The 71,654-nt window shown below is 40.8% G+C and overlaps 5 protein-coding genes across 7 annotated transcripts in view; 1 reads left to right on the top strand and 4 right to left on the bottom strand.

The window, feature by feature from the left end:
- The window catches only part of LOC133550989 (elongation factor 1-alpha), a 5,469-nt gene extending 1,389 nt beyond the window's left edge, over positions 1-4,080 (bottom strand). Inside the window, exons 1-4 of the mRNA XM_061897209.1 lie at positions 3,914-4,080; positions 3,194-3,348; positions 490-669; positions 1-276 (exon numbers count right to left, since the gene is read on the bottom strand). The exon at positions 1-276 is cut by the window's left edge and continues 21 nt beyond it. Coding sequence (XP_061753193.1) covers positions 1-276; positions 490-669; positions 3,194-3,337 — 600 coding nt within the window. The 5' untranslated portion in view covers positions 3,338-3,348; positions 3,914-4,080. The remainder of the gene's footprint in view (positions 277-489; positions 670-3,193; positions 3,349-3,913) is intronic.
- Positions 4,081-20,562: 16,482 nt separating this feature from the next.
- On the bottom strand, positions 20,563-45,830 carry si:ch1073-513e17.1 (sialin). The gene is made up of 12 exons (XM_061897202.1): positions 45,699-45,830; positions 43,088-43,234; positions 42,813-43,030; positions 42,507-42,740; positions 40,643-40,817; positions 40,438-40,556; positions 40,206-40,367; positions 32,903-33,035; positions 32,684-32,831; positions 32,534-32,624; positions 32,296-32,469; positions 20,563-23,478 (listed from the first exon to the last, which is right to left on the bottom strand). The coding sequence occupies exons 2-11, from the start codon at positions 43,170-43,172 to the stop codon at positions 32,302-32,304; spliced, it is 1,533 nt and encodes a 510-aa protein (XP_061753186.1). The 5' UTR covers positions 43,173-43,234; positions 45,699-45,830; the 3' UTR covers positions 20,563-23,478; positions 32,296-32,301.
- LOC133550988 (c-Myc-binding protein-like) lies at positions 41,320-49,214 on the top strand. 3 transcript variants are annotated; one of them, XM_061897207.1, is made up of 6 exons: positions 41,320-41,451; positions 46,978-47,035; positions 47,114-47,162; positions 48,693-48,807; positions 48,881-48,952; positions 49,018-49,214. In XM_061897207.1, exons 1-5 carry the CDS (start codon positions 41,350-41,352, stop codon positions 48,905-48,907), a joined length of 351 nt encoding a protein of 116 aa, XP_061753191.1. In that variant the 5' UTR covers positions 41,320-41,349; the 3' UTR covers positions 48,908-48,952; positions 49,018-49,214. The 3 variants fall into 3 exon arrangements, with proteins under 3 accessions (XP_061753191.1, XP_061753190.1, XP_061753192.1); XM_061897206.1 differs by having other exon boundaries at positions 41,333-41,451; positions 48,881-48,934; XM_061897208.1 differs by lacking the exon at positions 41,320-41,451 and adding an exon at positions 46,645-46,789 and having other exon boundaries at positions 48,881-48,934.
- A 1,409-nt stretch (positions 49,215-50,623) lies between these two features.
- LOC133550986 (gap junction alpha-9 protein-like) lies at positions 50,624-53,534 on the bottom strand. Its single transcript, XM_061897203.1, has one exon. It carries the CDS (start codon positions 53,389-53,391, stop codon positions 51,880-51,882), a length of 1,512 nt encoding a protein of 503 aa, XP_061753187.1. The 5' UTR covers positions 53,392-53,534; the 3' UTR covers positions 50,624-51,879.
- Positions 53,535-62,551: 9,017 nt separating this feature from the next.
- Positions 62,552-71,554, bottom strand: LOC133550987 (serine/arginine-rich splicing factor 10-like). Its single transcript, XM_061897204.1, has 6 exons — positions 71,389-71,554; positions 68,127-68,231; positions 65,523-65,626; positions 65,259-65,430; positions 65,138-65,191; positions 62,552-63,384 (listed from the first exon to the last, which is right to left on the bottom strand). The coding sequence occupies exons 1-6, from the start codon at positions 71,451-71,453 to the stop codon at positions 63,174-63,176; spliced, it is 711 nt and encodes a 236-aa protein (XP_061753188.1). The 5' UTR covers positions 71,454-71,554; the 3' UTR covers positions 62,552-63,173.
- Between the last annotated feature and the right edge of the window lie 100 nt (positions 71,555-71,654).

The raw sequence follows: 71,654 nt of genomic DNA, 5'->3' as shown, positions 1-71,654 counted from the left end.
GTTGTCCCCATGCCAGCCAGAGATGGGCACAAACGGAACGGCGGCGGGGTTGTAGCCGATCTTCTTGATGTAGGTGCCGACTTCCTTACTGATTTCCTCAAAACGCTTCTGGCTGTACACGGGCTCGGTGGAGTCCATCTTGTTGACACCAACAATGAGCTGCTTCACACCGAGGGTGAAGGCCAGCAGGGCGTGCTCGCGGGTCTGTCCGTTCTTGGAGATGCCGGCTTCAAACTCTCCAACGCCGGCAGCGACGATCAGCACGGCGCAGTCAGCCTGGAATTAAGGTATGAAAACAGTTGTTGCTGTTGCAAAGACTGGGGGGAAAAAAGCTGAATTGTTTAAAAGAGGAAAGCCAGCCCACACGAGTGCCTCAAACAAATTAAGCAGGCATAATCCATGTGAAACAAGTGTTATGCTGAAAAACAAAAAACTCTTCAACCTCCAACATCGATAGCCGCAGCCTTAATTTCATGTCGTCAAAATTACCTGAGAAGTGCCAGTGATCATGTTCTTGATGAAGTCCCTATGGCCAGGAGCGTCAATGATGGTAACGTAGTACTTGCTGGTCTCGAACTTCCACAGAGCGATGTCAATGGTGATACCACGCTCACGCTCGGCCTTCAGTTTGTCCAGCACCCAGGCGTACTTGAAAGAGCCCTTTCCCATCTGTCAATGAGAGTCTGTTACTGCAACCATAATGATATAGGGCTGGGCGATAAAATGATAATGCAAAAAGAAGTCATTGATGCAATTTTTTTTTTTTAAAGTGGCAGTGGGAAACAAGTTTTTGTCCTAGACAAAAAAAAAAAAAAAAAAAAAACACACGCTCTAGCAATGCAGAAAGTAACAGTAACAGCTAACCAGGTACCCATCCATTATTTGCATGGAGTCAGAATTTAAAGATGAATGCTGCAGATAAGCAACTCACTTTTAGAAAAACAATATTCCGATGTATTTTAAAGGGGGGGAGCTTTGTTTTGGATATTTTGAAAACCGTAGGCGCTTAAGAGCCATACATCAAATGGTAAAATAAAAATGTGCCAACTTATAGTAGTAAAGTCATTAGATAACATTTTTCACATTTCTTTATACTCAGTCTACACTAAACCTGCAGAAAATAATGTTCACATCTTTATACCACAACATTGCTCCTGGAGCATTCCTCATCCTTGCGCTCTCATTTTAGGAGATGTGAAGTGTTCAGTTAGATTTCAAAACTACTATGTAGTTGTATTAACCTCTAAAGGCCTTAGTGGCCACATGTGTGGACAGCACCCTTTAGCTCTTATTTCCAAAATTGTGTCTGTTACTGTAGTGGTTCTCAACCTTTTCAGTGATGTACCCCCTGTGAACATTGTTTTGATTTAAGTACCCCCTGATCAGAGTAAAGCATTTTTGGTTGAAAAAAAGAGAAAATTAAAATACAGCACTATGTCAGTTTGATTTATTAAATTGTTTAACAGTGCAAAATATTGCTCATTTGTAGTAGTCTCTTGAACCATTTGGAAAAGTTATAAAATAACTAAAAACTTGACAAATAAATAAGCAATTATATATATATATAGATTTATACACAGAAGTAATCAACTTAACCCTCTTTGGGGATTGTAATAAAGATCCATCTGGATTCATGAACTTAATTCTAAACATTTCTTCACAAAAAAGAAATCTTTAACAATATTTATGGAACATGTGCACAAAAAATCTAGAGAGCACTGAATATTGCATTGTTGAATCCCCCCCCCCCACAGTCTATGAACTTACATTCATATTTTGTTGATTATTCAATAACTATTTTTATAAAATATTTCTGAATTGTAGCTATTTTTAGAATATTCTAAAAAAACTCACCTACCCCTTGGCATACCTTCATGTACCCCCAGGGGTACGCATAGCCCCATTTGAGAACCACTGATTAAAGTATATAAATTTGGCCGACGACAGATTTTGATATTGTCATATTGTAATAATGCATGTTGGTGACACTTTCGAGCGGTTAACCACGTCCTCAACGCAATGTAGCATCTAATGTCCCTCAACGGTGAATTTAAATGGAACATGTCCCCCCAAAAATCTAGTTGTCAACACTGAATATTGCTTTGTTGCATTTCTTTTCACAGTTTATGAACTTACATTCATATTTTGTTCAAGTATTATTCAACAAATATTTTTATTAAAGATTTTTGAAATGTTGCTGTTTGTAGAATATTAAAAAATCTCACGTACTCCTTGGCATAGCTTTAAGTACCCCCAAGGGTACGCGTACCCCCATTTGAGATCCACTGGCCTAGCGGTTAGTGTCCGCCCTGAGATCAGTAGGTTGTGAGTTCAAACCCCAGCCGAGTCATACCAAAGACTATAAAAATGGGACCCATTGCCTCCCTGATTGGCACTCAGCATCAAATGTTGGAATTGGGGGTTAAATCACCAAAAATGATTCCCGGCGCAGCCACCGCTGCTGCTGTTGTAAGCATTTCACCAATCTCTCGCACCTTGCAAATTTGAATACGATCTAACAGCAAAACAGTCACTGCGTAGATGGCATCAAAGCCTATTTATCCAAGCTTGAGAGATGGTAAACGAAGGTGTTTGGCAAGGGAAGTGTGGATTCAGGCCGGGTGGCCTATTTCAAGTTCCAGGTAACCTTACATTAATATATTTTATAAATAGTAAACCACGTTGTGGTAGTAGTTTAGTCAGTAGTATAGTGATGAATCCAATCAACATTTAATTTGACTTTGATTCAACATGAAATTTGCAAAATGCGGTAACACATTTTGCAAATCGAGCCCATTGGTATTGTGCTTACAACACTGCCCACTGCTCCCCTCACCTCCCAAGGGGTGATCAAGGGTGATGGGTCAAAATACAGAGAATAATTTTGCCAAACCTACTGTGTGTGTGTGACAGTTATTGGTTCTTTAACTTTTAATAAATGTATTTGTCCCGCCTTGATTAATGTACAAGCCTTCCAGCCATATCCCTCAGCCCCAAGTGGATGTAAAAGCTTTAAACTCCACAATGCACAACTTCAACGCCATTTGCCGAGTCATTGTGGACACTGGGGTATTAAGCCTGCCGCACGCATGCGCAGACATGGGAACGCCCTTATGCTGACAGCTCGGGCCAGCATGCCGCAGTCGCCATTTTGAAAAAGGCCAGCAATGTCGGGAAAAAAAAAAAAACTCACCTCAGCAGCTTCCTTCTCGAACTTCTCGATGGTTCTTTTGTCGATACCACCGCACTTGTAGATCAAGTGGCCGGTGGAGGTAGACTTGCCGGAGTCGACATGGCCGATGACCACGATGTTGATGTGGGTCTTTTCCTTAGGCATGGTTGTACTTTCTACGCAGGTACAAAATAAAAATAAACGTTATACTCGGCCAAGAGGGTGAAATAATTCAAATATTGAACATTTTTAACAGTTTTAATCGCCTTCAACAAAACACGGCTGTTAGCATACATGCTAGCAGGCCCGAGACACGTGTCCTACAGTTTAGGCCACGTTCTAAATTTCAAACATAACGCCGCTATATATAATAAACATAATATCACATTAGCACACATGACACTTTTTTATGAAACACATTCGGTCCGGTGAGAGGAAAGGCGAGGCCTTTAGCGGCCATTTTACGACATTGCCTTTGTCTCGTCGGCTTCGGCCCCGTCGAACTCCAAAAACGTTACTTTAATGTCGAGAACACGCGGGGGGGAAAATGGGGTCCGTTTACTTATTCATTTGGAATAAACGCTTAAATTAGTCAGTTGAAGCGGCTTACATAACCGCGCCAGGGTGGTTTGAACAACCTCAATTAAACATAACTGTTCGTGTGCGGGGAAACAAGAGCCGACACATTCCCGCCCCTGGGGGCTAAACTGAGGGCGACCAGACGCGATAAAGTCGACTTACCGGTGTTTCTTGTTTGTCGCGGCCAAAGCAGCTGCCCCTACCCAGGTAACAGAAAGAGAGCGTCGGTCACTCCGCGGCAGCTTTTATACGGGGGGTATCGATGCCACTGTTTCCGGTCACCCCTCCTCCTTCGCCCGGAGCGCCGCAAATCAAACTGCAGATTCTATGATTTGCGTCATCACGCACTATGATATGCAAAAGAACCCGGATACTCGGCCACGGCACTGTGGCGTTCAAGTCCAAGTGAAACGCAGTAAAATAGGAAACGGTCCCGTCTGGACATTCTTCACAAAGCAAAAATAACACATTAAAGGCCTACTGAAATGAGATGTTCTTATTTAAACGGGGATAGCAGGTCCATACTTGATCATTTCGCAATATTGCCATATTTTTGCTGAAAGGATTTAGTATAGAACATCGACGATAAAGTTCGCAACTTTTGGTCGCTAACAGAAAAGCCTTGCCTTTACCGGAAGTCGCAGACGATGACATCACCCGTTGATGGCTACTCACATCCTCACATTGTTTTTAATGGAAGCCTCCAACAAAAACAGCTATTCGGACCAAGAAAACGACAATTTCCCCATAAATTTGAGCGAGGATGAAAGATTTGTGTTTGAGGATATTGATAGCGACGGACTAGAAAAAAAAAAAAAAACGCGATTGCATTGGGACGGATTCAGTTGTTTTTTTAGACACAGTTACTAGGATAATTCTGGAAAATCCCTTATCTTTCTATTGTGTTGCTAGTGTTTTAGTGAGTTTAACAGTACCTGATAGTCGGAGGTGTGTGTCCATGGGTGTCTTGACGCCAGTGTCTCAGGGAAGTTGACGTCAGCTTTATGGACGGCGCAAGCTCAGCTGATCTCTGGTAAGAAGCGACTTTTTACCACAATTTTCTCACCGAAACCTGCTGGTTGACATTCGGTCGGGATCCATGTTCGCTGTGATCCATAGTAAAGTTTCACCTCTGTTAATTTTAAACAAGGAATCACCGTGTGTTTGTGTGGCTAAAGGCTAAAGCTTCCCAACTCCATCTTTCTACTTTGACTTCTCCATTATTAATTGAACAAATTGCAAAGGATTCAGCAACACAGATGTCCAGAATACTGTGTAATTGTGCGGTTAAAGCAGACGACTTTTAGCTGTGTGTGTGTGCAGCGCTCATATTTCCGTGACGTCAAGCGTACACGTCATCATTACGCAAAGATTTCAAGAAGAAACTCCCGGGAATTTTAAAATTGCAATTTAGTAAACTAAAAAGGCCGTATTGGCACTTGTTGCAATGTTAATATTTCATCATTGATATATAAACTATCAGACTGCGTGGTGGGTAGTAGTGGGTTTCAGAAGGCCTTTAAATTGCTGTTGCTGGGTCGGGTTTGGTTTTGGAATTAAATTGCATTGTTATGGTTTTGTTGGATTGATTAAAAAAATAATAATAATAATCCTTTTTTTTTTTAATCGATTAAAAAAAAAAATGACAATCGATTTTGCAACGCACAACATGAGTATCGCGATTCGTATTCGAATCGATTTTTTTCCACACTCCTAGCCAATAGGTACTATGGGGTTGTGTTTCACGCAAATAAAGGAAAAAAAAACAAAAAACATTTAGATTCTGCAAATGTTAGTAATGCAAAACAGCCTTGTCTAGTCAAACTGACAAGATTATTCATGTAAATGAGATGAGTTTACGGTTTTCAGGACGACTTATCACACTGCATCAATGGAGGGAAACCTCTTTGGACTTTTGATTTCAGAGTGGATTAAAAAACAAAATGTAAAGTCCGGGTCAAAGGGTAAAATCTCATTATTTCCTCGTTCACAATTTCATAAAAATTCATTACTTTTGCCTCCATTATTTGGCAGCACAGGGGTTGGAACAGGGGTTAGTGCGTCTGCCTCACAATACGAATTCGATCCTGTGCTCGGGATCTTTCTGTGTGGAGTTTGCATGTTATAGGTTGATTGGCAACACTAAATTGGCCCTAGTGTGTGGATGTGAGTGTGAATGTTGTCCATCTATCCGTGTTGGTCCTGCGATGAATTGGAGACTTGTCCAGGGTATATTCCGCCTTCCGTCCCATTGTAGCTGAGATAGGCTTCAGCACCCCCCGCGACCCCGAAAGGGATAAGCGGTAGAAAATGGATGGATGGAGGCCCCAGCAGTGGATGGAAGGGGTCGGACAAAAGAGCGAGGACAAACAAACAAAAAAAAAGGACAATGCAGCAAAAAACGGGGAAAAAAAACAAAACCCACGAGATGAGATCGGAGCTGCGTTTGCATGCACGCTATTCAAATGTCCCGCCGTGAAGGTTGAACTGCAGACATGACCTCAGACTTTTTTGTTTGAAGCTTGAAAAAAAAAAAGAAGAAAAAAAAAAACGAGAAACCTGTTCCGACATGTTTTGGAATTTGAAAAAGCGCACACTAATAAACCACACCTGTAATTACCCCGGAGCAAAATACTTTCTTGGATGGCGCATGAAAGAGGATGTTATTGTTGCTGACTAAGTGCTTTTAGTCCTGAAGGAAACGTAGCCGTACTGTGAGGAGAAATGCATGGCTGCAGATGACCACAGTGTACCCCGTGCGGCATTCTCTAATTATATATATCCAATTATGTGAAAAATGTATTAATATATTCATAATAAATACTCATATTCACCATACTTACCTCAAGTTACCGCCACAGTACTTTGCACCGTATCTTTATATTATGTATATTTCAAATTTTTTGCACATTTTCCTCAAACATCTTATTTATTGATTCATTTTCTTTTTTGCACTGATATTGGTGATGCTCTAATTTCATTATGCTGACGTATAATGACAAAAAAGGCGTTCTATTTACGGCCTTCCGCATGTTTTAAAAATACATTTACAAAAAAAAAATCATACAGAGTGGAACGTAACAGGAAAAAGTTTTAATGTTGACACAAAAACTAGGGATGCACAATTTTTCAAGCCAATAGCGATGGAGATAACTTCCTTCTCAAGAATGATACTGGTAATTAATTAACGTATTTAAAGAATTTTTTAAATTTTTTTTTTAGTTTGCACACACCATCATCTGGCTTCTAGATTTTGTAGGCTTTCAAAACACCGTTGTAGCAATACTGGCGTTTTAGGTGCCAGATAAGGTTTGATGTGTTGGAGCGCGATAGTTTTTTTCTTTCCCCTCCTTGCGGAATGTTTGCAGAACATTTGGGACATATATTACATGGACTGTCTACCTTTAATACAGTGAAGTACCACAATGGAAACAAGCTGTGGACAACTTTCCCTGTCGCCGCTCGGGTTCCACTGACCACCCAGGAAGGACATGATTGTCGAGCAGGTTTGACTCTTTTATTTTTTCAAATATAGGAAGTCTTTTGCGCCGTCGTCGCTCGCACTGCTCGCCCGTCCGTCTCGCTCTTTAGTCGGCCGCATTGTCGTCTCTCGTGCGCGGTTCTCTCTCGCTTTCGCTCCTCATCCGCTGTTTCAGGTTCTCCTCCTCCTTCTGCCTCGATCTCTCCTTCCTCTCCCCTTTTATATATTGCGAGGAGATACGTAGATTGTTTACCGGTGTGCGAGCCACGCACCTGATCTAGATTGCAGCGTCGCTCCCAGCACGCCCCGCTTCTCTGCTCAGCCGCATTCTCCGCCTCCTTGCCGCCATCTTGGGCAGGGCTCTAGCGTGCCCTGCCCCGCCATCGGACGGTCGGCTCCGCCTCTCCACACAAGCCTTTTGGCTTTTTTTGTTCCATCCATTTGTTTAAGATGTCAATAAACTTCTCAATCAATCAATCAAATAGTCTCAAACGTTGAACCAGTGAGCTCTGGAGAGGTTTACGAGTAGGAGAAAAGGCCCCATTGGATCACATTTTTTATCATAATTTTTTGAAAATTGTCTATATATATATATATATATATATATATATATATATATATATCACAAATATATATGTATATATATATGCTCTGAAAATTAAATATATCAAAATGGCCCGCGCATCTATTGATTATTCCGTAAGAAAATATTGGAAACACCTGAATTAGACCACGCACATAACTTCATCAAAACCGGCGTCTTTTAATACAATTTCAATCAGCGTGGCAAGAGAAAAATCACAAATGTGTGAAAGAAATAAAGACACAAATGTAATGTTTTGCTGTTATTTTTTTCGACACATGAACCAGGCCAAGGCGCCGACATGCTAACTAACGTGTGTGCGCCTCAGACGTGATCCAACAAGCAGACGCTCAGACGAGTCACGGACGTAAAACTGTTGTCATGGCAACAGATCTAACCTGAAGGCAATACCGAGATGTCGACGTAGATGACGGACAGCAAAAGAGGCATGACACACTAATTAACGCATGCTGAAAAAAACCATTTTATTTAGAGTTATTTATTACTCCGGTACTATTGTCATGCTCTTTTGTACATTTTTTTTGTATATTGTACATGATTGCTTATCATTTTAGTGGATAGCAGTCTGTTTATTTCAATTCTTATTTTCTTTTCTTTATTACCTATTGTGCAATTAATTTTTTATCCCATATTTGTTCCCACTACCGCACCTTATGTTGGAGTCCTTAATCTCGTTATATGCAATATGACAATAAAGTCCATTCTATTCTATTTTGAAACCAAGACATTGATAAAACGCTGATTACACGTACATGACCTTAAAAAACGCTGATAAATAGTTGTTGTCAGAGTTATTTGTTGATGAACCCCAAGATGCAGAGATGGAGGCAGGCATTGGATATGAAGACATGATTTAATATAAATAATAGAACACGAACAAACAAAAAGCACGCACGTGGGCGGAATAACAAACTAAGGGAGCTAGCACTGGGAGCTAGAAAAACAAAAAGGAACTTTAGCATAGAAGCTAGTGGCAAACAAACAGAAAAACTAGAAATAGCTAATGCTAACAGAAACAGCTTACCGCTACGACGACCAGGACAAAATGTAGCCCGACAGGTAGTAGCTGTACCAAAACGACATGACACGATAGCAACGACAAGAGCGACATGTGGCAACGAGAATACAATGATCCAGCAACTGACACAAGACAAAGCAGGTACAAATAGGAGCAGGCTGATTGGCAACAGGTGTGGCCAGGTGCCAATCAGCCGCAGCTGAGGAGGAACACAGCACTCAGGGAACAAGACAGGAAGCTGACAAAATAAGAGCACTAGACAGGAACTAAAGACAGGAGATACTAAACAGAGAAAACAGACAAATGCAGAGGAAAAAACTAAAACATAGACAAACTTTTAGGGGAAAGCCTGACAGTTGTATTTGTAAATTGAGACAACTTTGATGTCCAACATTGAATCCACCTAAATCAGGGGTCGGCAACCCGCGGCTCTTTGATCACTCTGATGTGTTTCAGCGGCATAATTGCCGACCCCTCCTATTATTCCGGGAGGTTTCCGGATTTTAGTGCCTCTTCCAGGATTTTAGTGCCTCTTCCAGAAATCACCCGTAGCTGAAAGTCTCAGATTTTCACCCAGACTATAATATTAAGGGCGTGCTGTGGTGGCAATGTCTTTAACGCACTCTAAAACAAACCGTTGCAACCGTTTTTATATCATGCTATCCGCGTGCCGGCCGGTCATATGTAATATGTGGCCTTTGGTAACACAGAAAAGTGACTGCAAGGCATACTTTTTCAACAGCCATACAGGTTACACTGAGAGTTGTGATATAAACCTTAACACTCTTACTAATATGCGCCACACTGTGAACCCACACCAAACAAAAATGACAAAAACATTTCGGGAGAACATCCGCACTGTAACACAACATAAACACAACAGAACCTCAACCGACGCACGGACGGGAGGTTTGATGGTAGTGGGGGTGTATAATGTAGCCCGTAATAGTTAGGGATACATGGTATTCTGGGTATTTGTTCTGTTGTGTTTATGTTGTGTTACAGTGCGGATGTTCTCCCGAAATGTGTTGGTGTGGGTTCACAATGTGGCACATATTAGTAAGAGTGTTAAAGTTGTTTAAACGGGCACCCTCAGCATGACCTGTACGGCTGTTGAACAAGTGTGCCTTGCAGTCGTCAACGTGTGTCGGCAGAAGCCACATACGACATGTGACAGGACTGGCAAGCTGTTTGTGCATGTTTTTAGAGGGCGTTAATGGCAGCGCCTTCATAGCACGCCCTTATTAGAATTGGCAGAGTAAAAACAACCAGACATTCGCGAGAATAGTTGCGCTGAAATTCGGGAGCCTCCCGGAAGAATTGGGAGGGTTGGCAAGTGTGATGCTGTCGAGCGGTATTCATATAAAACTTGGGGACCGCAGCAATATTAAATTTATCATAGTAAGTTGCGGGCCCTGGTTTATACATAGCACAAAGCAAAAAAAAAAACCTCAGTATGCAGTGTTATTTCATTTTAAATTTCAAAAGAGTTTTGAGGCTCCCGTTGTTCGAAACCGGTCAAAATGGCTCGAGTGGTAAAGGTTGCCGACCCCTGACCTAGTTGGTCGGGAAACGACCAGATTTCAATGGTCAAATCAACGTCACAGCCTGACATTGAATAAACGTCGTCGAAAGCCATGTTGTTTCAACGTTGTATTTGTGTTGTCGAATGTTGGTTGGGAAATGACCAAAATTCAATGGTCGGATCCACGTCAGAACCCAACGTTGGTTTAAACGTCGTCAAAATGTTGTTTCAACGTCGGGACCTAATCCAACAAGTTCTCAACGTTGTTTCAGTGTATTGTGCCCGCTGGGATTGATATCTTGACGGTGGAACTAGAAGCTCATCAAAATCCGCCTCCATGTGATTTCAGGTGATTGCAACGCCAGCAGGTGGTATGCGAAAGGTGTATGGGGGTGGGTGTTGTAGTTGATGCAAATTGAACCTGGCCTTTCACTTGCAAAACGACGACATAATGGGAACGCTCACGTCTTGATGAAGTGTTTGGCCTACTCACCAGGGATCGGGCATGACTCGTTCCCGCAAATATCCGCCCTGACGACATTGTCTCTGTGTTCAAAGAGCTCCTGAAACTCAACCGACTTGCAAAACAGCTCCGCGTGTGAACCTGATATGATATTACAGACACCTATACCTAAAAGGGACATATTTGTACTATTTTAAAATGGTATCGTTGTATCATTGACACATCACATCAATTGGAAAATGGTGACACCTACAGACAGGAAGTGAACACATTTTAATGGCAAAATATTTTCTTCTTCTTCATGCTCCTCTGTGCAAGTTTAAATAGCACCATGTGCTATTTACAATGTTGTTGTTTATCTTTACCTTTAAATACTGAGCAAACGGGACAAGACATCCTTTTTGAAGGTTCATATTTAAAAACGACCACTTAGTAACCAGGTGAATCCAGCCATAAATGGAGTTAGAACAGGAAATATTTACTTATTAAAACTTCCTAAACAAACATGTATATGTGTATGTGTATATATGCATATGTATATGTATGTATATATGTATGTGTGTATGCATATGTGTATGTATGTATATATATATGTATGTATATATATGTGTGCGTATGTATATGTATGTGTGTATGCATATGTGTATGTATGTATATATATGTGTGTGTATGTATATGTATGTATATATATATATGTGTATACATAGAATAGAATAGAAGAGAGTTTTATAGTCATTATTACAGTGAACAGGTTCAAAAAACAACAGAATTGGAGCAGATCCCCTAAGGTGCATACACAATAATTTAGTAATATGAATAGTAAAAAAAGATAAAAAAGAAGATAGGTATCTATATATATCGACACACATGCACATATCCATACATATGCATATATATATCTCCATATACACATAACATTGTGGCACACTATAGTCCGAAAAAATGAAAAGACAGGACAGATGAGGACATGACGGACACATTGTGCTCACTCAGTGCCTGTTTAATGCTACTATGGCTCTTGGGTAAAAACTGTTTTTTAGTGTATTTGTGCTGGCTTTTAGCACCCTACAGCGTCTGCCCAAGGGTAACAGTGCCTCGGGTGGGATAGGTCTTTCAGGATATTCTGTGCTTTCCTTAGACATATATGTATGTATATATGTATGTGTATATATGTATGTATATATATATATATATATATATATATATATATATATGTAGGTGTGGGAAAAAATCACAAGACTACTTCATCTCTTAGAGATGAATATTGCGCTCTACCACGGTATCGAGCACTATTCTCTGGATAATCCAATCAAGACATATATATATATATATATATATATATATATATATATATATATATGTATGTGTATATTTGTATGTATATATACTGTACATATATATATATATATATATATATATATATATATATATGGATGTATATATATATATATATATGTATGTGTATATTTGTATGTATATATACTGTATATATATGTATATATATGTATAAATGTGTGTGTATAAGTAATTATATATATATATATATATATATATATATATATATATATATATATATATATATATATATATATATATATAGTGAAGTTAATGATATCTATATAGCGCTTTTCTGTAGTGACTCAAAGCACTTTACATAGTGAAACCCAATATCTAAGTGACATTTAAACCAGTGTGGGTGGCACTGGGAGCAGGTGGGTAAAGTGTCTTGCCCAAGGATACAACAGCAGTGACTAGGATGGCGGAGGGTGGGATCGAACCTGGAACCCTAAAGTTGCTGGAACGGCCACTATACCAAGCGAGCTATACAGCCCCATGTATATGTATGTATATGTAAATATGTGTATACATAAGTATATGTACTGCCATGAGATGGCGACTTGTCCAGGGTGTACTCAGCCTTCTGCCCGAATGCAGCTGAGATTGGCTCCAGCGACCCGGTAGTAAATGGATGGATATGTATATGTGTGTATATATATTACAGTATATGTATGAGTGTGTATGTATTTAAATAAAAACAATAAACTATTAATAATAATTAGAATACCATGATAAAATTAGAAAAAGTAAATCAATTAAATAAGTGTCTGATCCAATAAGAGTTTAAATTAGAATGGTAATCTGTGACTAAGCTGCCGAAGAATAGCATATATGTACGTGTATGTGTATATATATATTGTCAGGCTTGCCTCTGACAGTTTGACTATGTTTTAGTTTTTTCTTCTGCATTTGTCTTTGTTTCCTCTGTGTGTGTGTAGTGTTTCCTGTCAGCGCTCAACTGTCAGGCTTGCCACTGACAGTTTGTTTGTGTTTGAGTTTTTCCTCTTTGTGTTTAGTATTTCCTGTTTTTAGTTCCTGTCAGCGCTCTTATTTGCACTGTTTCCTGTTTTTTCCCCCCTGTGTGCTGTTTTCCCCTGAGATGCGGCTGATTGGCACCTGGCCACACCTGGTGTCAATCAACCCGCTTCTATTTGAGTATGTTTTTGTCCTCCAGTCAGTTGCTGGATTATTGCCTTGTCGATGTCATGTATTATCGCTCCTGTCGTGTCGTGTCTTTGCAGCGTAGCGGTAAGCTACAAACATCTAACAAATATAGCTTTTATTTATATATATATATATATATATATATATATATATATATATATATATATATATATATATATATATATATATAGTCTTTGTTATCTTTTTTTTACTATGTATATTACTATATTATTGTGTATGCACTTTAGGGGATCTGCTCCAATTTCGTTGTTCTTTGAACCTGTTCACTGTAATAATGACAATAAAACTCGATTGTAATTTATTCTATGTAACGCAATTTTTTTTAAACAAGTAAAGTAGTTTTAACTTGAGGGTTAGTGATTCAAAAACAATAAAAACGAGTAAAGAAAATGTACCTTTGTGTGTGTTTGTGCCGGGATGGGGGGAGATTTTCTTTGTAACACCAAACTGTCGTTTTAACAACATCCGGGTCCATACTAGGCTAAAGTCTAACAACTTCCGGGTCATTGACCGGCTGACGCAAACGAAGGTAAGAGCTGCCAAACAACATTCCAAACAATGAATGTTCGTCATTCATAACTAATTAATACAATTAAGTGACATTAATTACCGCAGTCAAGGACGTGGCGGAGTATTTTTGCAACTTTTGTTCCTTAACTCATGAATAAAGAGAACAAACACGTTTATTTTTAGGCCCATTTTATGCCAATAAAAAAAAGCATAGTCACCCCAATAGTAATAAGTCAAAATAACGATATAAAACGAAATAATGAGAGAAAAAAATACGACACATGTAAGTCAAAATAATGAAATAATAATAAATTATGAGATAGTCTTAAATTCCAGAGAACTAAAAGTCGTACTTAACAGTTAAAGTACAAATATTTGTCTCTCTCACACACACACACAGACACACTTGCTTATGGTTGTCCATCGAGTCCGATGACGACATCCACTTCTATCGGTGAGTTCGTTGGTGGCTGAATAGCCCTATCCTGGATGCACAGATCCTACTGCAGGTAGGGCATGTAAATGTGGTGGTGGAAACGGCAACTGTAGGTGTATTCCTCCTGAGTCTTTTCTCCTGTCTCCTGGCTGTCCTATCCTCTTCCAACAGCCGGTTGCCATCGTGGCACAACTGACGCCAGGTGTTACGATCAGCAGCCACACCCTCCAGGGCCTCAGGTCTGATTTTACACTTCCTTAGTGCAGTCTTCAGCTGGTCTTTATATCGTTTTTTCTGCCCTCCAGCAGAGCGACGACCATGGTGTAGCTGGCCGTATAGCACTTTGCGAGGCAGGCGATCTGAGGGCATCCTTACTACGTGGCCCAGCCATCGTAGTTGGTGCAGGGTGATCATGGCCTCAATACTCCTGCAGTTGGTTTTTGAGAGTATTTCAGAATGAGGCATACGATCACACCATGTAATCCCCAGGATCCGCTGTAGGCAACGTATGTGGAACTGCTCTAGGGCCTTGATGTGGCGGGTGTAGGTTACCCAGGCTTCACAGCTGTAGAGGAGGGTAGTGAGGCAGATGGCTTGATAGACAGAGACCTTTGTGTGGAGATGGAGGTTCTTGTTTTGGAAGACCCGACGCCTGAGTCTCCCAAAAGCTGCCGCTGCCTGCTTAATCCTGTTCTGGACCTCACTATCAACAGTGTTGTCACTAGAAAGAATGCTCCCCAGGTATTTGAAGGATGGAACGACTGCTATTTGTTCTCCAGAAACAGTGAAGACAGGAGATGTAGATGGTTTGTTGGAGCTCCATTGGCAGACTACTTCCGTCTTGCTGGTGTTGACGGTCAGTCCCATCCTGCCGTACGCTCTCACCGCAGCAGCAAGAACAGACTGGATGTCTTGTGGGCTGTGAGATACAAGAACACAGTCATCTGCGTACTGCAACTCAACAATTCTCTCCCTTTGCAGTTTGGTGGTAGCCTGAAGCCTCCTAATATTAAAGAGGTTGCCATCTCGACGAAAGTCCACTGTCACACCGCTCCTGTCCTCAATCTCCTTGTGGAGAAGCTTGGTAACACATAGCAAGAAGATGTTGAAAAGCACTGGTGCTAGTACACACCCCTGCCTTACTCCTGTATGTACGGGGAAGGGGGCAGACTCTTGACCTCCTATGGTCACTCGAGCAGTCATTCCATCATGAAACTGACGGAGGATGTTAACAAACTTAATGGGACAGCCACACCTGAGGAGGACTTCCCATAAAAGTTCCCTCTTAACCGTGTCGAAGGCTTTGGAGAGGTCGACAAAGGCCATGAAAAGGTCCTGGTGTTGTTCCCTACATTTTTCCTGCAGCTGTCTAGCTGTGAAAATCATGTCCACTGTGCTCCTACTCTTTCTAAACCCGCACTGTGATTCAGGCAGAATCGACTCAGTGATGTTGTTAATCAGCCTCTGGAGCATCACTTTTGCCAGAACTTTACCGGCAACAGCAAGGAGTGAAATGCCCCTACTGTTGCCACAGACAGCCTTGTCACCCTTGTTCTTGTAGATAGTGACTACATTGGCGTCTCTCCATTGTTGTGGGACATTCTCTTCAGCCCAGACTTGTGTGATGTACCGGTGCAATATTCTTGTGCAGAAGTATCCTCCTTGCTTCAGCAGTTCAGCCGGGATGTTGTCATTACCAGGGGATTTGTTGTTTTTGAGGGAGCGGGTAGCTGATCGGACCTCCAGGAAGGTTGGGGGCTCGTCCAGATTGTGCATGACAGGAAATGTAGGCAGTTCATCCAGAACAGTGGGGTCTGCATCAGATTCCTGGTTCAACAGGGTGCTAAAGTGTTCCGCCCATCTCAGCAAGATGCTAGATTGGTCTTTCAAGGTACACAGGCCGTCTGCTGTTTTAAGGGGAGTGATGCAGCGGTTTGTTGGGCCGTAGGTCTTCTTGACAGCATTGTAGAAGTTGTGCATGTCATTTTTATCGGCAAAGGTTTGGATCTCATGTGCCTTTTTTCTCCACCACTCATTCTGCATCCTTCTAACAGCCCTTTGCACCTCTCCTCGAGCTCTCCGCCATTTCTGCCTGGCGCTATTGGATGAAGGGTTCTCTAGGGTTGCCCTGTGTGCCCTGTGCATATCCTTCAACAGGACATGGATGGTGTCCGAGTTTTCATCAAACCAGTCTTGGTGGTACTTGCTCTTGAAGCCGATTGTTTGGGCTGCTGCCTCATAGATAGCCGAGCTGATAGAGTTCCAGTTCTGGTCAATAGAGTTCTCAGAAGAGTTCAAGGAAGACTCCACCTCTCCAAGTTTTTTAGCCAGGGAGCGGCGAAAGTCATTTCTTAGGTCAGGGTTTTCCAGGCGGGCGCAGTCTAGCTTCTTCCTTTTGGGTCTTTGCCGTCTCAAGGGGGGGCGCACTTGCATGTGGACATTGGCCATAATCAGATGATGATCTGTCCAGCACTCTGCACCTCTCATGGCACGGGTGGTGAGGACATCTTTGATGTCACTACGCCTCACTATGATATAGTCTATGAGGTGCCAATGTTTAGAACGAGGGTGCATCCATGAAGTCTTATATTTAGCCTTCTGCTGGAAGATGGTGTTGGTTATGGTTAGATTATGCTCTGAGCAGAGAGTAAGCAATCTCATCCCATTTGAGTTAACCTGACCAACTCCATGTTTGCCAAGTACTCCACTCCATATCCTGCTGTTCTGTCCCACTCGGGCATTAAAACACACACACACACACACACACACACACACACACACACACACACACACAGGTGTGGTGACATTAACCTCGAAATGATGAGATACGGTATTTCCTTGAATTGCCGTCGGGCATATAGTATGCGCCTGCTTTGAATTACTGCCGGGTCAAACTCGCTTCCCAATATATCTAGCGCATGCTGAGTATTACCTGGTCAAACTCGTGACGTCACGAGTGACACTTCCCCTGTCATCATTTTCAAAATGGAGGAGGCTGATTTCAATACCAGTAATTTGAAAGCGCATAAAGGGAAGAAGATTAAAAGCTATGGAATATACTAAAAACAACAGTAAGCAGCAATGTTTTATTAATATACCGTAGCTGCGTGTGTCAAATATGAGTCATTAAATAACTCCCGCCTCCTGGTGGTAGAGGGCGCTAGTAATCCTTCTTGAGACTACTCGGCTGCAGAAGAAGTGACAATGAGTGACGTGATATGTGCTGGTACGGATATGACGCGGGGGGTGCACAACGGCCCTTTTAGGATGTAACACTCCTATGCTGGCTATGTAAACAACCGGGCTGAAATAAAGCATGTTCCAGTCCTAAATACCCAGTGTATTATTTATACAATAACACTTCATGATGGCAGCGGTGGGATAAAGAGATCACCCACGGAGCAGAACGGGAGGGGGAGTTCCCCGAGGATTATTCTGTCGTCGCCCGCACTTGAGGAGCCAAGCTAACTGATAGCAGCGGTCTGATAGCAGTTTTCTAAACTGGGCTATCAATCAAAGCAGGAGGTAATAAAGGAAGATCTCCATCAAGACAGAGAGACTTTTAAAACTGAAGAAAGATAAGGAAGACTTCTATAAACAAGTTATCGATGCTTTTGATCGGAAGGAGCTGGCATGGACTTCATTTATAAGTAAAGGTAAGACGATAACGTTTTTTTTTAATTAAATGTGCTTTTCATGATTGTATCCTTACATCACACTCAAATTTTTACTGCATGCCTTCGGTAAGCGCCGGAGTAAGAAGAGGTTTTAAAATAATTAGCGCATGCTTACCTTTACCGCATGCCTTTGGTAAGCGCAGGTGTGAGAAGAGGTTTTAAATTAATCAGCGCCCCGGCGGCAATTCAAGGAAATACCGTAGTCATGATTATAAGTTTGAAAAATCGAAATTATCAAATTAAAAAAAGTCATCATTTTGAGGAATGACAAGAATGAAGCAGTGTGGCTATCTCATCATTTGTCCTATTTTTGTATTATTTTCTTGAATTTATGACTAGTTCTTATTTCATAATTTATGTTTTATTATCTCATAATTATGACTTAATGTAATTATTGCATAATTATGAATTTCTTATCTCACAATTTCAATTAGTTTGAAATACTGACTTTCTGGCTCATATTTTCTACTTTATCTCATCATTTGGACTTATCTCACAATTGAGGCTTTTTACCATATAATTAAGATTATTTTTGTCTCATTTCAAAATAATTTCTTCATAATTTAGACATTTTTCTCATAATTAAAAAAGATATATCTAATAATTCTGACTTTATCTGATAATTTAGACTTGCTATCTGCGAGTTATGCCATTTTTTCTCATAATTTTGACTTTCAGACTTTGTCTGATAATTATTACTTTTTAATCACATACTTCAGACTTTTTATTTGATATTTAAGACTTTATATCTCATAATTTTGACGTTCTTGTCGCATAATTTAGACACTGTCCCATAATCATGACTTTTTTGTCTTACAATTATGAATTTCTATATCATAATTTCTACTTTATCTCACAACTTGGACTTTTTATCTCATAAATTTGACATTGATGTCCCATAATTTAGACTTTATCTCATAATTATGACTTTTTTGTCTTACAATTATGAATTTTTATCTCATGCAGTAATTTCTACTTTATCTCACAATTTAGACTATTTAACCATATAATTATGATCATTTTTGTCTCATTTCAAAATAATTTCCTCATAATTTAGACATTTCTCTCATGGTCTCATATTTAAAAAAAAAGAAATCTCATAATTCTGACTTTATCTGATAATTTTGACTGTCTATCTGCTAGTTATGCCATTTTATCTAATAATTTTGACTTTCAGACTTTATCTGATAATTATTACTTTTTAATCACATAATTCAGACTTTTTATCTGATAATTAGGACTTTATATCTCATAGTTTTTGCATTCTTGTCGCATAATTTAGACTTTAACTCATAATTTCTACTCTATCTCACAATTTAGACTTGTTAACTCATAATTGAGACTTTTTAACCATATAATTATGATTATTTTTGTCTCATTTCAAAAATAATTTCCTCATAATTTAGAATGTTTTCTTATGGTCTCATAATTAAAAAATATATATCCAAAAATTCTAACTATCTGATAATTTTGACTTTCTATCTGCTAGTTATGCCATTTTATCTCATAATTTTGACTTTCAGACTTTATTTGATAATTATTACTTTTTAATCACATAATTCAGACTTTTTAATCTGATGATTAAGACTTTATATCTCATACTTTTGACATTCTTGCCACATAATTTAGACTATCTCATTATTATGACTTTTTTGTCTTACAATTATGATTTTTTATCTCATAATTTCTACTTTATCTCACAATTAAGACTTATCTCATAAATTTGACATTGATGTCACATAATTTAGACTTTATCTCATAATTATGAGGTTTTTTTGTTACAATTATGATTTTTTTTCTCATAATTTAGACCTGTTCTCTCATAACTGAGACTATTTAACCACATAATTATGATCATTTTTGTCTCATTTCAAAATAATTTCCTCATAATTTAGACATTTCTCTCATGGCCTCATAATAAAAAAAAAATCTCAAAATTCTAAATATCTGATAATTTTGACTTTCTATCTGCTAGTTATGTCATTTTATCTCATAATTTTGACTTTCAGACTTGAGACTATTTAACCACATAATTATGATAATTTTTGTCTCATTTTAAAATAATTTCCTCATAATTTAGACATTTATCTCATGGTCTCATAATTAAAAAATAAAATACAAAAAGTATCTAATCAATCTGACAATTTTGACTTTCTATCTGCTAGTTATGCCATTTTATCTCATAATTTTGACTTTCAGACTTTATCTGATAATTATTATTTTTAATCACATAATTCAGACTTTTTAATCTGATAATTAAGACTTTATATCTCATACTTTTGACATTCTTGTCACATAATTTAGACTTTATCTCATAATAATGACTTTTTTGTCTTGCAATTATGAATTTTTATCTCATATTTTCTACTTATAATTTCTACTTTTTCCTCATAATTACGACTTTTTATGTCACCAATATGACTTACCTGTACCATGGGGGTCTTTTTTTTTGGTGGCGGAAATGGCCTTCCATAGATTTTTAATAAGAAAAAAAACATTTTTAATGTCATTTTGTTATCAAATTCTTTTTTGCGCTATCTGCTGGTCACAAAGTAAAAACAGAACAACTTGCAATATGATTAAGTCCAGTTTGTCTTTAATATTGTTTTGAATTGTGTCCATTAACATTCTTCGCATAGCAAAGTATAAATAAATACACTTAAAGCTAGTACAGACAAGTTCAATAAACACTCCTGGTTTTCGTAAGCATTATTACTGTTGAAATATTACCACAAGGATATCATCCATTGCAGAGTTGTCCAGAATGTGGCCAGTGGCACCTTCTGAAAATACTATTAAAAGAAAAAAACCATACAAAAGTGGAATAAAAGAGCATACGGGTAAAATGGAAAGAGAAAAAGCTGCAATGTAGGCTGTTTTCAAAAAATATTAATACATCAAAATCATTGTTGTTAATTACTTATGTACCTATTGAAAGATCAAAGTACTTCACGTTAAATATTCCACTTTCAAATATTTTTTGGGGAAAATACTGCATATTTAGTGTCTGCCCTTAACAAAACAAATGTTTTCTTTGATAAAAAGGGCATTTAAAAAACAAAATTAAAAAAAAAAGAACACAAAACAATGATAAGAAATGATACTCAACAAATAGATCTGAAGTTGATCTGGAGACTTAAGTGTTAAAAATATTAAATACAAAATGTATGATTTATTGTTTACACTTTTTTGAGTGTTAAGTAGTTTAATGACCCTGAGAATTATAGTGAGATCTTTTAAAAAAAAAAAAAACAGAAGACAATGAATCAAAATCAACATTAACAATTACTGACCTATTTAAGTCTCCAGTTACTTTTGATGGGGAAAATGTTGCATATTTTGTCTTTTTGCCACAAAAAAAGTAATTTATTTAAAAAAAAAAAAAGGGCATTAAACATAAAAACAACAGAACAACTTCATATCGATACATAGATCTGGAGTTGCTCTCGAGACATAAGTGTTAAAAAAATATATATATGACTTCATTTTAACATTTTTATAACTGAAACCCTTCTGGGTCCCAGGTACCAAATGTGAGGGGAGCCCTATATGTTAAAAAAAATCCATCCAATTAAAAAGAAGAAAATGGCACCCGTATGTTAAGATTTTATCAGTGTCAAAAGTTTGGACGCCCCTGAGCTATTGTGTTATTATACGTAAGGCTTTTGGTGTAATAAATGCAAAAAGTGCTTCTTTGGAAATCCAAAATATACAAAAGCTGTGCCGCACAAGTGTAGCTAAAGCGACATTCAGGTTCTATATGAAAACAACAAACACCAATTTAAAAAAGCTATAAAAAAAAACAATTAATAGTACCGTATTTTTCGGATTATAAGTCACACCGGCCGAAAATGCATTTTAAAGAAGGAAAAAAAACATATATGTCTCGCTAGAGTATAAGTCACATTTTTGGGGGAAATTTATTTGATAAAATCCAACACCAAGAATAGACATTTGAAAGGCAATTAAAAAAAAAAAAAATAGTGAACAACAGGCTGAATAAGTGTACGTTATATGAGGCATAAATAACCAACTGAGAAGGTGCCTGGTGTATTAAAGCAACATATCATGGTAAGAGTCATTCAAATAACTATAACAAATAGAAAATGCTATATGTTTACCAAACAATCTGTCACTCCTAATCGCCACTTAAGCACGTTGTCCAGTTTACATTTGCTGTGACAACTGGAAACACACAAGCGTCCACCAGGGGGCAGCGTAGCGTACCCAGATGTAAATCATCTTTGGCACAATCAGCTTTTTCATATAAAGCCATAAAGGAATTGAACAACCTCACAACAAACTTGAAAAGTCAAACAGATTACTCTTCATTCACTGTTGAAGTTAAAAAGTGGCTTTGGAGCAATCAAAGCTGCTCACACAGTCAATAAGGTGGACACTATGTTTGACACATCAACTTAAATTGTTTTATTTATCCATGAGAGCATTTTTGTTCTAAATTGTGAGGTGTGTCTGTTAATATGATGATGACAGATGTGAACAAGAGCATGTATTGTAATTGTGTGATGATGTAAATGAGGTGTGGCTGTATTGTATTTGAAGCAGGGCATTTTAGATAGATAGATAGATAGTACTTTATTGATTCCTTCAGGAGAGTTCCTTCAGGAAAATTAAAATTCCAACAGCAGTGTACAGAGTTGAGATCAATTTAAATAAAAGTAAAAAGTAAATAATGGGGGTTTAAATGGAAACAAAATAGAGAAATATTGCAACAAGAATAAAAAAATAAAAAGCAACAATGGGAATAAAAATATAAGAGTAAAATAAGAATATAACAAGACAAAGTAGGCATTAGTGACCATGTTATGAAAAACGTATTGCACTGTTAATGTTTTGCATCCCCTGTCATCCTTGTACCCCCCGTCCCCGCCCTAGAGAGGAGTTGTACAGTCTAATGGCGTTATGACTTTTCTTAATTTGATTACATGCTATGATATGATTTTATTGTCCTAATTTTATTGCATGATTTTTGTATCCCTTTTATTTAGGTAACCAGGGATTGCAGATGGAAATTAGCTATTTAGTTATAATCTGGAACAGAACATATCTGTCTTTGAGCTTAAAGTTTTTTGTGCGTTGTCCCTTCAAATAAAGACTAAACTAAACTAAATCCGATGAAATCTTCCTCGGTGTCGCTTCTAAACAACTCTGCCAACTCCAAAAAATACACAACGTGCCGTTTCCTCTTCTATCTTATTTGATGTTTTACGGTAACGCGTTAATAGTTTCACACATAAATCGCTCGAGAGTATAAGTCGCACTATGAAAAAAACTGTGACTTTTCATCCGAAAAATACGGTATGTATAAAAAAATAAATACATTACAGAGTAACAACAACCTTTAGATTGTTAAATACTAGCTGTGTTGTGCGGAAAGTAAACTGCATAGTTGCTAGTTTGTAGCAGTAGAAGTAGGTAGTTTCCTCCAAAGGTCTTGATGCAGGGTGGGGCCCAGCTCTTTGGAACATTCTAAAAATACATAAAAAAGAAGATTAAAATGAAATGTGGACCCGAATAAAAAAGTAGACGAAAAAAAAAAAGGATCCGGATCGGCCCCAAAATGCAATCCCTTGTAGGAAAACCCTCGTCTCCATGGCAACGTCCCTGTCGCTTTCACTCATTTTCCGCTTTTCCACTAACGCAGGGGTAGGCAACCCAGAACGTTGAAAGAGCCATTTTGGAGCCAAATAACATAACGGCCATTCATATAAAACTTGCGGGCCGCACTAACATTAAACTTTCATATTAAAGTGGGGGCCGCAAAATGACGTCTCGCGGGCCGCAATTGGTGTCTGAGACCCCTGATTTAGTGTATGAATATTCAGTATATAAACATTTTGTGTTTAGACATCCAGTAATAATAATCGATCACCTCTAGTGGGCATAATGCAGCATACTTAACATTAAATGCGGCAACCCCGGATATTTTAAACCTATAAAAACGATTGCAATGGTTAGATTCTGCACTTTTGAGTGACATATGGGTTACTATGGTAACCATAGGTGGCTCTGCATCATGCAAACTAGGCATGAACAGAGTGGGGCAGAGTCAGTGAATTATATTTATATAGCGCTTTTCTCTAGTGACTCAAAGCGCTTTTACATAGTGAAACCCATTATCTAAGTGACATTTAAACCAGTGTGGGTGGCACTGGGAGCAGGTGGGTAAAGTGCCTTGCCCAAGGACACGACGGCAGTGACTAGTTACTTATATATCCAGAATGAAAGAAGCGGAGTGAACCCTCCTGTCAGTCCTCCACTGTCTTTGTCCTTGTGGGTGGAGGCGGGGGACGCCACCATACACACACTTTGATTGATTGATTGAAACTTTTATTAGTAGATTGCACAGCACAGTACAATTGACCACACAACTGTAACACCCGAATAAGTTTTTCAACTTGTTTAAGTCGGGGTCCGTGTCAATCAATACGTTAATCAACACACACAAGTTGAAGCTCGTAACGTAGAATAAATTTAGACTTTATCTCATAATTTGTACTCTATCCCACAATTTAGACTTGTTAACTCATAATTGAGACTTTTTAACCATATAATTATGATTATTTTTGTCTCATTTCAAAATAATTTGCTCATAATTTAGAATTTTTTTCTTATGGTCTCATAATTAAAAAAAATATATATAGCTCAAAATTCTAACTATCTGATAATTTTGACTTTTTATCTGCTAGTTATGCCATTTTATCTCATAATTTTGACTTTCAGACTATCTGATAATTATTACTTTTTAATCACATAATTCAGACTTTTTAATCCGATGATTAAGACTTTATATCTCATACTTTTGGCATTCTTGTCACATAATTTAGACTATCTCATAATTATGACATTTTTGTCTTACAATTATGAATTTTTATCTCATAATTTCTACTTCATCTCACAATTTAAACTTATCTCATAAATTTGACATTGATGTCACATAATTTAGACTTTATCTCATAATTATGAGTTTTTTTTCTTACAATTATGATCATTTTTCTCATAATTTAGACCTGTTATCTCATAATTGAGACTATTTAACCACATAATTATGATCATTTTGGTCTCATTTCAAAATTTTTTCCCATAATTTCTACTTTATCTCACAATTAAGACTTGTTATCTCATACATTTGACATTGATGTCACATAATTTAGACTTTATCTCATAATTATGAGGGTTTTTTTATTACAATTATGATCATTTTTCTCATAATTTAGACCTGTTATCTCATAATTGAGACTATTTAACCACATAATTATGATCATTTTGGTCTCATTTCAAAATTTCCTCATAATTTAGACATTACCCTAATGGTCTCATAATTAAAAAAATAAAAATATCTCAAAATTCTAACTTTCTGATAATTTTGACTTTCTATCTGCTAGTTATGCCATTTTATCTCATAATTTTGACTTTCAGACTTGAGACTATTTAACCACATAATTATGATAATTTTTGTCTCATTTCAAAAGAATTTCCTCATAATTTACAATTTTTTCTTATGGTCTCATAATTAAAAAAATATATATGGTTCAAAATTCTAACAATCTGATAATTTTGACTTTCTATCTGCTAGTTATGCCATTTTATCTCATAATTTTGACTCTCAGACTTTATCTGATAATTATTACTTTTTAATCACATAATTCAGACTTTTTAATCTGATAATTAAGACTTTATCACTTAAACTTTTGACATTCTTCTCACATAATTTATACTTTATCTCATAATTATGACTTTTTTGTCTTACAATTATGAATTTTTATATCACATTTTCTACTTTTTATCTTATAATTTCTACTTTTTCCTCATAATTACAACTTTTTATGTCACCAATATGACTTACCTGTACCATGGGGGTCTTTTTTTTGGTGGCGGAAATGGCTTTCCACAGATTTTTAATAAGAATTTTTTTTTTAAATGTCATTTTGTTATCAAATTCAAATTCAATTACAAGTTGAAGCTCGTAACGTAGAATAAAGGACCTCAGATCGATCCCGAAATGTAACCTCTGGTTCCATATCCCATATTCCTAAAGAGAATTAAAAGGTCAATACAAACAAAATAGGCTAGCTTTGTGGAATTAGTCATTAATAATGTCCCTGTTTTGCGCAAGAAAGAGATTTTCTTTGCGTGTTTTTTTCCACTTCCGATACAATATTGGTGTCTTGAGCATTGACTGAATACCAATATCAATCTGATTCGATATCAGTAAATCTTTTTATTTTGTGGTGCGGAATGTCACGGGGAGAACATGCGAACTCCACGCAGAAAGACCCCGGGATTGAACTCAGGACCTTCGTATTGTGAGGCACGTACATTAACCTTTATTTTGCTGTGCTGCCCCATTTTTAATCATATTAATTTTTATATTATGTATTTTGTTTGTTTTTATTCAGTCATAGGTGGAGTTAAAGATAGTATTTGAATCTTGTTTTTTATATTTTTGTGCAACACTTTGGAAACATGTTTGTTGTTTAAATGTGCTATATAAATAAAGTGGATTGGATTGGATTGAAAATATATAGGCTCCCTTATTTTAGGCAACCCTTAGCGGTCACGGTGAGTCACTACAATAAGATCACGAAGCAGCACGTGGAATGATGCCGACACGTTTGTTACCGAAAACTTCCTAATATGCTTCTATCTGTGTTGGCCCTGCGATGAGGCGGCGACTTGTCCAGGGTGTACCCCGCCTTCCGCCCGATTGCAGCTGAGATAGGCTCCAGCACCCCCCCGCCACCCTAAAAGGGACGAGCGGTAGAAAAATGGATGGGTGGATGGATGGAATGTTAGAAAAGAGCAAGTGAAATGAGTATTATTATGAAAGACGGACTGTCTAGGTTGAACTGGGGTGGCTAATTGTTATTTTGGCAACCCTTAGCGGCCACGGTAAGTCATTACATTAAGATCACGAAGCCGCATGTTGAATGATGCGGACACGTTTGTTACTGAAAACGTCCTAATATGCTTCTGCCTTGGGAGACTTTTTATGTGAAAGTAATATGCAACTATGATTATTTGATACATGTTTATATCGACAAATGTGCTGCTCCATGATGATTGCGTATGTCTACCTTGTGTGCTTAGCTGTTGTGTAGCTGCAAGCTCCGAGTAGCCTATTTTATTCTGAGGTCCTTCTCGTTCAAGTGCAGCCTTTTTAAACACTTGTGATTTAGGGCTATATAAATAAACATTGATTTAATATTCTTGCACATTTAAAACATTTTTTGTTTATGTGAAAATGTTTATACTTTTTTGATAAAACGTGAATTTAATGTGATGTATGTTTTGTACTAATAATAAAGTAATAATACTCAACTGAACCAATTTTTGATACTTTTGTGTTAATAAACATTCATTGTTTTTTGATAATAAAATCTGTTTTACTGCGATATTTAAAAATGAGCTGATTGTGACAACTGCTGTACAGTTGTTTTTTTGTGGGTGTCAACTAAAGTAGCAAGTGGGGTAGTATTGGGGGTGTACCTGTATATTGTAGCGTCCCGGAAGAGTTAGTGCTGCAAGGGTACCTGGGTATTTCTTCGGTTGTGTTACGGTGCGGATGTTCTCCCGAAATATGTTTGTCATTCTTCTTTGGTGTGGGTTCACAGTGTGGCGCATATTTGTAACAGTGTTAAAGTTATATATACGGCCGCCCTCAGTGTGACCTATATGGATGTTGACCAAGTATGACTTGCATTCACTTGTGTGTGTGAAAAACCGTAGACATTATGTGATTGGACCCGCTCAAAGGCAGTGCCTTTAAGGCAGGGTGGTGTCCAAAGTGTGGCCCGGGGGCCATTTGCGGCCCGTAGCGAATTGTTTACCGGCCCACCACACATTCTGGAAATGCTACTGCAAAAAAAAATTATAAAAACATTTAAAAAAGTGGAATGAGGTGAAATCCAACTAGAACAAGTTGCAATGTTGAAACAAAGCTGCCATGCAGGCTGTTTTTTTTCTCTTTTGTCTATCTTTATTTTTCTTTTTTTTGCCATTGCTCACAAAAAAAAAAATCAATGTTATACTGAATTATTGACCTATTCAAGGCTACTAATATGTCACTTTAAAATGTTTTATTTAAAATATTGCATATTTTGTGTGGTTGCCATACAAAAGAGCATCAAACAAACAAAATAATAGTTCAAATGTAAAATTCACAGATAAAGCTGAAGTTGATTTCGTAACTTAAGTGTTGAAAGTAAAAAAAAAAAAACGGATAAATATGTATCACTTTATGAGTGGGGCACCTTTTGGATCCCATATATATTTATTGGTATTTTATTTATATTTTTACTGTAATTACTAAAAAATTATAATTAAAATCAATGGTGTCCTGCATTATTGATCTTTTTAAGGCTCTAATTACTTCACATCAAACATTGCTTTCTGAATGTTTTGGGCAGTGAGAGAAATACTGCATATTTCAGTGTTATTGTAAAAAACAAAGTTGTCTTTGACAGAAAAGGCATAAAACCTTTTTTTTTTTTTTTTAACTTTATATCAACCTGAAGTTGATATACTGTAGATATTTACTATAAGCATTAAATAATTAAAACATTTTTATAATTTGACTTGTATTTAAAGGCCTACTGAAACCCACTACTACGGCGTGGCGCAGTGGGAGAGTGGCCGTGCGCAACCCGAGGGTCCCTGGTTCAAATCTCACCTAGTACCAACCTCGTCACGTCCGTTGTGTCCTGAGCAAGACTCTTCACCCTTGCTCCTGATGGGTGCTGGTTGGCGCCTTGCATGGCAGCTCCCCCCATCAGTGTGTGAATGTGTGTGTGAATGGGTAAATGTGGAAGTAGTGTCAAAGCGCTTTGAGTACCTTGAAGGTAGAAAAGCGCTATACAAGTACAACCCATCCATCCATCCATCATTTTTCTACCGCTTATTCCCTTTCGGGGTCGCGGGGGGCGCTGGTGCCTATCTCAGCTACTTATCATTTATTTACTACCGACGACGCAGTCTGATAGTTTATATATCGATGATGAAATATTAACATTGCAACACATGCCAATACCGCCTTTTTACTAAATTCCAATTTTAAATTTCCCGGGAGTTTCGTCTTGAAAACGTCGTGGAATGATGACGTGTACGCAAGACGTCACGGGTTTTTAGGAAGTATGAGCGCTACGCACAGCTAAATGTCGTCTGCTTTAACGGCATAATTACACAGTATTTTGGACATCTGTGTTGCTGAATCTTTTGCAATTTGTTCAATTCATATTGGAGAAGTCAAAGTAGCAAGATGGAGTTGGGAAGCTTAAGCCTTTAGCCACACAAACACACGGTGATTCCTTGTTTAAAATTCCTGGAGGTGAAACTTTACTATGGATCAAGCCAAGCCAACATGAAACACGACGGAATGTCAACCAGCAGGTTTCGGTGAGAAAATTGAGGTTAAAAAGTCGCTTCTTACCGGAGAAAAGCTGAGCTTGTGCCGTCCATAAAGCTGCCGTCTACACACCCGTGGACACACACCTCCGACTATCAGGTACTATTAAACTCACTAAAACACTAGCAACACAATAGAAAGATAAGGTATTTCCCAGTATTATCCTAGTAAATGTGTCTAAAAACATCGGAATCCGTCCCAATGCAATCGCGTTATATTTATTTTTTTACTTTTTTTGTTTTTTTTTGTAGTCCGTCGCTATCAATATCCTCAAACACGAATCTTTCATCCTCGCTCAAGTTAATGGGGAAATTGTTGTTTTCTCGTTCCAATTAGCACTTTTTGTTGGAGGCTCCCATTATGAAAAAATGTGAATATGTGAGGAGCCATCAGCATGTGACGTCATCATCTGCGACTTCCGGTAAAGGCAGGGCTTTTCTTCTAGCACCTAAAGTTGCAAACTTTATCGTGGATGTTCTCTACTAAATCCTTTCAGCAAAAATATGGCAATATCGCAAAATGATCAACTATGACACATAGAATGGACCTGCTATCCCCGTTTGAATAACAAAATCTAATTTCAGTAGGCCTTTAACATTACACCCTTTATGGTCCCCGGCAACCCTAAAGGTAAAAAAATAATAAAATAAATCCATATATTTGTTATGGTTTGAAAATGAAAAATATCAAAATGGCCCCTGCATGGTTTATTTTTTCCGTGTGCGGCCCTCAGTGGAAAAAGTTTGGACATCCCTGCTTTAAGGTTTATTGGCGCTCTGTACTTCTCCCTATGTCCGTGTTTTAAAAAGTCATATATTATACTTTTTGAAGCCCATACAGATAATTTCCGATATAACATTTTAAAGCATTTATCGGCCGATAATATAGGCAGCCCGATATTATTGGACACTTCTACTTTAATCCATACGAATATATAAATGTGTTGAAGTGTCAATAAAGTACACTTTTTGTCCGATATTATCGGACATCTCCACTATTTTTGTTCTCAGGATAAATCTAAGTTGATGATGAAAGTTTTAGATTTGAACAGTAAAAAAACGGACTCGCAGACTCCAAGTTTACAACGAGAAGCCGCAAAAGAAAGCGCGGTTTCAAGTGTCGAAATCTGCCTCGGTGCTCAGTGCATTTTCTTCATCAGTGACGGCGCAGGAAGGGGCTAGGAAAAACTTAAAGGCCTGAGATTTTCTTATTTAAACGGGGATAGCAGGTCCATTCTATGTGTCATACTTGATCATTTTGCGATATTGACATATTTTTGCTGAAAAGATTTAGTAGAGAACATCCACGATAAAGTTCGCAACTTATGGTCGCTAACAGAAAAGCCTTGCCTGTACTGGAAGTCGCAGACGATGACGTCACATGTTGATGGCTCCTCACATTGTTTGTTTTTAATGGGAGCCTCCAACAAAAAGAGCTATTCGGACAGAGCAAACGACAATTTCCCCATTAATTTGAGCGAGGATGAAAGATTCGTGTTTGAGGATATTAATAGCGACGGACTAAAAAAAAAACACGATTGCATTGGGACGGATTCAGATGTTTTTAGACACATTTACTAGGATAATTCTGGGAAATCCCTTATTTTTCTATTGTGTTGCTAGTGTTTTAGTGAGTTTAATAGTACCTGATACTCGGAGGGGTGTGTCCACGGGTGTCTTGACGCCAATGTCTCAGGGAAGTCGACGGCAGCTTTATGCACGGCGCAAGCTCAGCTGATTTCCGGTAAAAAGCAACTTTTTACCACAATTTTTCTCACCGAAACCTGCTGGTAGACATTTGGTCGGGATCCATGTTCGCTTGACCGCTCTGATCCATAGTAAAGCTTCACCTTCGGGAATTTTAAACAAGGAATCACCGTGTGTTTGTGTGGCTAAAGGTTAAAGCTTCCCAACTCCATCTTTCTACTTTGACTTCTCCAATATGAATTGAACAAATTGCAAAAGATTCAGCAACACAGATGTCCAAAATACTGTGTAATTATGCGATTAAAGCAGACGACTTTTAGCTATGTGTGTTTGCAGCCCTTCATATTTCCTTAAAACCTGTGACGTCTTGCTTACACGTCATCATTCCACGACGTTTTTAAGAAGAAACTACGGGAAATTTAAAATTGCAATTTAGTAAACTAAAAATTGCAATTTAGTAAACTAAAAAGGCCAAGGAGGAGGCAAGAGAGTCGCAGCTGCCTCTTTGACAGCTGCAGGAGGAACGACACAAGGTCCGCTCATGTCTACGGTAAGAGCCGACTTATTACCACAATTTTCTCACCGAAACCTGCCGGTTGACGTGGTAGAGAACCATGTTCGCTTGACCGCTCTGTTCCATAGTAAAGCTTCACCTTCAGGAATGTATACAAGGAAACACCGGCTGTGTTTGTGTTGCTAAAGTTCGCTGCGATACACCGCTTCCCACCTACGTCTTTCTACTTTGACTTCTCCATTATTAATTGAACAAATTGCAAAAGATTCATCAACACAGATGTCCAGAATACTGTGTAATTATGCGATTGAAGCAGACGATTTATAGCCGTGAGCTGTACTGGAAGAAAATGTCCGCTACAATCCGTGACGTCACACGCACGCGTCATCATACGCGTAATCATTGCGTGACATTTTCAACAGCACACTTTGCGGGAAATTTAAAATTGCAATTTATTAAACTAAAAACGCTGTATTGGCATGTGTTGCAATATTAATATTTCATCATTGATATATAAACTATCAGAATCCGTGGTCGGTAGTAGTGGGTTTCAGTAGGCCTTTAACATGTGCTTATTTACATAAAATTGGAATTAAAGGGAACTCAAAAGGCACCTGGATGTATTTTAGGAGAAGAATGGAATGGAATAAACGTCTTATTACTTGGGTTCACGTGGAGTTGGAGGGCTTCCGCTCCCTTTCGGCGCACTGGTCGTCGTCCTCAGCGACGGCCCACGGTTGGATGTCGGCGCTGCCGAACAGCGTGTAGAAGAAACCGCCGCCCACGTTGATGGCGGCGGAGACCCAGAACACTGTCCTCCAGCCAGCCAAGGTGTGCTGCCGACACAAAGCAGAGTCATTTGCGTTCTTCTGTGTTTGAAAAGAAAAAAAAAAGACGTACGTCCTCGGTGAAATATCCCGTAACAATCGGGGCGATGACTCCAGGGATGGTGCCGAACATGTTGGTGATTCCCAGGAGGAAGCCAGCGTACCTGCAGGGAGAAAGCGGTTAAAATATTGGACCGGCGCTTGGAGGAGCGCCAGGGCCCACCTGGGGGCGATGTCTATCTGGTTGATGAAGACCCCGGGCGCGCTGGCGCCGGCGACGGCCGACGACAGGGTGAGGAAGGTGATGGTGAGGACGTGGCTGCAGCCGGCGTAGGCCACGGCGAGCAGGAAGCCGGCAGGCGGCAGCATACCTGCGGGGAGGGACGGTGATGTGCGTTGGAGCCGGTGGCGAGCAGGGAGTCAGCGGCGAGGTTCTCCTTGCCTGTGAGCGTAAAGAGCTTGCGTATGGTGGTGACGCTGAACACCTTCTTCTCGATGAGGCTGTCGGCCAGGAAGCCGGACAGCACGGAGCACAGCCAGGCGGCCAGGTAGGGCAGGGCGGAGAGGTAGCCGTTCTGGAAGGAGACGCCGCCGGTTAACGAGCAGAAGGACACCAGGCGGTCTCACTATCATCTCATCGGGAAGTGTGTTCCATACAAAGTTAACTTTTGCTTCAATCCTCCAGTAAAGCCTTTGGACCGGCGCCAACATTTAACAGTTCCACTCCAGTCCTGTAGGTGGCGCAAATGCTTACACTAAATTCTTTGGTGTAAGTGGAGGGCCCGTAAAAAAAGAAGATGCGGGTCGCACTCTGGACGTCAGTGGTTTGGATGCAACCTCCAGTGGGCGTAATTGAACGGCAAACGTACATTATATTGCCAAAAGTATTTGGACACCTGCCTTTACTCAAATACAGTGGGGCAAAAAAGTATTTAGTCAGCCACCGATTGTGCAAGTTCTCCCACTTAAAATGATGACAGAGGTCTGTAATTTTCATCATAGGTACACTTCAACTGTGAGAGACAGAATGTGGAAAAAAAAATGCAGGAATTCAAATTGTAGGAATTTAAAAGAATTTATTTGTAAATTATGGTGGAAAATAGGTATTTGGTCACTTCAAACAAGGAAGATCTTTGGCTCTCACAGACCAGTAACTTCTTCTTTAAGAAACTCTTCTGTCCTCCACTCGTTACCTGTATTAATGGCACTTGTTTGAACTTATCTGTATAAAAGACACCTGTCCACAGCCTCAAACAGTCAGACTCCAAGCTCCACTATCGCCAAGACCAAAGAGCTGTCGAAGGACACCAGGAAAAGAATTGAGGACCTGCACCAGACTGGGAAGAGTGAATCTAAAATAGGCAAGCAGCTTGGTGTGAAAAAATCAACTGTGGGAGCAATTATCTACTGATAATCTCCCTCGATCTGGGGCTCCACGCAAGATCTCATCCCGTGGGCTCAAAATGATCATGAGAACGGTAAGCAAAAATCCCAGAACCACACGGGGGGACCTGGTGAATGACCTGCAGAGAGGTGGGACCAAAGTAACAAAGGTTACCATCAGTAACACACTACGCCGACAGGGAATCAGATCCTGCAGTGCCAGACGGGTCCCCCCGCTTAAGCCAGTATATGTACAGGCCCGTCTGAAGTTTGCCAGACAGCACATTGATGATACCGCAGATGATTGGGAGAATGTCATGTGGTCAGATGAAACCAAAATAGAACTTTTTGGTATAAACTCAACTCATTGTGTTTGGAGGAAGAAGAACACTAAGTTGCATCCCAAGAACACCACACCTACTGTGAAGCATGGAGGTGGAAACATCATGCTTTGGGGCTGTTTTTCTGTTAAGGGGACAGGACGATTGATCCGTGTCAAGGAAAGAATGAATGGGGCCATGTATCGTGAGATTTTGAGCCAAAACCTCCTTCCATCAGTGAGAGCCTTGAATGGTTGACCAAATACGTATTTTCCACCATAATTTACAAATACATTCTTTAAAATTCCTATAATGTGAATTCCTGGATTTTTTTTCACATTCTGTCTCTCACAGTTGAAGTGTACCTATGATGAAAATTACAGACCTCTGTCATCATTTTAAGAGGGAGAACTTGCACAATCGGTGGCTGACTAAATCCTTTTTTGCCCCACTGTATGTACTCGAAGTGCCATCCCATGGAATTGTCCAAAATGTTTTGGTATCCTGGAGCATTCAAAGTTCCTTTCACTAAGGAACTAAGGGGCCAAGCCCAACTCTTGAAAAACCAACCCCTACACCACAATAACTCCTCCACCAAATTTCACACTCGGCACAATGCAGTCCAAAATGTAGCCAGACTGGTCCATCAGATTGCCAGATGGAAAAGTCGGGCGAAGTCGTCTCCACTGTTCTAGTGGTTTACACCACTGCATCCGACACTTTGCATTGGACTTGGTGATGTATGGCTTAGATCAGGGGTCACCAACGCGATGCCCGCGGGCACCAGGTAGCCCGCAAGGACCAGATGAGTCGCCCGCTGGACTGTTCTAAAAATAGCTCAAATAGCAGCACTTACCAGTGAGCTGCCTCTATTTTATAAATTGTATTTATTTACTAGCAAGCTGGTCTCGCTTTGCTCAACATTTTTAATTCTAAGAGAGACAAAACTCAAATAGAATTTTAAAATCCAAGAACATATTTTAAAGACTTGGTCTTCACTTGTTTAATTTAATTCATTTATTTTTTTATTTTGTTTCTTATAACTTTCAGAAAGACAATTTTAGAGAAAAAAATACAACCTTAAAAATGATTTTAGGATTTTTAAACACATATACCTTTTTACATTTTAAATTCCTTCCTCTTCTTTTCTGACAATTTAAATCAATGTTCAAGTATTTTTTTAATCTATTGTAAAGAATAATAAATACATTTTAATTAAACTCTTCATTTTAGCTTCTGTTTTTTCGATGAAGAATATTCGTGAAATATTTCTTCAAACTTATTATTATTAAAATTCAAAAACATTATTCTGGCAAATCTAGAAAATCTGTAGAATCAAATTTAAATCTTATTTCAAAGTTTTTTGAATTTCTTTTAAAATTTTGGTTCTGGAAAATCTAGAAGAAATAATGATTTGTCTTTGTTAGAAATATAGCTTGGTCCAATGTGTTATATATTCTAACAAAGTGCAGATTGGATTTTAACCTATTTAAAACACGTCATCAAAATTCTAAAATCAATCTTAATCAGAAAAAATTACTAATGATGTTCCATAAATTCTTTTTATATTTCAAAAAGATTAGAATTAGCTAGTTTTTCTCCTCATTTTTTTCGATTGAATTTTGAATTTTAAAGAGTCGAAATTGAAGATAAACTATGTTTCAAAATGTAATTTTCATTTTTTTTCGTGTTTTCTCCTCTTTTAAACCGTTCAATTAAGTGTTTTTTTCATCATTTATTCTCTACAAAAAACCTTCCGTAAAAGGAAAAAAAATGTACGACGGAATGACAGACAGAAATACACATTTTTTTTATATATATTTATATAGATTTATTTATTAAAGGTAAATTGAACGAATTGGCTATTTCTGGCAATTTATTTAAGTGTGTATCAAACTGGTAGCCCTTCGCATTAATCAGTACCCAAGAAGTAGCTCTTGGTTTCAAAAAGGTTGGTGACCCCTGGCTTAGATGCAGCTGCTCGGCCATGGAAACCCATTCCATTGATCTCTCTGCGTACTGTACGTGGGCTAATTGGAAGGTCACATTAAGTTTGGAGCTCTGTAGCAACTGACTCTGCAGAAAGTCTTTGCACTATTCGCTTCAGCATCCGCTGACCCCTATCTGTCAGTTTACGTGGCCTACCACTTGGTGGCTGACTTGCTGTAGTTCCCAAATTCTTCACTTGGAATATTTAGGAGAGAGGAAATTACCCGACTACACTTGTTGCACAGGTGGCATCCTTTGACAGTTCCACGCTGGAAATCACTGAGAGCGGCCCATTCTTTCACAAATATTTAGTAAAAAGTCTCCGTGCTTAAGTGCTTGATTTTAGGGGCACCTGATTCTCATCATTTGGATGGGTGGCCAAAGACTTTTGGCAATATAGTGTACGTCAGCCGGCATCATACAACAAAAATGCATCGGGAAATGCTGCAGAACCAAAAACAACTGCATAAGATAAATGCTGCAAGTCGACAGTACAAAACGTAAAGTTATGCAGGCTACCAGGAAGTTAGGCAGGACAACAGGAAGTCAGCCAGGCTACACATGCTACCAGGAAGTTAGACAGGCTACCAAGAAGGTAGCCATGCTAATTGGACGTTAGCCATGCTACCAGGAATTTGGCTATGCTACCAATAATTTAGACAAACTACCAAAAAGTTGGTCATGCTACCAAGGAATTAGCGCCGCTATTCGCAGGTTAGTCAAGCTACCAGGAAATGTAGCCATGGACTAAAAATGTATCCAAACTACCAGAAAGTAAGTCATGCTATCAAGAAGTTAGCACTGCTACACAAAAGTTAGCCAAACTACCAGGAAATTAGCCAAGCTATAAAGGAAGGTGGCCAAGTTACCAGGAAGTTAGCCAAGCTACCAAAAAGTTAGCCACGCTATCAGGACTTTTGCCCTGCTACCAAGAAGTTAGCCCCTCTACCAAGAAGTTAGTCATGCTACTAATAAATTAGTCAGGCTACTAAGAAGATAGCCAAGCTACACGGAAGTTAACAAAGTTATCAGGAAGTTAGCTAACTTACGAAGAAGTTAGCCAATCTACCAGGAAGTTTGCCGGGCTACGAAGAAGTTTGCCACACTACCACAAAGTTAGCACAGCTAGCTTTCAAAATTACTCTAAAGTTAGCCAAGCTATTAGGAAGTTAGACAAGTTACGAGCAAGTCAGCCCGGCTACAATGAAGTTAGCCCGGCTACCAGGAGGTTAGCCATACTACAAAGAACTTAGCCATGCTACCAGGAAGTTATCCAAGTTACAAGGAAGTTAGCCAGACTACAAACACATTTGTCTGGCTACCAGGAAGTGTGTCTGGCTACCAGGAAGTTAGTCCGGCGACCAGAAAGATAGCCACGCTACAAATAAGTTAGCAAAGCTACCAGGAAGTCAACCAGGCTACCAGGAAGTTAGCCGGGCTACAAGTAAGTAATCCCAGCTACCAGGAACGTAGCCATGTAACAAGGAATTTAGCCATGCTACCAGGAACGTAGCCATGTTACAAAGAAGTTAGCCAGGCTACCAAGACATTTGGTCGGCTAACAGGAAGCTAGCACAGCTACAAAGAAGTTAGCAAAGCTATGAGGAAGTCAACCTGGCTACCAAGAAGTTAGCTATGCTACCAGGAAGTTAACAAAGCTACAAAGACGTTAGCCAGGTTACAAGGATGTTAGCCATGCTACTAGGAAGTTAGCTAAGCTACAAGGAAGTCAACCAGGGTACCAGGACATTAGCCCGGCTACTAGGAAGTTAGCCACGCTATCAGGAAATTAGCCATGTTACAAGGAAGTTAGCCAGGCTACCAGACATTTGTCTGGCTACCAGGAAGTTAGCTAAGCTAAAAAGAAGTTAGCAAAGCTACGGGTAAGTCGACCTGACTACCAGGAAGTTGGCCATGCTACCAGGAAGTTAGCTATGCTACAAGGAAGTTAGCAAAGCTACGATGAAGTCAACCCGGCTACCATGCAGTTAGCCATGCTACCAGGAAGTAAGCTAAGCTACCACGAAGTTAGCTAAGCTATTAAGAAGTCAACCCGGCTAACAGGAAGTTAGCCCGGCTACCAAGAAATTATCCATGTTACAAGGAAGTTAGCCAGGCTACCAAGTCTTTTTGTCTGGCTACCAGGAAGTTAGTCAGGCGACCAGGAAAATAGCTACACTACAAAGAAGTTAGCAAAGCTATGACGAAGTCAACCCGGCTAACAGGAAGGCTACGAAGACATTTGTCTGGCTACAAGGAAGTTAGTCCGGCTACCAGGAAGTTAGCTAAGTTACAAAGAAGTGAGCCTGGCTACCAGGCAAGTTAGCCTGGCTACCAAAAAGGTAGCCCAGTTACCAAAGCTATGAGGAAGTCAACCTGGCTAACAGTAAGTTAGCCCCGGCTACCAGGATGTTAGCCATGCTACCAGGAAGTTAACTAAGCTACAAGGAAGTTACCAAAGCTATGACGAAGTCAACCCGGCTAACAGGAAGTTATCCATGTTACAAGGAAGTTAGCCATGCTACAAGGAAGTTAGCCCAGCTACCAGGAAGTTAGTTAAGCCACAAGGAAGTTAGCAAAGCTATGAGGAAGTCAACCCGCCTAACAGGAAGTTATCCATGTTACAAGGAAGTTAGCCAGGCTACCAAGTCTTTTTATCTAGCTACCAGGAAGTTAGCTAAGCTACAAGGAAGTTAGTAAAGCTATGAGGAAGTCAACCCGGCTAACAGGAAGGTATCCATGTTACAAGGAAGTTAGCCAGGCTACCAAGTCTTTTTGTTTAGCTACCAGGAAGTTAGCAAAGCTATGAGGAAGTCAACCAGGCTAACAGGAAGTTATCCATGTTACAAGGAAGTTAGCCAGGCTACCAAGTATTTTTGTCTAGCTACCAGCAAGTTAGCCCAGCTACCAGGAAGTTAGCTAAGCTACAAGGAAGTTAGCAAAGCTATGAGGAAGTCAACCCGGCTAACAGGAAGGTATCCATGTTACAAGGAAGTTAGCCAGGCTATCAAGTCTTTTTGTTTAGCTACCAGGAAGTTAGCAAAGCTATGAGGAAGTCAACCCGGCTAACAGGAAGTTATCCATGTTACAAGGAAGTTAGCCATGCTACAAGGAAGTTAGCCCAGCTACCAGGAATTTAGCTAAGCTACAAGGAAGTTAGCAAAGCTATGACGAAGTCAACCCGGCTAACAGGAAGTTATCCATGTTACAAGGAAGTTAGCCCAGCTACCAGGAAGTTAGCTAAGCCACAAGGAAGTTAGCAAAGCTATGAGAAAGTCAACCTGCCTAACAGGAAATTATCCATGTTACAAGGAAGTTAGCCAGGCTACCAAGTCTTTTTGTCTAGCTACCAGGAAGTTAGTCTGGCTACCAGGATGTTAGACATGCTACCAGGAAGTTAGCTAAGCTACAAGGAAGTTAGCAAAGCTATGAGGAAGTCAACCCGGCTAACAGGAAGTTATCCATGTTACAAGGAAGTTAGCCCAGCTACAAGAAAGTTAGCAAAGATATAAGGAAGTCAACCCGGCTAACAGGAAGTAATCCATTTTACAAGGAAGTTACCCAGGCTACCAAGTCTTTTTGTTTAGCTACCAGGAAGTTAGTCTGGCTACCAGGAAGCTAGCTAAGCTACAAGGAAGTTAGCAAAGCTATGAGGAAGTCAACCCGGCTATCAAGAAGTTATCCATGTTACAGAGAAGTTAGCCCAGCTACAAGGAAGTTAGCAAAGCTATAAGGAAGTCAACCCGGCTAACAGGAAGTCATCCATGTTACAAGGAAGTTAGCCAGGCTACCAAGTCTTTTTGTTTAGCTACCAGGAAGTTAGTCTGGCTACCAGGATGTTAGATATGCTACCAGGAAGTTAGCTAAGCTACAAGGAAATTAGCAAAGCTATGAGGAAGTCAACCCGGCTAACAGGAAGTTAGCCCAGCTACCAGGAAGTTAGCCGTGCTACAAGGAAGTTAGCGGTGCCACCAGGAAGTTAGTAAATCCAGCAGGGGCCAGCGTGGTGCTCCCTGTCCACGAGGTGTGACCTCATTGAGCGGCCAATCTCACCGACTTGAGGTCAAAGTGCAGGATGTTGTTCATGTAGGTGGGCAGGGAGGTGAGCTGTGTGTAGAAGGACCAGTTGGAACACATCTGCGTGACGATGATGGCCCACAGCGGCACTGACATCATCATGCGCAGGAGGGGCACAGACCAGCCGTGGCCCCCGCCCTGCGGGTTTCACACGCGTTACCATGACAATGAAGCCCAGTGTGAGTGAATCGTCCTCGCGGACGTTTACCTGGCGCCCGATGGAGTCGACGATGTAATCTCTCTCCTCTTTGCTGATTCGCCGATGAGTGCGGGGGTCGTCCGTCACCAACAGGAACCAGAGGACCGCCCAGAGGCACCCGGCGCCCCCTGGAGGAGACGCAGAGAGGAAGTCGTCTAATAGGCAATGTTCTCTTTCCGGCGGGTTTGATGGAAACAAAGAGTGCGTGCTTCACCGCAGAGGTAGAAGACAGCGGGCCAGCCCAGCGCTTGGCAGAGGTAGCCGGTGAGAGGCAAAGCCAAGAAGGCTCCAAAGTTGGACCCGGAGCCCGAGATCGTGATCAGGCGAGAGCGCTCCAAGGGCGGAGCCCAGCGGGCCCACATCGCCATCATGGCGGGGAACGTCACACCCTGCAAAAAAAACACATGACGTCATTCATTTACACGAGGACAGGATTGAATATTAAAGGCCTACTGAAACCCACTACTACCCACCACGCAGTCTGATAGTTTATATATCAATGATGAAATATTAACATTGCAACACATGCCGATAGGGCCTTTTTAGTCTACTAAATTGCAATTTTAAATTTCCCGCGAAGTGTCCTGTTGAAAACGTTGCGATGACGCGTGCGTTTGACGTCACCGGTTGTAGCGGACATTTTTTTCCAGCCCGATCCAAGCTATAAGTAGTCTGCTTTAATTGCATAATTACACAGTATTCTGGACATCTGTGTTGCTGAATCTTTTGCAATTTGTTCAATTAATAATGGAGGAGTCAAAGAAGAAAGATGTAGGTGGGAAGCAGTGTATTGCGGCCGCCTTTAGCAACACAAACCCAGCCTGTGTTTCCTTGTTTACATTCCCGAAGGTGAAGCTTTACATGTCACACGGCAGGTTTCGGTGGGAAAATTGTGGTAATAAGTCGGCTCTTACCGTAGACATGAGCGGAGCTTGCGTTCTCCTGCAACTGCAGACTATTACCTCCTCCCACCGGAGACACTGGCGGTCCCCACACCCGTGGCCACACCCCTCCGACTTTCAGGTACCATATAATCTCACTAAAACACTAGTAACACAATAAGCAGATAAGGGATTATCCAGAATTATCCTAGTAAATGTGTCTGATAACATCTGAGTCGCTCTCACTGCCCTTGCCTTTTTTTTTCTTTTTTTCTAGTCCTTCACTCTCACTATCCTCTTTCACAAATCTTTCATCCTCGCTCAAATTAATGGGGAAATTGTTGCTTTCTTGGTCCGAATTGCTCTAGCTGCAGGTGGCTATGATTGTAAACAATGTGAGGATGTGAGGAACTCCACAACCAGTGACGCCACGCGCACATCGTCTGCTACTTCCGGTACAGGCAAGGCTTTTTTATTAGCGACCAAAAGTTGCGAACATTATCGTGGATGTTCTCTACTTAATCCTTTCAGCAAAAATATGGCAATATCGCGAAATGATTAAGTATGACACATAGAATGGACCTGCTATCCCCGTTTAAATAAGAAAATGTCATTTCAGTAGGCCTTTAAAACGCCATGGTAAGTTAATAATACTGACACAGGCACTTGTGAATGTTTTGTCACAATGGCCAATACTAACTTGATTATATCACGACAGCCCGTACTAATGTGCATGAAAACACTTCTACAGACATCCCACATGGGGAGGGTTTAGTAAGTATGAATTATTTTAGTTACATTGTAAAACTTACAACCGTCGCTTGGAGTGATCGACGAAGAATCCATACAAGTAAAAACTCTAGGACAAAACAGAATAAACTTCCGTTTCAAGACTCGAAACAGGAAGTACATTTTCAACCTGCTGTGAGCAAACTAGTCCAAAAGATGGCGCCATAGCACAAACAATAACAAACCTACTCAGTGTCTCTGTTGGGTTTTATGAAAACAATTTGTTGAATACAAAACATTGTGGACATTAGCGAAGAAAAATCCACAAATTAGCCGCACCCGTTTTATAAGCAGCAGGATTCAAAGCGTAGGAAAAAAGTAGGGGCTTATAGTACGAAATTTACTGTAACATTTTTTTTTTAAGAGGAAAAGTTCTGTAGAACATGATAAAAGACACAAGACACTGACCTCCCCCAGTCCCTCCAGGGCTCGCAATCCAAACAGCCAGTAGGGCCCCCACTGGGCGGCCAGGGGGGTGAGGAGGGTGAGAGCGGCCGTGCTCAGCACGCCCAAACCTAGGAAGACGCTCCCTCCATAATGGCCGGACAGGTAACCCCCTGGGATCTGTGTGCACAGGTAGCCAAAGAAGAAAGCCCCAAGCAGCCAGCCCTGAGTCTCCGAGTCCCACGGGTACTGGGGGGTCTGGAAGTGGGTTAAAAGTGGCGGAAGGAGGGATCATCATGACTTGTTTTGAACGCCGCGAGTCAGCCTTACCCCGTCAGGCTGCTCAAATGTCCCGCTGCTGTTCTCAGACCCGGGAGGAAGAGGACAAGCGTGGGCGACGGAGCTGTTGCGGCCCGGCCCCGAATCGGTGGTGTTCACCATGGCGACCATGGCCACGCTGAGGTTGACGCGCAAGCCGTAGACCACGGAGAAGCCCAGGAACATCAGGACGGCCAGATTGAGGCGCGCCGAGCAGCACTGAGGAGGAACTGGAGGGGGACGCAAGCTGTTAACCTGCCGTCAGCCCAGGGGCCTCCTTAACACACCTGTGTCATCGCCGAGGAGCGGCTCGTTGTCTTCGCTCTCGTCCGACGGAGCCGCGTTGATGGAGTAGCTGCTTGGCAGCGCCATGGCGGCGCTAAAAAGTCCTGAAGGGGAATCACTGAGCCATCCCGTGCGCGGAAAAGTTGCAGCTGCCGTGCAAAATGATGCAAAGTGACAGAAAGTGTACTTTATTGACATTTCAACACCTTATGGATTAAAGTAGAGATGTCCGATAATATCGGCAGCCTGATATTATCAGCTGATAAATGCTTTAATATTATTGGTATCGGTTTCAAAAAAGTAAAATTTATGACTTTTTAAAATGCGTAGGGAGAAGTACAGAGCGCCGATAAACCTTAAAGGCGCTGCCTTTGTGTGCCTTCCCAATCACATAATACCTACGGCTTATCACACACAAGTGTATGCAATGCATACTCGGTCAACAGCCATACAGGTCACACTGAGGGTGGCCGTATTAACAACTTTAACACTGTTACAAATATGCGCCATGCTGTGAACCCACACCAAACAAGAAAGACAAACACATTTCGGGAGAACATCCGCACCGTAACATAACAGAAAAAATACCCAGAACCCCTTGAAGCACTAACTCTTCTGGGACGCTACCATATACACCCCAACCCGTCCACCTCAACCTCCTCATGCTCTCTCAGCGAGAGCATGTACCAAATTCCAAGCTGCTGTTTTGAGGCAAGTTATAAAAAAATAAGTAACTTTGTGACGTCAACAATAAATATGGCAGTGCCATGTTGGCATTTTATTTGCCATAACTTGAGTTGATTTATTTTGGAAATCCTTGTTACATTTTTTAATGCATCTAGCGGGGCATCACAACAAAAATAAGCCATAATAATGTGTTAATTCCACGACTGTATATATCGGTATCGGTTGATATTGGAATCGGTAATTAAGAGTTGGACAATATCGGAGTATCGGCCAAAAAAAAAAGCCATTATCGGACATCTCTAGATTAAAGGCCTACTGAAAGACAAAGATAGTTTATATATCAATGATGAAATATTAACATTGCAACACATTCCAATACGGCCTTTTTAGTTTACTAAATTGCAATTTTAAATTTTGCGCAAAGTATCCTGTTGAAAACGTCGGTATGATGACGCGTGCGCGTGACGTTTCGGATTGTAGCGGGCATTTTTTTCCCGCCCGATCCAAACTATTAGTAGTCTGCTTTAATCGCATAATTACACAGTATTCTGGACATCTGTGTTGATGAATCTTTTGCAATTAGTTCAATTAATAATGGAGACATCAAAGAAGAAAGATGTAGGTGGGAAGCGGTGTATTGCAGCGGCCTTTAGCAACGCAAACACAGCCGGTGTTTCCTTGTTTACATTCCCGAAGGTGAAGCTTTACTATGGAACAGAGCGGTCAAGCGAGCATGGTTCTCTACCACATGTCAACCGGCCGGTTTCGGTGAGAAAATAGTGGTAATAAGTCGGCTCTTACCGTAGAAATGATCGGAGCTTGCAGCTGTCAAAAGAGGCAGCTGCGACTCTCTTGCCTCCTCCTTGGCTTCCCTCAGAGACACTGGCGGTCACCACACCCCTCCGACTTTCAGGTACGACAGTATAATCTCACTACAACACTAGTAACACAATAAGCAGATAAGGGATTTTCCAGAATTATCCTAGTAAATGTGTCTAATAACAGCTAAATCGCTCCCACTGCCTTGTCTTTTTTTTCTTTCTAGTCCTTTAATCTCACTATCCTCATCCACAAATCTTTCATCCTCGCTCAAATTAATGGAGAAATCGTCACTTTATCGGTCCGAATCGCTCTCGCTGCTGGTGGCCATGATTGTAAACAATGTTCAGAAGTGAGGAGCTCCACAACCCGTGACGTCACGCGCACATCGTCTGCTATTTCCGGTACAGGCAAGGCTTTTTAATTAGCGACCAAAAGTTGCAAACTTTATCGTCGATGTTCTCTACTAAATCCTATCAGCAAAAATAAGGCAATATCGCGAAATTATCAAGTATGACACATAGAATGGACATGCTATCCCCGTTTAAATAAGAAAATCTCATTTCAGTAGACCTTTAGAGTCATGTGTCAGCATCTCGGACGCTCCATCGACTAGTGGAAAAGTCGTTAGTGGACTCATTACTGTGTACAAAGCGTGCACTTGTCTGCTCAAAAATTCAATATTGTTTGCGGAGTTCCCCTGTGAAGTGCATGCCTACAAAACAGTCCCCTTATAGACCAAAAATGATGTATAATCCTATTTATAACACCCTAAAGCAGTCACATGTCACATATCAATAGCAAGGTAATAGGAAACACGTGACCTGCTTGATCGTTGTGGTTACATCACGAGTGACATTTTTGGTTCAACTTCCTCACAAAGAAAGCACTCTAATCCTCATTTTAAAATGTGGAATATTGCTTTGCGTGTACGCAACATGTAGCAAAGAATTATTGTAGGTTATTGTTGTTTTTAATAAATCATGTCTCCGATGAAAAACATCAACAGAACGTTGGGAAAAAAAACCTAGCCGCACCTTTCACTATCACCGTCTTTCAAATAAAAAAAAAACGTGCGTGGATAAAGGTTAGTAAAATTGTACTTACCCGGCCGCTAGTTGGACGTCTTTCAAATGAATATAATACATTCGAAAGAAATGTTTGTCCATTCAACTCCATCGAAACATTTTGACTCGGCGCGGTTTGGGCTTCCTGCTTCCCGAGAGCGCGAGTCACATGGGCAACGACGTCACGGGTACGATTTGCGGAAGGGCAAATAGAACTACAAAAATGGCCGCCCAACGCCATTATCCTCACTGGAAACACGATCTTTTATTTCCTCCCTAATTTTATTTCAGTAACAATACAGACTGGTTGAACTGGAAGTAAACATCCAGAAACACGATTTGTTCTAAGCAAAACTGAGTCAGTCTATCTTTTAGTTATTGGACTTTCTTTTTACAAGTGACTTGAAAAACAACAACCGGTTGGTTTATTTGAATAGTTTTTTAGTCATATTTTTTTTGTTGTTGAAAAAAAAAGCATCTTTTTTTTTGTCGAAAAAACGGTTTGGTTTTTATTTAACAGTTCATACAACAAAAACGAAAATAACTCCGAAGCAGAAACGAAACAAACGACAAAAAAAGATGTTTAAAAAAAAATAAAAATTCCAACACCGCAACCGGAAGTCGCTATTAAAAGCTGTTGTGGACGGAGTTGTAGCCTGCGTCTAAAAGAGATAATAAATATATTTTTATGAGAAACAAATGCAGCGTTCGACACTGCTCTTTTACAAGAGTTTTTCATTTCTGCTGAATAACATATATATTAAAAAAAAAAAAAAGAAAAGAAATCGAACCGTTTCGTCGATTTGATACTGAAAAAGACAAACTGTATTTCAAAATAAAATCCAAATACTTTTTTTTGTTTTCATAAAAAGCAAATTCAGGGACCAAAGTGTGTCAAATCGTTGACAAACAAACATCTCCTCCGAGCGTGACACAACTCAACAACTTTTTTTTTTTTTTTAAATCCCCGACTGTTATTTTAACAGAAACCTGTTGCCATGGCACCGAGCCCATCACGACCGGTTGTGGCTGTGTAAAGCAGGATTTCTTTTTTTTGTTCATATCGTCACATTTTCCAGTGGGGAAAAAAAAAAAATTGAACTTAAAACTTTTTCCATGGATCATAACAAGGTAAGATTGTTTTCTAGCCAGGATATTTCTTTTAATTTAGTTACACACACAAATACAAAAAAAATTGCCAAGCAACGCACAGCTTACAGAAACAAACTGAGGGGCATCTTCTGCACTTCAACTTTGTCTGTTAATAATTTAATGCACACTTTTATTTATACAGCTAATGTCTTTTTCTTCATATTTAGAGAAAACAGTTCAGGAGATATCTTCACCACTCGGGGGTCATTAACTCCCTGACAAGCGGTAAGTAACATGCAAGGACAAAGTCTCGCATTTCTGTATTTTTCATGCCTCCACCTGTACTGTCGTGTCATTTTTTAGCATTGGTGGCACTTTATGAGGAGAGCGATAAACCAGACGACGCAATGAAGTATCCTTTCGCTGGCGATGGATTGTAAGACATATGTTTTGGAACGAGTGCAGCACTGGCGCCGCAGCAAACTGAAATGCTAATTGTTAATTGTTTCAATTGAAATATAAAGGATACATGTTTTTTTAAGTGTTTTTTACAAAATATAAATATTTAAAATATAAATCAAAAATTGCCCACGTATACTTTGTCAAACTCAAGCCCCGGGAGCCAGATCTGGCCCACCAAGTCCTTCAAGTGTCCCTCCACATCCTCTGTAATTGGCCCGCCACATTTAAAATGACCTACCACATAATTTAATGTGGCCTGCCACATTATTTACATAGCCTAGCACATAATTTAACGTGAACCTACAAATCGTTTAAGTGACCCACCATATTCTTTAAGTAACCCGCCACTACTTTTTAATTGGCCTGCCACTTCATTTAAGTAGCCCGCCACATCACCTTAAATAGTCTGTTTGTAAAAATTGGAATAATCAAAATGTTGCCTATGCAAAATGACAATTAGACATTTGTATTCATATGTATGTATGTATGTGTGTGTATATATATATATATATATATATATATCTCCATCCATTTCCTACCGCCTGTCCCTTTTGGGGTCGTGGGGTGTGTGTATGTGTATATATTATATATATATATATACATATATATATATATGTATATATATATATATATATATATATATACATATATATATATATATATATAAACACATATATACAAATATACATACATAAATATATATACATGGATATATATATATATATATATATATATATATAGATAGATAGATAGTACTTTATTTATTCCGTCAGGAGAGTTCCTTCAGGAAAATTACAATTTTCAGCATATATATATACACACACACATATACACAAACACACATATATACATACATACTATGTATATATATATATATATATACACAAATATATATAGAGATACATACATACAAATATATATATACATACAAACATACAAATATATATACATATATACACACACATACATATACGGTATATACACGCATATACGTATATAAACATACATATATGTATATACACATATGTATATACATACACACATACATATACAGTATATACACACATATACGTATATAAACATACATATATGTATATACATACATACATATATATATACACACATACATATACAGTATATACACACATATACGTATATAAACATACATATATGTATATACACATATGTATATACATATATATACACATGTATATACATACATATATATATATATATGTATATACATACATATATATATATATATACACATATGTATGTACATACATATATATATATACACATATGTATGTACATACATATATATATATACACATATGTATGTACATACATATATATATATTCACTGCTACAAGCGCCCCCAATAAAATCTAGTTAGACACCCCTGGTCTGCGGCTCTCAGGGGAAAAAGGTTTGGACGCCCCCGTTTTAGACTGCATTAAAGTCCTGAACTTGGGTCCAGTTTCGTGATGAATCACCTAAGCGCACAGCTTTCTGAGGCACTGATTTTGGAAAAGACCGAGCTGCGACGCAGGTGCGAGCGCCTCACAGAGGAGAACGAGGAGCTGAGGAGCAAGGTCGCAACTCCAGCAAAGATTTCCTTCACTCGGTCGATTATGTCATTTAACGGGCATGCTTCATTTCTGTCAGCTGTTGCAGTACGAGACGCCACCTTAGGAGGGAGCAGCGGAGTAAAAGCGAGGGGTTGGTTTTTATCTATTGGTCTGTAAATATTTGCAATTATACTGTCATGAAATGTCAATAATGAGTTATGGATTTTATTTTAGGGATGATCCGGATCATTTCTACTATGTTTAAAGGCAGCGCTTCTCTGTGTGTGAATACGAGCGACCTGCCTCTTCCCACAGAGACAGAGTGGATGATTGACACGAGGGTTCACTTTGTGTAATTAATTTCGCTACAGAATAGACAGTTTGAAAGCAACAAACAAACTATTAAATTGATACTTTGCTTACCTTCACAAGGTTATGTACCCACTGGGGTTTGTTTGTTTGTTAGCATCATAGCTCAGAATGTTACGTTTAAAAGCTGCACTTCTCTGTGTGTGTGTGTATGCGAGGAGGCCGCCCCCTCCCACAGAGACAAAGAGGGTGGATAATTGACAAGAGGGTTCACTTTATGTAATTAATTCCGCTATTGAACCCAGGTGCTGAAACGGATGCAAAGAGTGAACCCTCTTACAGCCAGTTTGATTGCGACAAACAAAAAACACAAACTATCTTTTGATTACATCCAGCAGGTTATGTACCCATTGGAGTTTGTTTTTTAGTTAGCATCATAGCTCACAATATTACTTTTAAAAAGCTGAACTTTTCTGTGTGTATGCGAGGTTGCCGCCTCCTCCCACAAAGACAAAGAGAGCGGATGACTCACAGGAGGGTTCACTCTCATTTTCCTACAAAATAAACGTGTCTGGGTGCGCTTTTGCAGCCTATTTAAAAAGGACGAATCAAACATGCACGAACTAACAATTATATTTATATTTCAATCAATTACTTGGAACAAGTGCTTATATTTTGGAGCTGATCTGGATCACTGTCTGGACATTTTTTTTGTAGTTGTTGGATTCTTTACAGGCACAGGTCTCCACTCTGAGTGCTTGTCTATTCTTTCATGTTTCAAACCTGTATTTTTTAAAATATATATATATATAAAAAAGTCATGGTTGCTTTTATTATATACAGAAATCTTCATTGCATAAAACAAGATTGTACGAAGAGACTTAAAAATCTTTATATAAAAATAGTTTATCCGTATAACACCCAGACGCGAATTAAGTGAGCGGCCCCGGGGTCCATTCGTAGCCAACAGTTCATTTTTGAGGGGGAGGAGTTCAAGTACCTAGGAGTCTTGTTCACGAGTGAGGGAAGAGTGGATCGTGAGATCGACAGGCGGATCGGTGCGGCGTCTTCAGTAATGCGGACGTTGTACCGATCCGTTGTGGTGAAGAAGGAGCTGAGCCGGAAGGCAAAGCTCTCAATTTACCGGTCGATCTACGTTCCCATCCTCACCTATGGTCATGAGCTTTGGGTCATGACCGAAAGGATAAGATCACGGGTACAAGCGGCCGAAATGAGTTTCCTCCGCCGTGTGGCGGGGCTCTCCCTTAGAGATAGGGTGAGAAGCTCTGCCATCCGGGAGGAACTCAAAGTAAAGCCGCTGCTCCTCCACATCGAGAGGAGCCAGATGAGGTGGTTCGGGCATCTGGTCAGGATGCCATCCGAACGCCTCCCTAGGAAGGTGTTTAGGGCACGTCCAACCGGTAGGAGGCCACGGGGAAGACCCAGGACACGTTGGGAAGACTATGTCTCCCGGCTGGCCTGGGAACGCCTCGGGATCCCCCGGGAAGAGCTAGACGAAGTGGCTGGGGAGAGGGAATTCTGGGTTTCCCTGCTTAGGCTGTTGCCCCCGCGACCCGACCTCGGATAAGCGGAAGATGATGGATGGATGGATGGATGGATGAAAAAATATTTCAATATTCCTTCCCCATATTTTCCTTGCCTTTATGTGGGCTCTGAACTGAGGATGTCGTTGTGGCTTGTGCAGCCCTTTGAGACACTTTTGATTTATGGCTATATAAATAAACATTGATTGATTGATATATATATTTCTGTGCAACCAGAACGGTCTTTAACGCTTTGGATGATTGCGAGCAAGCTTTTTACCACACTTTCACACGTTAAAATTACTAAACCATGGCAAACATTATTGATTAAAATTCTGGTTTTAGTAGACACATTTTCACCGTTCAAAGACTCGCACGAGGACGGAAGTCCATCCATCCATCCATTTTCTACCGCTTATTCCCCTTGGAGTCGCGGGTGGCGCTGGTGCCTATCTCAGCTACAATCGGGCGGAAGGCGGGGTACACCCTTGACAAGTCGCCACCTCATCGCAGGGCCAACACAGATAGACAGACAACATTCACACTCACATTCCCACACTAGGGCCAATTTAGTGTTGCCAATCAACCTATCCCCAGGTGCATGTCTTTGGAGGTGGGAGGAAGCCGGAGTACCCGGAGGGAACCCACGCAGTCACGGGGAGAACATGCAAACTCCACACAGAAAGATCCCGAGCCCGGGATTGAACCCATGGAAGTGTATGTCCTAAATAAACCAACCTAGTTATATTCAGTAAGAGCTGATTTAAAAAAACAAACTGGTGATCAATTTGCTTATTTTGACGAGCAAAATAAAATATCCATCCATGTTCTTCCGCTTATCCGAGGTCGGGTCGCGAGGGCAGCAGCCTAAGCAGGGAAGCCCAGACTTCCCTCCCCATGCCACTTCGTCCAGCTCCTCCCGGGGGATCCCGAGGCGTTCTCAGGCCAGCCGGGAGACATAGTCTTCCCAACATGTCCTGGGTCTTCCCCGTGGCCTCCTACCGGTTGGACGTGCCCGAAACACCTCCCTAGGGAGGCGTTCGGGTGGCATCCTGACCAGATGACCGAGCCACCTCAACTGGCTTCTCTCGATAATAAATAATAAAATAGTTTGTTTTAATATTTGTTTAAAAATGTCGTGGTACTTATCTACTGGTACGCAAAGTCTGCTTCAAAGATTAGCCAGTCCCTCTGGCAGAGCAGTGCATTGTGGGTCGGTTCGCCTGAGAACCGTACAGAAGTGTTAAATCTGCAGGTCAGTCGGCGCCCGCCTGCTGCTGCTGCCGCCGCTGCTGGTGGCCGACACCCGCCTGTTAGGCGAGGACGCGGCAGGGCTGTTGCTCTCGCGACTCTGTCGGGACGCAGAGCTTAGGTCGCCGCCAGAGTCCGGGCTCGGAGCGCTGCCGGGCCTCCGCACGCTGTCCGACTTGGAGAGCAGGTTCCTGGACCGGGGCCCCGCTGCGCTGCGGAGCTTCATGGAGCCGCCCTGGTACGAGTCGCCGCTGTCCGAGGCGTTGCCCTCCGGCACCGTGGAGCAGTTCCACTGCGGACTCGGCCTCCTGGCTCTACGGGCGGCCGCAGAGTGGGCGGGGCAGGAGGTGGAGTCCGCGGCCGGGAGCGTGGGATACTCGCAGACGGCGCAGTCCAGATCCTCCTCGGGTTCCTCCTGCTTGTCGACGGGCGGAGAGCGGGTGTCGCTGCTGGTGTTGTTGGAGTTCTGGTCAGTGACGCCCTCTTTGCTGTCGCCCGGCTTCACGCCCGGATCCTCCAGGATGGGCACAAAGGCAGAGGAGGCGTTGAGCAGCGGGTAGTTGGGCCCGTTGCCTTGCTTTTCCAGCAGTAACGTGTAGCTGCCGGGCGCCGTGGGGATGGTGCTCTTTCGGCCCACCGAGGTGCCCACGCAGACTTGGTGCACCACCGAGTTCTTCTTGGACTTGCTGACGTAGTAGTCGTCCAGTTCGTCTTTGATATGCGGGTAGTAGTCCAGGATGCCCTTCTTGAGCTTCTTGTAGCCCAGGTGCATGATCTCCAGCAGGCTGAGGAACAAGGAGATGCAGGCGATCACCTGCATGAAGACCATGAAAACCGTCTTCTCGGTGGGCCGGGACACGAAGCAGTCCACCTTGTTAGGGCAGGGCTCCCGCTCGCACTTGTAGAGGGGACTCAGGCGGTGTCCGTAGAGGAGGAACTGGCCCATCATGAAGCTGACCTCCACCACCGAGCGAGTGACGATGTGCGCCACGTACGTGCACAAGAGCGAGCCTCTCAGCGGCGCCTTGTTCAGCTTGCCCTGCTCCAGCTGCCTCATCTCCTTCTCGATGCGCCGCCGCGCCTCCGCCAGATCGGCGTCCGCCGCCTCCAGCTCCCGCCGCAGCGCCGCCTTCTTGCAGTGGCGCTCCTTCTCCAGGGCGCGCAGCTGGTAGATGGCGTGGCCCATGTAGACCAGCGAGGGCGACGACACGAAGATGACCTGCAGCACCCAGTAGCGGATGAGCGAGATGGGGAAGGCCTGGTCGTAGCACACGTTGCGGCAGCCCGGCTGCTCCGTGTTGCAGATGAAGTCCGACTGCTCGTCGTTCCACACGTCCTCGGCGGCCACGCCCAGCACCAGCATGCGGAAGATGAAGAGAATCGTCAACCAGATCTTGCCCACCATGGTGGAGTGGATGTGCACCTCCTCCAAAATGCCGCCGAGGAAGTTCCAGTCTCCCATTGTCGCTGTTTGGCTTACATTACAAGACCTGGAGAAGAACATACATCAGCTACAATTGTCAAATCCACAATACAGTCCAGATATTTTGGACCGCACGCCGTCTCTCCAGGACGTTGCTGGCTTTTTTGGGTGAATCCATGAATTCGCAGCAGCTTAAAAGGCAACATTATCACCAGACCTATGAAAGCGTCAATATATAGTACCTTGATGTTGCAGAAAAAAGACCATATGTTTTTTTTAAACTGATTTCCGAACTCTAAAAGGGTGAATTTGGCGATTTAAACGCCTTTCAATTGTTCGCCTGTCGGAGCAATGACCTTTCACCCGTGACGTCACATTGTGAAGCGACCCGCCATTTTCTCAAACACATTGCACACACCAAGTCAAATCAACTGTTATTTTCCGTTTTTTTCGACTGTTTTCCGGTACCTTGGAGACATCATGCCTCGTCGGTGTGTTGTCGAAGGGTGTAACCCAGTGGTTCTCAAACTTTTTTTGTCATCCCCCACTTTGGACAAAAGGGAGTTTTCAAGCCCCACCTACCCCCATCGTCCTAACAGAACGCTAATGCCAAGCTTAACATTTTCAAATTTATTGAACATCAGGTAACATTCAAGTTGTATACATTCAAACTCAATAACATAAAATAACATCAAGTTCAATAATAAATAAAATAACTGTGCAGCTGTGGTATAACTTGCATCAAGTTCAATAATAAATAAAATATCTACTCTGCCAATTTTCTTTGAAAGAAATCAAGTGGCTTATTGACGTGATTGGGGTGTGTGGTCTCAAAATGTCTCTTTAATTTGTTGGGTCTCATGCTGTCTGCTGCTAGCGGTTTTAGACACAAAACACACAGGGGTCTCTCTTCTGCCCCCACCACTGTTGCCGTGAATCTAAGAGCAGGATACCCTTCATCATATTTTCTTTTCGGTTGGCTTTTTGGTTGATTAAGCCCGTCAGATTTTTGTTTCTCTGCAGGCGCTGGCTCTGGCTCGACGACCTTTGAGGTGCGAGTCACAAATGAATCCATTTTGTGTAATAAAGATTGTTCCGCTTAGCCCCGCCCCCATTAGTTACTGTTGCTATGTCTGTCAAACTTTCGCTCCTACCTAGAAATTTAAAGCCTAGAGGAAAAATAAGTTATTTACATTTATTTATATAGCGGATTTCACAGACAGAATCACAGTGATTTACAGTGTGTATGGAAAATGAAAGCATAGTAAAAAAAAAAAAAAAAAAGAAAGAAAAGAAAATATATACATTAAAGTGAAATTTCCTCCCGTTCCTCGCGCCCCACCTGTCATGTCTCTATTCCCCACCAGTGGGGCCCGCCCCACATTTTGAGAAACGCTGGTGTAACCACACGATCAAGGACGGATTCAAGTTGCACCAGTGCCCAAAAGATGCGAAAGTGCCTCGTTTGTTCTGCACACTGTACAGACGACAGCTATGCTACGACAGAGATGGCAAGAATGTGTGGATATCCTGCGACACTCAAAGCAGATGCATTTCTAACGATAAAGTCAACGAAATCACAAAGGTGAGTTTTGTTGATGTTATTGACTTATGTGCTAATCAGACATATCTGGTCACGGCATGACTGCAAGCTAATCGATGCTAACATGCTATTTAGGCTAGCTGTATGTACCATCCATCCATCCATTTTCTACCGCTTATTCCCTTTTAGGGGTCGCGGGGGGCGCTGGCGCCTATCTCAGCTACAATCGGGCGGAAGGCAGGGTACACCCTGGACAAGTCGCCACCTCATCACAGGGCCAACACAGATAGACAGACAACATTCACACTCACATTCACACACTAGGGCCAATTTAGTGTTGCCAATCAACTTATCCCCAGACATGCACCTGGGGATAGCTGTATGTACATTTGTAGCTATATTTGCATCCAGCCTTTCCCTCCACCTACATTTAATGCCAAAAAAACAATTACCAATCGACGGATTTAAGTTGCTCCAGTGGTCAAAAGATGCAATCGTTGGTTAGAAGGCGATCGCCGAATAGCTTCAATAGCTATAGCTATTCGCTCAATAGCTTCAGTTTCTTCTTCAAATTCGTTTTCGCTATCCGCCTCCACACTCCAACCATCCGTTTCAATACATGCGTAATCTGTTGAATCGCTTAATCCGCTGAAATCCGAGTCTGAATCCCAGCTAATGTCGCTATATCAATCAATGTTTACTTATATAGCCCTAAATCACTAGTGTCTCAAAGGGCTGCACAAACCATCTTTATGTTCTAGCCGCCATGTTTGTTTGTATTGGCGTCACGCAGTGACGTCACATTGTGAAGCGACCCGCCATTTTCTCAAACACATTACACACAGCAAGTCAAATCAGCTCTGTTATTTTCCGTTTTTTTGACTGTTTTCCGGTACCTTGGAGACATCATGCCTCGTCGGAGGGTGTAACCACACGATCAGGGACGGATTCAAGTTGCGCCAGTGGTCAAAAGATGGGAAAGTCCCTCTTTTGTTCTGCACACTGTACAGACGACAGCTTTGCTACGACAGAGATGGCAAGAACGTGTGGATATCCTGCGACACTCAAAACAGATGCATTTCCAACGATAAAGTCAACGAAATCACAAAGGTGAGTTTTGTTGATGTTATTGGCTTATGTGCTAATCAGACATATTTGGTCACGGCATGACTGCAAGCTAATCGATGCTAACATGCTATTTAGGCTAGCTGTATGTACATATCGCATCATTATGCCTCATTTGTAGCTATTTTTGCATCCAGCCTTTCCATCCGCCCACATTTAATGCCAAACAAACACATACCAATCGTCGGTTAGAAGGCGATCGCCGAATTCGTCCGCGCTTCCTCCCTTGCCGCTGTCTGTCTTGATAAGGCTCAATAGCTTCAGTTTCTTCTTCAATTTTGTTTTTGCTATCTGCCTCCACACTCCAACCATCCGTTTCAATACATGCGTAATCTGTTGAAACGCTTGCGCCGCTGAAATCAGAGTCTGAATCCGAGCTACTATGCTATACCTTTCTGTTCCATCCGCCATGTTTGTCTCTGGTGGCTTCACGCATTGACGTCACAGGACAATAGACGGGTGGATATAGCGATGGTGTAAATCAGGTACTTTGAAGCAGTTTTTCGGAATATTGCGTGATGGGTAAAATTTAGAGAAAAACTTTGAATAGAATAAGCCACTGGGAACTGATTTTTCATTGGTTTTAACCATTAAGAAATTGTAATAATGTTCCCCTTAAAGTTAATTTGTGTTTTTATTACGAAAGTTACGGAAGATATGGTATTGATTTTTTTCCGTTTGAATTTTGTAAAATGAATTTTTTTTTGCATCAAATTATATTGACAATTTTGTAAAAATAAAAGATAAAAAGGTAGCAAAATTCAGTGTATAAAAATTCAGTGTAAAAGTGTAAAAACATTTTGTGTGAAGAATTCAGTGTAAAAAATTTGGAGTATGAGAAATGTAGTGTATGAAAATTTAATGTAAAAAAAGAGTATGAAAATTCAGTGTCTACAAATTCAGTGTGTAGAAAAATCAGTACTGAAAAATTCTAAGTATGAAAAAATCAGTGAATGAAATATTGAGTGCAGGGGTCTCAAACTCAATTTACCAGGGGGCCACTGGACGCAGAGTCTGGGCCGCAAGAAAAGATTTCTAGTTGAATAATGACGTTTCAAATTGTATCCCTTGTGCACGGCAACTTCCTCTGTGCAAATAAGACACGTCGGGGTGCCCCTGTGCTCAAAGAAGAAATATCGCATCTCCCACTTTTCCTGGAATTGTCTTTGCTCATCACTAACCTTTCTCGTCACTGCAGGCTTTGAAAAAAGACATGTTTGGGGTTGTGGAATATATTTGTATTTAGCCGACGCACGGAGAATAATGTTATTTCCGCAATGTGTGTCGTTCCATTTTTCCTCCCAAAAGCAACACGGCGGTCGGCGGATAATAGCCGGGAAAGTACCGGGATAGCGAGCGCAAAAAAGTGACGGCTCCCGGCGTCATATAGAAATATATGTAGTGTTCATCGCTTGAGGCAATGCAAATTAAACAATAAAAAAAACGAATAACTGTTTCAATTGGTCCAGGTTATCGGGGACGGTTATCACTGACGGACAGGTGTCGCGGTGTGACTGCAGCCAGGCACGTAGGAAAACCCTCGTCTCCATGGCAACGTCTCTGTCGCTTTCACTCATTTGCCGCTTTTCCACTAACGCAGGGGTAGGCAACCCAGAACGTTGAAAGAGCCATTTTGGAGCCAAATAACACAACGGCCATTCATATAAAACTTGCGGGCCGCACTAACATTAAACTTTCATATTAAAGTGGGGGCCGCAAAATGACGTCTCGCGGGCCGCAATTGGTGTCTGAGACCCCTGATTTAGTGTATGAATATTCAGTATATAAAAATTTTGTGTTTAGACATCCAGTAATAATAATCGATCACCTCTAATGGGCATAATGCAGCATAATTAACATTAAATGCGGCAACCCCGGATATTTTAAACCTATAAAAATGATTGCAATGGTTAGATTCTGCACTTTTGAGTGACATATGGGTTACTATGGTAACCATAGGACGCTCTACATCATGCAAACTAGGCATGAACAGAGTGGGGCAGAGTCAGTGAATTATATTTATATAGCGCTTTTTCTCTAGTGACTCAAAGCGCTTTACATAGTGAAACCCATCCATCCATCCATCCATCCATCTTCTTCTGCTTATCCGAGGTTGGGTCGCGGGGGCAGCAGCCTAAGCAGGGAAGCCCAGACTTCCCTCTCCCCAGCCACTTCGTCTAGCTCTTCCCGGGGGATCCCGAGGCGTTCCCAGGCCAGCCGGGAAACATAGTCTTCCCAACGTGTCCTGGGTCTTCCCCGTGGCCTCCTACCGGTTGGACGTGCCCTAAACGCCTCCCTCGGGAGGCGTTCGGGTGGCATCCTGACCAGATGCCCAAACCACCTCATCTGGCTCCTCTTGATGTGGAGGAGCAGCGGCTTTACTTTGAGTTCCTCCCGGATGGCAGAGCTTCTCACCCTATCTCTAAGGGAGAGCCCCGCCACACGGCGGAGGAAACTCATTTCGGCCGCTTGTACCCGTGATCTTATCCTTTCGGTCATGACCCAAAGCTCATGACCATAGGTGAGGATGGGAACGTAGATCGACCGGTAAATTGAGAGGTTTGCCTTCCGGCTCAGCTCCTTCTTCACCACAACGGATCGGTACAACGTCCGCATTACTGAATGTGAAACTGATAGTGAAACCCAATATCTAATTTTTACATTCAAACCGGTGTGGGTGGCACTGGGAGTAGGTGGGTAAAGTGTCTTTCCCAAGGACACAACGGCAGTGACTAGGATGGCTGAAGCGGGGATCGAACCTGCAACCCTCAAGTTGCTGGCACGGCCGCTCTACCAACCGAGCTATACCGCCCCAAGTCACATGTCATGGTATTATTGTGATCATTTTGATACCAAAACACCAGGGTATTGAAATACCGTTACATTGGTAGCGGGTGTTTGCCATAAAAAAAGAGTTTGTGTAAAAATTTGCTGAAAATGACTTTTCATTAATGTGCGCCATTTTTTCATTACTGGGGGTACTGAATAAAAATGCTAAAACTGATCCCCGGGCCACCCAAGTAAAGACGAAGAGAATGGCAGCATAAAAATATCTTGTAAAATGAAAAATGAAGATTCAGGAGACCTGAATCCACATTTGTAACCTTTTAGTTAAAACTGAAGATAAAACAACTCATCTCACCTTTCATGCTGGAAATGTCGTCTCTTTCCAGTTCCGAGCGCTACCAACGTCTGCAATGCATGGTCGTTCCCATTCCGGACAGTCGCTGCTGAAAGCGGGACAAACTAATGACCCCTGCCAGCGACCGTGCGCTTACAGCCGGAGAACAATCGATAGGTGCCGAGCTCTGCTGCCATTTCCCTCGCAGCGGTGTTCACGCCCACCGCCAACTCGGTTCTAAAGAGGGGGCACCTGCTGCGCCCAGATGGAACCACCGCTCATAAAGATCTGCTGCTGGTGCGTCAAGATAAGATACAAAATATGAAGACATTTTCAGCACACAAAGAATGTCAAACAGAATATGTTTCATGTTTTCCCACCAAGTGTCAAGTCCGTTTTTTTAAGAAACAAGAACATTGTGTAAAACATTTATGTACAAAATAAAATTAAGCTTTTTAAAAGACTACTTACATTAATCATTTATGTACCGTATTTTTTGGAGTACAAGTCGCTCTGGAGTATAAATCGCACCTGCTGAAAATGCATAATGAAGGAAAAAAACATATAAGTCACACTGGAGTATAAGTCGCATTTTTGGAGGAAATGTATTTGATAAAACCCAACACCAAGAATAGACATTTGAAAGGCAATTTAATACAAATAAAGAATAGTGAACATGCTGAATAAGTGTATGTTATATGAAGCATAAATAACCAACTGAGAAGGTGCTTGCTATGTTAACCTAACATAGTATGGTAAGAGTCATTCAAATAACTATAACATATAGAACATGCTATACGTTTACCAAACAATCTGTCACTCCTAATCGCTAAATCCCATGACATCTTATACGTCTAGTCCAGGGGTCGGGAACCTTTTTGGCTAAAAGAGCCAAAAAGCCAAATATTTCAAAATGTATTTCCGTAAGAGCCAAATATATATATTTTTTAACACTGAACACAACTAAACGCGTGCATTTTTAAGTAAGACCAACATTTCTAGGGTATAATAGGTCTCTTATTCTTTGTAATAACATTGTTATTCTGAAGCTAACTGTGGAGGGGTTGTGGCCAGCGGGCCTGCAGCGAACTGGGGTTTGCCAGGACAAGCCTCGAAATCAGCAACAGGTGCGTAGATGGTCCACCTGGGCCTTGATATCTAATCACCTGTTGCTCTGTTATAAGCAGCAGCCAGTAGGAGAGACGGGGTTGGGGCTGGAGCCAGAGCACGAGCGAGAACGAAAGACAAAAAATACAATTTCTGGACAGCAACTGAGAGACATATTGAAAAATAAAACAATATTGTAACCCTGAAACAGGCTCTCATTTCGGTGCTTGGTGGTCTGAAGAACTCCCAGAGGGGCAAGCCCCACACTAACCAATAATAAATAAATAACTTCTTACCCTTACGCAACTTCTTTAACAGGTGCGGTAGAAAACGGATGGATGGAATAAAAAGGCATGAGAATGTTTTACATCCATCCATCCATTTTGTACCGCTTATTCCCTTTTGGGGTGACGGGGGGCGCTGGCGCCTATCTCAGCTACAATCGGGCGGAAGGCGGGGTACACCCTGGACAAGTCGCCATCTCATCGCAGGGCCAACACAGATGGACAGACAACATTCACACTCACATTCACACACTAGGGCCAATTTAGTGTTGCCAATCAACCTATCCCCAGGTGCATGTCTTTGGAGGTGGGAGGAAGCCGGAGTACCCGGAGGGAACCCACGCATTCACGGGGAGAACATGCAAACTCCACACAGAAAGATCCCGAGCCTGGGATTGAACCCAAGACTGCAGGACCTTCGTATTGTGAGGCAGACACACTAACCCCTCTGCCACCGTGAAGCCCGAATGTTTTACATTTTGAACGTTATTTTTAACACTGTGATCACAAGCGGAATCATTCATTACTTATCATGTTAAGCAATATCAGCTCAGATTTATCCGAGAGCCAGATGCGGTCATCAAGAGTCACATCGGGCTCGCGAGCCATAGGTTCCCTACCCCTGGTCTAGTCTCTTACGTGAATGAGCTAAATAATATTATTTGATATTTTATGGTAATGTGTTAGTAATTTCACACATAAGTCGCACCCCTGGCAAAACTATTAAAAAAACTGCGGCTTATAGTCCGAAAAATACGGTATTTATCTATCAACGTTTGTGGTAATTTGATCTATAGCACAGGTGTCAAACTCAAGGCCTGAAAAAGCCTAGAAATTATTCATTGATAAATGTATTTGTCTTTTCCATTTTCATAGAAAAAAATACATGCACTGCATGGCATGTTTTAGACCTTTCTATATTATATAATATTGCAACAATTACATATACATATTCCCCAAAAATTTTTATAAACAAAATTAACACTTAAGTATCTGATTTACCTATGATTTCAAAGCAAGTCATCCATCAAACTGTACATTGTAAAAACTACATCACAATCACAGTAAAATACTGACAGCAGAGTTGCCAGAATTTTACAGTTAAAAAAACTGGTAGCGGATTTCCATTTACAAATCGAGGGACAACTGAAATATACTCAGTCACTTTTACTCCTGTACTGATTAATTATATAATATCCAGGGTATTGCTTGTTGGTCAAAGGTTCTTTATTAAAGAAAATGCTAATTACCGTATTTTTCGGACTATAAGTCGCAGGTTTTTTTTCATAGTTTGGCCAGGGGTGAGACTTATACTCAGGAGCGACTTGTGTGTGAAATGATTAACAAATTAGCGTAAAATATCAAATAATACTTATCTCATTCACGTAAGAGACTAGACGTATAAGATTTCATGGGATTTAGCGATTAGGAGTGACAGATTGTTTGGTAAAGGTATAGCATGTTCTATATGTTAAAAAATGCGACTTATACTCCAGTGTGAGTTATATGTTTTTTTTCACTATTATGCATTTTCGGCAGGTGTGACTTATACTTCGAAAAATACGGTACTTTGTACAAAGACAATGTTTCACACAAAAAGTAAAGAAATGATCAAGAGACTTAGAAAAGGGGTGGGATTAAATGTTTTTTCTGTTCCTTTGACATGTTGAATTTTAAAAGTGTAACCATGTGATGGAGTACTTTGTTAAGCCATTAACTCGTATTTAATTAATGAACCCTTCATGCTAACACGGTGGAATGGATGCATCTTTTTGGTCGATGGGCTGCGTCCCATTTCACGCATGGCCGGTTCGAGCTCGCCCTCGCCATTACAAAAACAACAAAAATAATCAATATGTGGGGTTTGCGTCCGTACTACGCTGCGGTGCTAGTTTAATTTCTGAGGAAGAGATTGTGAAGCAGAGGTGACAAGTGGCCGTATAAAGTTTCTTTTGAGCGACAGTTTATTACTGAAAATAACAGCTTCTTCCTGTTGAAGCTAGATAAAAATGATAAAACATGCACTGAGAAAAAAAAAAAAAAGCAAAACCACTGCCGAGCTTTTTCAAAAGATGACAACAAGCTTTTAATGCAAAAGTTTACTTTGAAGGAAAATGGCAGTTTGTGGCACACTGTGGTGACACAAATCTTTAAATGGCAGGAAACAAAAAAAGAAGCTTTTTGGAAGATGCATTACTGGAAACATTAACGTCACGTCCTCTCCAACAAGTTAGTATATTCTGTAGGTCTTATTAAAGGGGCCCTATCCTGCTCATTTCAGGGGCTTTTAAAATGATATTGGAATTAAGTGGGGCAAATTCCCGAGACAAAAATGACAGGAGGCATGACAACCTCATGATTTGACAGTCGCACATCATGTACAACTGGAGTACAATTTTTTAAACATACAAGTAAATGTGAATAGTTGCAATTGAAGGAAAGGACCCCTTTAAAAAAAAAAAAGCAAGTCCTTAAATATAAAAAAAAAATGGGAGCGGATTTAATTTTATAAAACAGACGCGTAGCACATGTAAAGTAAATCTGTCTAATTAAAAAAGATGGATGTTGGAGAAAGCATCAGAAAAAAACAAAAAAAAGACCGGCAAAAATGTTCTCACGTGTCCATTTGATGTCAGATTGACATCCAAAAGGAACAAAAAGCTCAAACCTTCTCCCGTCTTTCCTAGCGTCCTCCCGACTTGCGTCCGGCCCAGGAGCGAGAGCGGGAGCGTGACCTCGACACGGAGCGAGAGCGGGAGTGTGACGGAGAGCGGGTGGGCCGGGCTTCTTCCACTCCGTAATTTGACGCGGACGATGGCTTGGCGCCCTCGTGAGGGGACTCGGATCTTGAGGCAGACCTTCCTTTGGACTCTCTATGATGTTTCTGCCTGGACCTGAACAAAAACAACTTTTCATTCAACGCAGCTAAAGTGAAATGTCAAAAATTTTCCAACAAAATACCGTATTTTTCGGACTATAAGTCGCAGTTTTTTTTCATAGTTTGGCCGGGGGTGCGACATATACTCCGGAGCGATTTATATGTGAAATTATTAACACATTACCGTAAAATATTAAATAATATTATTTATCACATAGGCTGTTGCCCCCGCGACCCGACCTCGGATAAGCGGAAGATGATGGATGGATGGATGGACATTCGCGGAAGAGACAAAGAAATTGTCAGCAATCGTCTCACACACACATCAACCAATAAGAATTTGGCGGGGGAGGGTCATTGCAGAAGTGCATTGTGGGTCATGGAATGCTAACTGCTATATGCTACAGCCGTAGCTATTAAATTGGATCATTTCATCGTTGGCGGTAACTTATAAAAACTGAGAAGGGCTGAACAAAACAAGATTATAAGCTGGACGTAGTGAAATATGCAGCAGAAAACGACAAGAGGAAGCGGTGCATACCTTTGGAGTTGGCAGAGTTGTTTAGAAGCGACATCGAGGAAGAAGATTTCATGGGATTTATCGATTAGGAGTGACAGATTTTTTGGTAAAGGTATAGCATGTTCTATATGTTATAGTTATTTGAATGACTCTTATATGTTACGTTAACATACCAGGCACCTTCTCAGTTGTTTATTTATGCCTCATATAAAGTACACTTATTCAGCCTGTTGTTCACTATTCTTTATTTATTTTAAATTGCCTTTCAAATTTCTATTCTTGGTGTTGGATTTTATCAAATAAATTTCCCCCCAAAATGCGACTTATACTCCAGTGCGACTTATATGTTTTTTTCCTTTTTTATTATGCATTTTCGGCCCGTGCGAAGTATACTCTGGAGCGAATTATTATCCGAAAAATACGGTACATCGGACTATGGTCGGCGCAATGCGCCGACAAGCCATCAAGTGGTGCGGCTTCATACCTTACCAAAGTCGTACTAAAACATTTATGACTGATTGTTGTGCGCCGTGTGTAATGTTCTATATTCTCAGTAAAAAAAACATTTTAAGTTTTGGTGTTTACCGGACTCAATCCGGCAGTCTGCACGTTTCTCTTTTGTGTGACTGCCATCTACTGGTCACACTTACCATTACACTATGTACCAAACTAAAATAGCTTTATGAGGTCAGTAAGCACAACCTGAAAAATTCCGTGCATTCGGCGCACCGTCGTATTTTGAGAAATTTAAAAGGATTTTAAGTGTGCCGTATAGTCCGAAAAATACAGTACATTGATTTTTTTTTTTTTTAAACATTTATTATATTTTTCATAATACATATTTGTTTTTATACACATTTATTGAATTCTTCTCCTGGTCCATATTTTCCATAGGTCATAAAAAAATTAAATCAATAAAACTAGTATGAAAAACTCGTATTGTAGTACAGTTTTCAGCCATATCGCCCTTGAACGCATCATTAACAACACATGCAAACATGCGCCACAATGTAAATTAGCCCAAATAATAGAACATTAATTCTCCTTTTGCCCGCCACGTTTGTCATCTTGTTATTAAAAAAAAGGTGGGGATGGTTCAGCATCACAACGATTTTGAGGGGAACAATTCCGTGGTGTTCACGAGTGTCATCTGCACTGACGATCCAAACAATACACGCTCTGAAACCGTGTCGAAATGGACGGCAACTATAGTAAAACCTTAATGGAGCATTCAGACAAAAAAACATACCTTTCCTCATCCCGGCTCCTGCTTCCTCCTCGTCCATACTGGCGTCCACGAGATCTGTGGAGGCACCGTTTTCCCCCCATCAGACATCAATTCAATTTGAAAAGTTTGCGTTCCAACGTACTCTCTAGGGCTCTCAGAGCGTCTGCGGCGGCGGTCATAGGACGGGCTGCGCGACCTGTACCGCTCGTAGCTGCGACTGCGTGAGCGTCTGCGTCGGCTGTCGCGCTCGTAGTCATCGTAGCGAGACGACCTCCCTGGGGAGTGCCTTTCCTTAGTTTTCATCTGATTGGGCGCTAGCGGTTAAAAACAATAGATAAGAAAACATTTTGATGAAGGGTGATTGAGGCCGCTGGGCCACATCAAAGACTTAACAATGAGCACTCACTCTTTCGATCCCCCTGGGCAAACTGGATCTCGATCTGGCGGCCGCACACCCACTTCCTGTCCAAGCTGTGAAGAGCATCCTCTGCGTCGCGCACATCCTCAAACGTACTGAGTGGTTAAGGGTTTTGCGCTCACTCATTTTGGGCAAGGACACAAGTTGGCATTCTGGTTCTCATTAACAACAGGTAAGTGTTCTGTTTTAATGCATGAAGACTCGGTTTAGTTGAGAACTTGAGTCTCAAATTGTGCGACCTAATACATTAGCTTAAGGTCTTCTCAAAGGACAATACTATAGAAACTGTTTATACTTTAGAGTACCCTGTTTAGGGCTTATATAACAGTACGGATTTACTATCCAGGAAAGGAAGGACATAAACGGTTAAGCGAATTTAGGGCTGGGTGATAAATCAATGTATTTCGTGATGGACATGTATTTAATGCCAATAAAAAAAACTCTTCTTTGTCGGAAGAAACCGAAAGTTACCAAGCAAGGTTGGTGGTGCGATTTTATAAAAGGCACTGATAACCGAGCAACGCAGGAAGTGACCACTGATCAGTGGAAGTAGCACGCTAACAGCCAGGTAACAGCATCAACTATCAAGACTTGTTGCGCCATCTTGTTGTCTCATGGTTGATTATTTGCATGAGTGAGACAAGAAAGTAAAAATTAGTGCTGCAGAGATCAAAGAACCACTGTGAATAATGTAAATGGAGAAAACCTGGAAAAACTATTGCCGGAAATAGTTATTCTAGGTTTTCTCCATTTACATTTTGACACTTTGCACTAGAGTGCTTGAAACTCCGCATGTCAACATCTCTGTTAGGTGCCACACCAACAAAATGCTGAAACAACCATTTCCACATCAACGCCATATGAAACAAATAGTCAATAACAGAGGGAGATAATGTCCTCAGGAACCTACCACATAGCGAAGGACATACACTATTTGATTTCCTATTATCCAGCTATTTTTTATTTGACGGTTATTGAAATATATTGTGTGACATCATGCTCAAAAGGGCACTTTGTTTGAAACTATTGTGGCGTTCTGAACAAAAAGTGCACTTTAATTTAGTGTTGTTTTCATATGTCATCTTAGTGACATTATGCACAAAAGTGCACTTATAGCGTGTCTTAAAATGTCTCTGACAATCTTGCGCTTTTTGTTTTGGAAATGAAGTGTTTGTGCCACTGCTTAATAACTGTTTAATTGACTAAGTTGTGATTTCCCTCTCTGCGTGAACGTTTAAAATGAGCATATATTAAAGCAGTATGAACAAGAATGTTTTAATGTAGACACATCATACTGGTGTGATTATATGCATCAAGTGTTTATTCAAGGCTAAGGCAAAATATCGAGATATATATTGTGACATGGCCTAAAAATATTGAGATATTAATAAAAGGCCATATCAAACAGCCTTACTTTGCACATTTTTCTTACTCATTAAACATCTCTTACATATTCATTATTTTTGCTTCATTTTATAAGGTTATTGTTAAATGTTCAAAGTGATTGTACAATTTTGTTTACATTGAGTGTTTTCCATGCTTGTGTTGACATTTCCTTAAATATCAGTGGAACGCTATAATGAAAAAAACAAACAAAAAAACATATTTTTTTCTCTTGGTCCTTAATTTTGATGGATCATAAAAATGATCAATAATTAACGTTATCGACCGATATATAACACTTACATTGTGATGAAGTTTTCAGCCGTATCGCCCAGCCCTAAACAGATGCACATCCACCAGCGATGTCATCGTAGAGTGGAAGAGGATTCCAGTCATAACATGTGCACGTGGACATGTTCCCTGTGTTGCAGATATGTACCCAATAATGGCTGTGTTTTGACTGTAAATCTTTGCTTGTATGCAAGCTGTACATTGACTACTCCAAAGTGTACCAGTCTGCTTTCGATAGTATTGTCCCCTGACAAGTTGCTGAAATGTGAGGGCTGTACACACTTTCGTGTGATATGATACAACAGGGAGTGAGGAAATAAAGGTTTTTAAAGACATACAATAATTAAATATTTGTCAAGGGAATCAGGACTATGAAGAACAAAATCAAATACAAGAATGGCTGATTGAACTCAAATAGGCTGATTTTGTCAAATTTGTTGATTTGTCATGGGAGGATACACAAATTATTCAGACTTGTTACCTTGCTTGACTTCATCTTGACCTTTACACTCTTTAATCGACTCCCACAGAGATCGACTTGGGGTTTCCCGCTTGACTCTTTGCTTTAAAACTTTTCTTTGCTTTTGATCTTTTCTTTGCCGCCACGGCCGAGCTTTGTCTCCGTCCCCTTTTTCCTCTTCATGCTTTATTCTCTCCCAAACCTTTTTCCCCTCCCTCTGTTCCTGCAGGTCTGTGCGCCTGGTCTTTACTGCTACGCTACACGGGTCTTTGTTACTCTTTTTGGCCGGTTTCCACAACGGGAGGCTTTAACATTTTCTGAAGCGATAACAGAGAAATGATAGGAACGTTAGATAGTCAAGCAGATTAAGGTGCAAGAAAACATCACACATCGTCTATGCTGCGGGGAAACAATGCAACTTGTTAGCATGAGCAGAGAAACTTTTTGGGAAAGGATATTGAATGTATGCAAATCCTCTTGGTTGACGTGTATAGAAGTCAAGTGGGATGTAGACATCTAATACCGGCCCATAGCGGCCAAATTCACGGCGCAAATCCTCAGGCCTGAACACCGTAAATACAAGTATAACTCAACTGAGCATTAGGGTGCAAACCTTCCTGCTAAGTGAATGAGCTTTAAAGGGCAGTTCACCACCCAAAAGGCACTTGTCCTTACCTGGATGCTTTCTGGTCACTTTTATCAGGCAAAGTTGGCTTAATTATGGAGGTAAATGTGTGTTTTTATAACGAAAACTTTGACACCGAATTTATGCAAGTTAATTTTTTCTTATCATCAAATTATCCTGACAGTTTCATTGATATGTGAGCAAAATGTGTGTCTAAAAAATAAGTTTATTAAAACAGTGTGTAAAATTTCAGTGCAGAAACATTCATTGAATAAAATATTTTAGTTAATATTGAAGTTATCAGTCCTGTCTCACAACCAGCCAATAGGTGCTTCGTCTTAATTTACCGTATTTTCCGCACTATAACGCGCACAGTCAATGAATGGCCAATTTTAAAACTTTGTTCATATATAAAGGCGCACCGCATTATATGGTGCATAGAATAGATGCTACAGTGGAGGCTGGGGTTATGTTATGCATCCTTTAGATCAGGGGTCGGGAACCTTTTTGGCTGAGAGAGCCATGAAAGCCAAATGTTTCAAAATGTATTTCCGTAAGAGCCATATAACATTTTTCAACACTGAATCCAACTAAATTCGTGCATTTTTAAGTATGACCAACATTTGTAGAGTATAATGAGTCTCTGATTGTTTTTAACAACATTGTATTTCAAAAAGTTAACCAATAATAAATATAATAATTCTTACCATTAATGCGACATCTTGAACAGGTGCGGTAGAAAACGGATGGTTGGATTAAAATGCATGAGAATGTTTTATAATTTGAACGTTATTTTTGAAACCAGCGGAATTATTCATTACTTATCGTGTTAAGCAATGTCAGCTAAGATTTATCTGACAGCCATATGCAGTCATCCGGCTCTAGAGCCATAGGTTCCCTACCCTTGGTTTAAGCATTAGACACCTTTTTACCTGCACTCTGCCTCCCGCTGGTTCCCACATTTACAAAGCAATTAGCTACCGACTGCCACCTACTGATATGGAAGAGTATTACACGGTTACTCGGCATAGCTGGGTTAGGAGAGTGGCCGTGCTAGCAACCTGAGGGTTCCAGGTTCGATTCCCGCTTCCGCCATCCTAGTCACTGCCGTTGTGTCCTTGGGCAAGACACTTTACACACCTGCCCCCTGTGCCACCCACACTGGTTTAAATGGGCTTTACAAAGGTGTCCCTTTGTAAAGCGCTTTGAGTCACTAGAGAAAAGCGCTATATAAATATAATTATCTGAGAGCCATATGTAGTCATCAAAAGAGCCACATCTTGCTCTAAAGCCATAGGTTCCCTACCCCTGCTTTAGATGGAGCTGCGCTAAAGGGAATGTCAACAAAACAGTCAGATAGGTCATCCATCCATCCATTTCCTACCGCTTATTCCCTTTTGGGGTTGTGGGGGGCGCTGGCACCTATCTCAGCTACAATCGGGCGGAAGGCGGAGTACGCCCTGGACAAGTCGCCACCTCATCGCAGGGCCAACACAGATAGACAGACAACATTCACACTCACATTCACACACTAGCGCCAATTTAGTGTTGCCAATCAACCTATCCCCAGGTGCATGTCTTTGGAAGTGGGAGGAAGCTGGAGTACCCGGCGGGAACCCACGCATTCACGGGGAGAACATGCAAACTCCACACAGAAAGATCCCGAGCCTGGGATTGAACCTAGGACTGCAGGACCTTCGTATTGTGAGGCAGACGCATTAACCCCTCTCCCACCGTGAAGTCAGATAGGTCAGTCAAACTTTATTAATAGATTACAAACCAGCGTTTTGACAACTGCGTTCACTCTACCACATGTCAACCGGCAGGTTTCGGTGAGAATATTGTGGTGATAAGTCGGCTCTTACCGCAAACATGAGCGGGGCTTGTGTCGTTCCTCCTGCAGCTGTGACTTTCTTGGCTCGACCATGGCTTCCCTCAGAGACAATGGCGGTCACCACACCCCTCGGACTTTCAGGTATGACTATATAATCTCACTAAAACACTAGTAACACAATAAGCAGATAAGGGATTTTCCAGAATTATCCTAGTAAATGTGTCTAATAACATCTGAATCGCTCCCACTGCCCTCGTCTTTTTCTCCTAGTCCTTCACTCTCACTATCCTCATCTACTAATCTTTCATCCTTGCTCAAATGAATGGGGAAATTGTCGCTTTCTCGGTCCGAATCGCTCTGGTTGCTGGTGGCCATGATTGTAAACAATGTGAGGATGTGAGGAGCTCTACAACCAGCGACGTCACGCGCACATTGTCTGCTACTTCCTGTACAGGCAAGGCTTTTTTTATTAGCGACCAAAAGTTGCGAACTTAATCATCGATGTTCTCTACTAAATCCTCTCAGCAAAATAATGGCAATATCGCGAAATGATCAAGTATGACACATTGAATTGACCTGCTATCCCCACTTAAATAAGAAAATCTCATCAGTAGGCCTTTAACAAAAATTATTCTAATTCAATGAATATATCAGAATAATTTGATGTAAAAATATCAGTTCACGAAATTAAAATACAAGAAAAATCAGTATAAACAGTAGTTAAGACACAAATTAACCTCCATATTTAATGGGTTTAATGGCAATTCCAATGTGGGTTTAGGTGAACTGCCTCTTTTTTGAGACACAAATGAGTTAAAAATAAGTAACTTCAACAGCACTCCAGTGATTATAAGTGGAAAACAAAGCATTTTGTACACAACACAAAAACACCAACATTATTTGTTTGCTATTCTTAATATATGTGCAGTTATTTAATTAACGACCAAATCAGAGTGTGACGAATCTGCGATTGAAAAAACGTGGATAAAAAAAAAAGAAAAATGTTTGAACCTCCGGACTGGAGTCGATACAACACAATCGTTGTCGTTTGTAATCCTAAACGCTCTACAAAAACAGATACTGGTCTATAATATTAAAGGCAAAAAAAATATATTACTTTGAACAGTATCATAGATTCGTCACATTTTGAGCGTCTAGGCCGACGTGATACTGGGCCTGCGCTAGCTCGGCTAGGCTAACTTCGCTAGCAGGCGTAAACTTTTATGTCGAGCTGCGACCAACGCACCGAATGCAGACTCACCTGGACTCTTCAGAGATGTTTTTGACAAACAAAGACGTATTTGGAGGCCGCATGTATCTAGCCATGAAGTTCCACTTTGATAATAGCGGGAGTCTTTTGTGGGGGAGGCGCGGCAAAGTGTGCAAGTCGCTTCACGCGAAATGACGAGATGGCGCTCTTCTTCGCTGCTCGCGGCAACGAGTCACGCAGCCCGCATGGCGCCCCCTGCAGGGTGCGGCTGGTATTACACAGACACGGGCTACCGGTGACAGAAATCAAAACCAAAA

This window comes from Nerophis ophidion, linkage group LG04 (assembly GCF_033978795.1).
Source record: "Nerophis ophidion isolate RoL-2023_Sa linkage group LG04, RoL_Noph_v1.0, whole genome shotgun sequence".
Taxonomy (NCBI): Eukaryota; Metazoa; Chordata; class Actinopteri; order Syngnathiformes; family Syngnathidae; genus Nerophis; species Nerophis ophidion.
Note: the sequence above shows the minus strand (reverse complement) of the source record. Positions and strands in the feature narration are given on the sequence as shown.

What these genes read in the sequence shown, in the direction of transcription:
- LOC133550987 (XM_061897204.1), bottom strand. Translation starts at nt 71,453, where the DNA reads ATGGCTAGATACATGCGGCCTCCAAATACGTCTTTGTTTGTCAAAAAC. An exon ending in TGCCCAGGGGGATCGAAAGA is followed by an intron (nt 65,431 to 65,522) that starts GTGAGTGCTCAT and finishes TTTAACCGCTAG; the next exon opens with CGCCCAATCAGATGAAAACT. An exon ending in CGCTCTGAGAGCCCTAGAGA is followed by an intron (nt 65,192 to 65,258) that starts GTACGTTGGAAC and finishes GTGCCTCCACAG; the next exon opens with ATCTCGTGGACGCCAGTATG.
- si:ch1073-513e17.1 (XM_061897202.1), bottom strand. Translation starts at nt 43,172, where the DNA reads ATGGCGCTGCCAAGCAGCTACTCCATCAACGCGGCTCCGTCGGACGAG. An exon ending in CCCTGGAGGGACTGGGGGAG is followed by an intron (nt 40,818 to 42,506) that starts GTCAGTGTCTTG and finishes TTTTTTTTGCAG; the next exon opens with GGTGTGACGTTCCCCGCCAT. An exon ending in CGCTGTCTTCTACCTCTGCG is followed by an intron (nt 40,557 to 40,642) that starts GTGAAGCACGCA and finishes CGTCTCCTCCAG; the next exon opens with GGGGCGCCGGGTGCCTCTGG.
- LOC133550988 (XM_061897207.1), top strand. Translation starts at nt 41,350, where the DNA reads ATGAGCGGAGCTTGCGTTCTCCTGCAACTGCAGACTATTACCTCCTCC. An exon ending in AAACCAGACGACGCAATGAA is followed by an intron (nt 47,163 to 48,692) that starts GTATCCTTTCGC and finishes ACTTGGGTCCAG; the next exon opens with TTTCGTGATGAATCACCTAA. An exon ending in ACGAGGAGCTGAGGAGCAAG is followed by an intron (nt 48,808 to 48,880) that starts GTCGCAACTCCA and finishes CATTTCTGTCAG; the next exon opens with CTGTTGCAGTACGAGACGCC.
- LOC133550986 (XM_061897203.1), bottom strand. Translation starts at nt 53,391, where the DNA reads ATGTTCTTCTCCAGGTCTTGTAATGTAAGCCAAACAGCGACAATGGGA.